Source organism: Bemisia tabaci, chromosome 10, assembly GCF_918797505.1.
Source record: "Bemisia tabaci chromosome 10, PGI_BMITA_v3".
In the NCBI taxonomy this organism is placed as follows: domain Eukaryota; kingdom Metazoa; phylum Arthropoda; class Insecta; order Hemiptera; family Aleyrodidae; genus Bemisia; species Bemisia tabaci.
The window spans coordinates 14172466-14244074 of NC_092802.1; the positions used below are offsets into that span (position 1 = coordinate 14172466).

Here is a 71609-nt window from a genome sequence, read left to right on the forward strand (position 1 = left end):
CGAGGCTAGAGTGCAATAATGGTGGTCCATATATGCTGATGAAATCAACTCGGGGTAAAAACTGAAACCGTGCTTACCAAAATTCGACGACTTATTGAACATTTGAGGCTTTTTCAACATTTAACGTAGGAAATTTTACTGATGATTGTTCAAAAATGCAAATACGGACCAAAAACGTTATCGTTAAATAGAACAATCATTCTCTTGAAAGTAACGACTGATTTCGGATTGTATAAACCTAACGGTTCCTAAAGAGCAATTTTCAACCATGTCTAATGCCTGATAATTTTTATTTTTCATTTTAAACATTGATGTGTGACAATGGCGACCTGTCAAAATCCGCAAAATTCCAGGAATTAGTTACCAACTTCGATTTTTACACTGCTGCTTTGTTCGTAAAATGCAAAAGAAATAATACCTTAAATAACATTAAAATCTTAAAAGTTCAATTTTGTTACCCAAGATATCATGAAAGTTATTCACTGTTTAAACCAACTCAGTGGCAGTGCTTTGAGCACCTCGGTGGAAGTGCGTGCATTCCCCAGCTCCTTGTCTGATAGGAGTGCACCACTGATTGTCGCAATCGGCCATGATGGTCAATTTTTTCAAAATCGGAGCGGTCTTTCATCTCCTACGCAGATTGCTCACTATGGACTAGATTTCAGAGATTCTTGACGCACCTAACGTGATTTTCCTGCGATTTTACCTGTAAAGAGTATATTCATTTGCCGGTATCTCTTGCGTGCAACAAACCCGTAGAAAAGTTGAAGAAAAGCATTTTTTTGAATTTAAAAATAGCAGCTAAACCTTCCAAGTGATGTTAAACGACCGCGCCGTGCGTATAAATCTCCCCAAAAAAATTCAATCAAATTTAGTACAAAATTTTGGTTCAATCCAGGGAAAATCACGCGATTATCTCGTGAAATAAAGTAAACGCGCGTATGATGGCTTTAAAGGTAAGAAGTTCAGCGGGACATGGAAAGGTCTAGCGGTGAGTGCGCTGTAGCATGACGCGCTCAAAAAAGCGAGCATCAACGACAAAATTTTCCAAAATCTGTCCTGGTGCCATGAAACATATTTTTCACCTCCAGGAATTTTTTTAATAAAGAAAATTCTTCTTCTGAAAAAATATTTCTGGAGCAAGAGGATTTTGTATTTATACAAAAAATGTCCATTGATATTTTTTTTCTTTTAGTGAACACCCCGCGTCCGACCCGTTATGATCAAACATTTTACTCTCTCACTCCCTTCGTGGGTAGAGGAAATATTGTCATCGTAAACATAAAAAAAAAATTTGGAATTTTGTCATCTCTTTTTTGAGGTGTCTGAAATCAAGAGAACCGTACTGGAAAACATTTCTTTTAGTGTAGGTTGCGTCACTGCAGCCTGCATCTGTGCTCTGCTCTCTATGCCCCTCCCAAAACCCCTGCCTTCGCTGACGCATTTTCATTTTCTATTCACTCAATTGTCTATTCACTCTCCACCGCACTCATCCCACAATCTACGAGGGGGAGGGGGATTTACACCAAAGACTCTTTCTACAGTCACGGAGCTACAGGAAGGCACTACATTCCGCTCAAATACACTTAAAAAAATTAAGAAATGGACAAGGAAAGATTACTAAGTAATCGCGTCTAAATCCGTTGAAGTGGTCTACCTAACCTAATACACTGTTTACCCACATCCTTCCTCTTTTAGAGGAAACTCAAATTCCAAACGACACTGTTGCCAAGTATCTCCGGCCTCCACCTGCATTCAAAGCTCAAATGGGAGGCTCATATTCAGAAGAAGGTCGCTCAACTGCGACTAAAATTTGTAAATATGCAGTGGCTCTTGGGTCGCTAATCTCGACTTTCACTAACTGAATTTGCCTCTCTACAAGTCAATATTGAGACCGGTTTGGAGTTATAGAGCACATTTATAGACAGAGTATGGCCATTCGTACCTTTTTATTACAGGAAAGCTGTGCCACTTTTTGATTGGTTAACGAGTTTTTAGGTTTCATGATGCTCTTACGGCCGTAAATAAACAAACAAGATGGCGACTCACCGTAACATTGATAAGAAGCTAAAATTTGCCAAAATTTCTATGATACGGCGGTAACAATTTAAACTAGCATATCTACAAATAAAACATGGAAAACACATGAAAACGCCGTTAAATTGCCTTTCGCCTTTATTACAGGAGGATGTAAAATGTGCATAAACTCAAAATTACTTGCTTATAACAGCCATCTTGTTTGTTTACTTACGGCCGTAAGAACATCGTGTCAGCCTATTTTCTCGCGAACAATGAAAAACCGGCTCAGAAATGACCATACTCTATGGTTACCAATGTAGGGTCGCGCACTGAAAAAAAATTCTCGGCGTTTTTACCAAGGTCCGTTGGTACCTTTACCATCTCAATTTTTTTACCAATTATTGGTAATTTTACCAAGACAGACTGGTAAGCGTACCTAAAAACTGGTATTTTTACTGTTTTTTCAGGTAAGAATACCACTTTTATGGGTAATCAATTCCCGGTAACTTTGCCATTTTATCTCGGTAATTGTACCACAGTAGATAAAAAATATTGGCGTTTTTACCAAGGTCCAGTAAAATTACCAAGAAAGTTCAATAATTTTACCGAAATTTCTCGGTAAAACTACCAATTCCATGAAGGGTAATTTTACCAAGAAAAAACTGGGATCAAATAGAACCCTGAATTCGTGGTAGTTTTACTCTTTTCTTAGTAAATACACCGAGATTTTTTTTTCAGTGCGCAGCCAAGTCAAATTTACATAAAATCGGAGTATTGCGGATGAATGTTTAACGGAGCATTTGTAAAGCAAAATGGTACGAGAGGAACGCAGATATCGGCGCAGACTTCAACACTGACGTAGTGGAGGATTCCATTACCAAGATGTACGTACATTGTACACTGCATATAGACGGTGAAACTACCACTACGTATCTCGGTTTGGGACGCCGTCGCAGACTTCCCCTCATAGCATATTTTCTAGATGGAAAAATATTTAACGTTAAGGAAGATGTTGCATGTGTGACGAATTTGCGATTTGACTGTTAATTCTTACGTAAAAGTTCGCAAGAAACACGATGTGGCCACTGGTTTTCTCTGAAATCAACTCCAAAGCTCAAAAAAGCTCTCAAGTTGATGCCAAAATGGAGGGGATATCCCACGCTATCCTGAGAGTCCACCTCTACATCAAGACAAACTCTCCAAGCAAAGATAGGGAATAAATACATTTGCAGGGTTGCTGTGTTTTCAGTTTTGGAGTCCCCAAATAATGTGGCAGCCCTGTCAATGTATTTGCTCCCTATCTGTGCATGGAGAGTTTGTCTTGGTTTAGAGGTGGACTCTCAAGATAGCGTGGGATATCCCCTCCATTTTGGCCTCAACTTGAGAGCTTTTTTTGAGCTTCGGAGTTAATTTAAGAGAAAACCAGAGGCACCATCGTGTTTCTCGCGAACTTTTACATGATAATCAACAGTCAAATCGCAAATTCCTCACACATGCAACTCTCCATTCTTGAAAACATTCATGATTTTTCTTTTTTCTGTGCGAGGAAAATTCTATGAAAACTGGATGGAAGTGCGTTGATTAGTCGATTTGCTCTCCTTCAAGATAATAAAAAGGGAGTGTACATTTTTATACACCGCAAACGAGATGAAGTAGTTTGAGAGTTTCACTGTCGACATAAGACGCAATTGCATCGTCACCCAAACCCAGAAGCGCTTGCGCTCCTGGAATGGGATCGGTCCACTCGTAGGCTAAAGCGACGAAATCCCCATGAGCTTGAAATTCAGGGGCTCTCTTCAAATTTTTTCCGGAAAAGCAAGTGTGCCTCCCCGTATCTTTGGACGGATCAGGAAATTTCTTGGTCTTTGACCGATGTCGGTCGACCACAATAAAGATACAAAAAAAGACTAATGGAGATAAAACAAAAATACATTTTTATTAAACACGTAATAATTTTGTACTTACTTTCCTCCTCGCTATATAGAGGTAGTATATCCTTAATTAAGCTAATATGCAAATTTATAATAGTTTAATATATTAAGCTTTTATATATATATATATCCTTAGATGTATATTGTACACATTTTTTTCTTGTGCAAATTAAAAAAAGAGGGAAAAAATTTTCAGCCGCCTAAATTCAGTAACTATTATTTTTTTTCTTTTATTTTTGAAAGTTTATATTTAAGGAATTCACGATTTTTTGATGATCAATGACTGATGAGTATCAATCAATGATAAAGTTGAATTACATGAACTCTCGTACTAAGTTGAATCTATAGAGGGAGGTGATTGAAGCAAAAATACAATAAATAAAGTGCAAGCTTTTGAAAGGGGGGAGTGTTAGTGAGCTTTCATAGTTACACGGGCGCGAGGAGCTTTCCCCAATAGCTTTAAGATTTTAGCTCCTCTTAAACGTAATTTCAGGTACTTTTCGAGTGATATTATAAAGAAAAGAAGGAGACAGTGCTTCTTGTGGACTTAACTGTAAGATCATGAGGAAAAGAGGGAAGCTTGATTCACAAAAAATTAAAGATTTCATGCTCAGAGGGGAGGGTAAAAACTTTAGAACGTAAGGGTGCGAGTCTCCAAATGCGCGCCTGGGGCGCGTTTGCGGTAAATCCAATGCTGTTGTTATTTTTTTATTTTTTATACTATAATCTCTCAAGCCTACTAAATTTCTATTTCTGGTAAAGCTTAGTTCTAACGTTCTTCAAAGCCGCGATTTTTCTGATTTTTGCGCGAATCGATTGGTCATTGATTCTAGGCCCATTTTATTCAGATCTTAGAAACATGGCCAAGGTTTTTGTATACGTGGTAAAGTTGAGATTTCTCCCATTAAAACATGTAAATTTTAATTTTTTGTCACAGTTTGTTCTATACCGTCCTGCTCATCGATTGCCATGATTTTCACGGCTATCGTCAGGCGATAGTCTCTGGGTGAGCCCGCTTCATATAGATTTTGGTAGTAATATACGACCCAGGTTTTCTATTTATATTAGGCTAGACCGCGGGGATCTTACTGTTAGCAACGTGAGGTGCGACTTGTTTGACGATCAATCCATTAGGGGCTCTCTTGGCCCGCCGCCGCCAGCCCAAGAGAGCGTGATGCGTACTTCGAGAGTTTGGCCGCGTAGTGGCCAGGGGCATACCCCAAGTATCGAATATAAACGAATTTTTCGCATTTATACAGTGGACTCTGAATAATTTGAACCTCGATAATTCGAAAACCTCGTTAATTCGAAGGAAAGTCTGTCTCCCTTGAAAATCTCCAAATAGTTCGAAGAAAATCAATGTATTTTTCTCCCCTCATTAATTCGAATTTTTTAAGCTGGCGCGCCCCTCTATAATTCGAAATTGTGACGAAAAATCTCTCTGTAATTCGAAGTGTGGGAAGTAAATATGGCCCTTCCTCTATAATTCGAAATAAGACGGTACATTCCCTCTACAATTTGAAGTCAACTGTTGAGGTACCTGGGTGTCTGAAAGAGCTTTGACCTAAGAGCTAGAGCCTTTAGAGCATTTTAGCCTTTTAGAGCCTTTTTTTAGAGAGACCTTTGAGCTAAGAGCTTTGAACTTTGAGCTTTTAACCTTTGACTTAAAGACCTTTTGGCGTAAATCCGTCCATATGTTTGTCCCTATATAATTCATTGTACATTGCGTGACTAACGTCATCCGCAGAGCCTGATCACATTGTCTCTTCTTTTCCGAGATCGAATCAACATCAAGTACATATGCTTTTCATGGTAAAAAAATAAATTGAGTTCTGCGAGGCAAGAGTCTACAGTTTCTGCGCAAATGCCGTCCAACCACCGAAAAATGAAGGGATATGCGAAACAAGTGTGCCGCAAATCTGAGACTGTTTTTCGTCGCACTGCACGTGCAAAGCGTGCACGAACATTTTTTTTCATGACATTAGAGTGGAACATTGCTGCAAGGAAAAATGCCGTATGAGCCATCAGGCGTTGCTAAATTTCCCTCGACAAATCACGAATTTTCGAGGAAAGTCGTGAACGGTCCTCCGATTTTTCAAAGGATCTCGTTTGTACTTCGATCTAAGAATTCTGAAAGTGTTGAGAAAAAATATTCACAACTTTCTTCAAAAATAATCATTCTCTGAGAGGCAATGGGACGTATTTATGCTAAATGGAACTATCTGCAAGTGGAAATATGGAGTGTGCTTCTTAGTTGAGGGCCATAAGAATGAAACGAAATTTAAAAGCGCCAGTGACGTCAGCGGCAACGAACGAGACCGGGCACGACGGGGGATCGGTGGAGGGACTCTTTAACTCATGAGCCCTGTTCACAAGGCTCTTGTCACATGCCCACGGCTCACGAGTTAGCGTTCAGTTCCTTTTGATTTAATGTAAAATTCCGCTTTTCCATTTTCTCAAAAGGAACTATATCCACTTTTACATTGTTTCTTATCCAGCATCCACGAGCTTACCCCATCTTTCCACTTGCACATAGTTCCTTTTCGCATAAATACGTCCAATTTGGCAACATTCGAATGCTCGAACGGTGATTTTACTCGGCTCGGCGGAGCCTTTTGCCAAGTTTGCCTTTTTTTACATTCCTTGTTCCACTCATTCGATTGTGAGTGCCCCGTAATCAACTCTTCCTCTGTCGCGGTGATACCTCAAATCGTCGTTGCGCACGAGACGTAGTCTAAAATTGTCGCAATTTGTGAGGAGAGTAATGAGACCTGCGGGATGACTCGATTGGTTTGCCACGACGGATAGGATCCTCCAACCCATTTCGACTATCCCCCCACTTCATGTATATATGAATTGGTTTCTGTGGATATAGATTAGTGCGTAAAAGTTATCGGAAGCTGAGCAATCGTCAAGGCCAACGCTCTAAACTTGAAATTATGGAAAGCGTCGTCTTATTTCAAAGCTCCGACCATTAGTTTTCACTCTTATTTCGAGGTGTAAAGAATAATCAGAATATGGGATCCATATCCATGTTAACTGTAGTTGCATTGGTCGTAACTGTGTATTACACTAAGGCCATGAGACAGCCGCAGCGCGTGCCGACTTCGACTCCGAGGCGAAACCCCATTCGTGATTTTGTGGTGAGTTTATGCAACAGATATTTCCAGTCTTATAATTTCTTGCTAATTATTTCTGAATTTGATTCAAACATTTCCCTACTAGCATTTATGTTGTTATAATTCGTTTTCGAATAAAATCTTAAAAAATATGTTAAAATTAACGAAGAAGGAAACTCTATTTCGGGATTATTTCACGTAAAAATTACGAGAGGCAAAATTTAAAAGTAGAAAAGTGTTTTAAAAAAACTCTTTAAGAAGACGTGATTGTTTTAAACAATTTTTTAAAGTGAAATTTACCGACGAAAGTGTTAAAGAGCAAGCGTAATATGTTCAAGAGTCTCTTTTCAACAAGTCTTTTTACTTAAATTTGACCTCACGTAAATTTTTCGTAATAAAATCCGATAAAATGATTTTCTTCTCCGTAAATTTTATTTTTTTATTAGGAATCTTTTAATTAAAATTTACGAATTTTTTTAAAGAAGATTCTTTACAGTCCTCGCTACCAGGGTTATAATTATTATTAACCTATTGAGTTGCCATCATTGAGCTGCCAACAGACAGAAGCAAAGTTATATGCGGCAAAAAAAAACCTGCTTGTTGTAAAGTGTCTCCTGTATTTTTCATAAAGAGACGTTCCGTTTCAAAATTTTAAATTTCATCATCATAAGACTTTTCCTTCAAAAATATCTACCAACCCAAGTGTCAGAGATCACGATATGTTGCGATTTGATCCGAAAAGGTATCGCAATTTCATTGACGTCGATTTCTTACATATTATCGGATAAATAATTGCGATTTCATCGCATACATCTGCAATGAAACCGTGATTTGGCGATTCATCGCAATTTTATCGGACAAAAAATCGTGATAAATTAAGATCAAATTCCGATTTTATCGAACGCAATTTCATACATATACAATAGCTACAAGATCGAGGATAATCGCTCAAATGTTGATGATCCTTGCGCGATTTCATCGCCTAGAAATCGTAAACAATTCACATCTCACTTTCACGTCGTGCGAGCCTTCAGAAGTTGCAAAATTTCCAGTGATAAAATTTAAGTATTTTCAAGAAAATCTGAGAACGGATATCTCCCAATTTTACAAATAATTTATTTCGCAACCATTTCTAAATTACGTGATCTGAAGTTGTGTGCATCCCGCTATCAGAGTAATATCTTCGCCATGCACGTTCGCGTTCGGATCTTGTGTGTGTGTCAGAGTTTTGTGTTCAAAAAAACCATGATTAGTGATAATTCTGGTGACGTTTTTCACCTAGCCTTCCTTTTCATTCATATAACTTTCATGCTCTGAGAAAAGCAAAAATCTCTATAGAATTGATAGGTTATTATAATCGTTAATGCCAAAAATATCTGTCGGTACGCCAGATGCAGAGTTTTGGGTATATGATGGAACGTAAATTTCCGAGATTTTTCAGAAATTTTTCTTTTATTTTCTTCACCGGATGGATACAATTCTTTCTTAAAACATGACCGACGTGACATCTTGTTAGACATACTTCTAGAACTCATGGAAAAATTTCCTGATTTTTTCTTTCTTGATGAAGTCAACAATAAGCGCTGGGATGAATTTGTCATCAGAATTACAGACACGTCAAAAGAATTACAGGTGCGTCATTGGAACTATCAAACGACGAAGAATTTCCTGCTATTCATGAATACGAACGTGAATTGGACTGCATTTTACAATTTGGACCTATAAATTCTGGCTCATCTCGAAAAACACTTATGTGCATAGGTAAACTAATGGCACATACGTTGTTTTTGAACCGGGCTAGAATTTATAGTTCCAAAGTGCAAAATGCAGTCCAATTTAGGCTTAAGTGCGTCCGCCAAAGCGTTTACGTTAAAATATGTACATTAAAGTAAGTGCGCTAAAGTATGTGCGCTGAAGTATGTACGCTAAAGTGTTTTCCATCTTTACGTAGAGAATTCCCTCTGAGAATACTCCATCATTTCGATGGTTTTGAATTTCTTCCGGATAATCGAATTTTTCGATACGCTTTTTATAAACTCCGTTCTTTGCGATTAGGACAGGATAAACTGCTGATTTTTACGGCAGAAAGTAGCTTTCTCGAAGTATAATCAATGCAGCGATGAAAATTTAAAATTTTGACTTCCCTTTCTCCCTTGACGCATACCCGTAACAAAGTGCTCCGTAATAGAGTTCCTAACCTTCTACTTTCCCCCATTGCCTCTCTCCCTTTCTCCTTTGTGAAGGTTTTTTTTTTCTTTTCTTTTTTTTTTGGTGGAAAGCTTGCCACCTTGCGCGTCGATTTTTTATCATAGAGTTTTAATGAGCAATTGGAATATTACGCTTCTTATATCGTACGTCTGCCTCATACACGGCGAGAAAAAGTAACCACATTCTTGTGTTAGTATAGGAAGTGGAACACAAAGTAACACTAGGTGTTGGTTGATTTTTTTTTTTTTTGTGTGTTAGTGTCCCCTGTGTCAATTTGACCAAATCTTTGTGTTAAAAATCTGGGACCTCGTTAAAATTAGTCGCCGGCCTCCAGGATCGAACGTGGATCTTATCGAAGATAAGAAAGTCCTGAAATTAACTCCGATTCTTCTTCTGAAAAATCAAAGGGGGTTCGGTTAGTTTCTGCTAAGATTGTAATTATTCAAACTAGTACTAAAGGAAATAAAATTATCAAAACATATGCATATTTTTGAATTTTTCCCATGTTAATAAAGTTTATTTGTTCTGTAATTATAACTACAGTAATTAAAATTGTAATTAATTTAATCTCATATGAAATCAGTTGGGTAATTGTTCGAATTATCCCGATAATTGTTAATGCTTTGGTTAAGTACAACATTTTTTATATTAATCAATTTAAATTTAGTTCTATAAATTTAAATACAAAGATTATGATTTTTATCTATGGTTTAAGGATTTCTATACCAATGCGCTTGCCACTCGCACTGCCGTGATTGTAAAGAGAGCAGTAAGTGTCAAATTTTCGAAATCGAGTCTCCTTCAAAATTCGTCTTATCTTTTTTAGATGAAATCATTGAAATTGCTAAAACTGCAAAATTCATCTTAATTGTATCAAAACGAGACATACGAAAAAGCCGTAAGCGCGCGAGAAATGCCGTAGTTTCAGGCAAGACAGCAGTAAGTGACATTGTTCCTCCATAGAGCCAATGAAAACAGTGCTCTCAAGAAAAGTGCCGCCCTCTTCTCCCAATAGGTAAACCTGAGAATGTGTTTGTTGTGTGTTCAAAACGCAACCACGAAAGCATGCAGAGGATAGCTCTTACGGCTGTCTTGCCTAACAATAGCCTAGCATGAAAATGAAAAATACTATTTTATGTAATTAACATAAAATCAGTCGATCAATCGATTTTTAGGAGTCATTCGGACGGTTAGTGGCAATTTGACAAAGAACGGAGGCTTCTTTCAATAAAATTGTCCGGTCAGAAGCTTCTGAGCTCGTTCTCTCAAAACTTCATTTTTGCACTTACCGCACTCTTCGCTATCGCGGCAGCGCAGGTCGTGACCTCTGAGAAACGATAGGGGAACTCGAGTATAGGGTCGGCAGGACGTATCTTATAGGTTGGGTCGATTTAAGGAGAAAACCCTCTTGAGCAACCGAGTCCTGTAGGTTGACTTAGATTCCCTTTATACTGAGAGTCAAGACAACATCCCCTCATGGAGTCACAAACGGGAATAAAGATTACAGAAATTGAACGTTTTTCGTACTCTTTGATCGGCCCATTCTCAAATTCCTTCCTCCGTTCCTTCTCTCATTCCGTTTGTTCCTTGCCGAACCCGTAATTCCCTGGTCCATTCCAGATTATAACCTTTGCAATCGGTGAAAACGTAATCTTTATTCCCGTTTGTAACACTGTGCAGGCCTAAACTACGGGAACCAATCAGAAATGGATTCACGTTGTCTTGCCTCTCAATATAAAGGGACTCTAGGTTGACCTGACAGGAAAATGGAGATGTTGCATATGTGAGGGATTAGCGATTTGACCATTGATTCTTATGTAAAAGTTCGCGAGAAACACGATGGTGCCACTGGTTTTCTCTGAAATCATCTCCAAAGCTCAAAAAAAGCTCTCAAAGTGAGGCCAAAATGGAGGGGATACCCCGCCCTACCCTGAGAGTCCGCATCTACATCAAAACAATCTCTCCATGCAAAGATAGGGAGCAAATACATTAGCAGTGATGCCATTTTATTTGGGGACTCCACGACTGAAAACACGGCATCACTGCTAATGTATTATTTGCTCCCTATCTTTGCATGGAGAGTTTGTTTTGATGTAGATGCGGACTCTCAGGGTAGGGCGGGGTATCCCCTCCATTTTGGCCTCACTTTGAGAGCTTTTTTGAGTAATGCCATTTTATTTGGGGACTCCACGACTGAAAACACGGCATCACTGCTAATGTATTTGCTCCCTATCTTTGCATGGAGAGTTTGTTTTGATGTAGAGGTGGACTCTCAGGGTAGGGCGGGATATCCCCTCCATTTTGGCCTCAACCCGAGAGCTTTTTTTGAGCTTGGAAGTTGATTTTAGAGAAAACCAGTGGCACCATCGTGTTTCTCGCGAACTTTAACGTAAGAATCAATGGTCAAATCGCAAATTCCTCTCACATGCAACATCTCCATTAACGCAGAGCAACGCAGAGTCGAACGCGGACATTTTTAACCGTGTGGCTTTCGTCTGTTTGCAGGAAAATAGATCCAGAGAGGGGGCCTACCCACTCGACACTGTGGAAGGAAACCGAGAGGTGGTGATGGCGAGGATTGAAAAAGGAGAGTTTAGCACTGATCAGGACACTTCGGACGACCCTTGCCGGCGGTACCAGATCGCCAAACAGAAAGCGGGTCTACGATTAAACCAGGCGTTTCCGCCGGGGCCCCGAAGTAGCCGCGTTGGGCAGACTCCGTCACCGACTAACACTGAGGCGGTTCAGGAGTGCGCAACTGGTTTCAACGCCTTCAACGCCCTCCCCGCGGAGTACAAGCAAACGTGTCCAAACGCCCGCAGTCCAAATTGCGTGCTCATCGACGGTTGGTATACCTGCGCTGTAGCCGTGCCCAAGAAGATATTCAATTGTTGGACATACAGCTCTGTGCATGTCACCCTGAAGAGGTGCGCGAATGAAATCATCGCACAGAAGAAACGAGAGGAAGACGACCGGCGGATGCAGGTGCAAGTGCAGCGGCAAATGGATTATCTTTCACGAGCTGCCAGTCTTGCAAAAGGTGGGTCACCATCAACACCGGCACCGCCCCCGCCCAACTTTCAAGGGAGCGGCGGCCGAGGAAGTGGGGGCGCCCAAGGAGGTGGGGGGCGAGGAGGTGGCGCCCAAGGAAGTTTCGGCCAAAGAGGTAGCGGCCACGGAAGTTTCGTCCAAAGAGGTAGCGGCCAAGGAGGTGGCGGCCAACAAAGTGCCACGTTTCCCCCCCATCAACACCGTAGGGCTGGTTCGTGGTAGTGAACGAGAATGGGAATTTTGCATCCAAGTTTTTCACAGTGGCCCACGGTAATTTCCTGCTCGACGCCCTTAACCGGGGGAAAAATGGACAGAGTCAAGCAGAAAGGAGCCAACCCACATTTTGGGAAAAATTTAATGGACCACTAGACACGGTGCACATTTCAGCATTTTGATACACGTTTCTCAATCAAAATTTCACGTAAATCACGACGCGCACAACGAAAGTTATCGAAATCACATCCTTACGAGGATATTCAATAATGAACCACTTGACAAGGTACGAATTTAAGCAACCTGATACATGTTTCATAATCAGAATTTCACGTAGAACACGACTCACACAACGAAAATTACTGAAACTAACTCAACTAACTAACTAAGATATTAACGTTTTTATTTCACATTGGTTACGAGGAATTTGAACTGCCAGCTCACAAGAAACTCAAAGCTCTACGTGAGTCAAATCGCGCACTACAACGGTTTCAGCAAGCTTCTCAATCGAGCAATGCATTTCCCGCCATGAGTTGCTCAAACTATTAGCAATTTGCAATAGCTGAGCCAAAGCGTCAAGATTGAGGTTGCCAGATTTTTATATCTCAGAGACTGTCATGATAACGTTCAGCGCACGATGTGAATCACGTAGAGCATTGAGTTTTCATGAGCGGGTGGTTTGAATTCACGCATCAAGAATCATTAAATATCTTCGTAAGGAGTTGATATCGGTAATTTTTGTTGTGCGCATCGTGTTCTACGTGAAATCTTAGTTACGAAACATGTATCAGAATACTGAAATTCGTACCTTGTCTAGTGGTCCATTCTTGATGCGTGAATTCAAACCACCCGCTCATGAAAACTCAATGCTCTACGTGATTCATATCGCGCGCTAAACGTTTATCATGACGGTCTCTGAGATATAAAAATCTGGCAACCTCAATCTTGACGCTTTGGCTCAGCTGTAGCAAATTGCTTATAGTTTGAACAACTCATGGTGGGGAATGAACATTGCTCGATAGAGAAGATTGTCGAAACCGTTGTAGTGCGCGATTTGACTCACGTAGAGCTTTGAGTTTCTTGTGAGCGGGCAGTTCAAATTCCTCGTAACCAATGTGAAATAAAAATGTTAATATCTCCGTGAGGAGTTTGATTTAGTAATTTTCGTTGCGCGAATCGTGTTTTACGTGAAATTCTGGTTAAGAAACATGTATCAGAATGCTAAAATTCGTACCTTGTCTAGTAGTCCACTATAAGTGGTTTTGAACTCAACCACTGCTCTACTATCTATCGCCAAAAATTCAAAGTTTTTGTTGGAGCAAAGTTTGCAGAAATTGAACTTGATGTTTATCGTTTACATTGAGTCTTACGCAGGAGCCAAACTTTAAACCTCTTTTTTCGGTTCGATCCCGATGTGGCTTAGTTCCTTTCTGTTTAACTCCGTCCAAATGTCACTAAGAGCCTTCTCCCGTTTCTAATGGACCTGTTGAAAACTTCAGCTGGAGCGAAAAGAAGGGTCGCACCTTAAGGGAAATGACTCAATAAATACGATGAGCGTCGGGAAAGTCTGAAATACACGCCTACCTTCACTATCACCGTAAGGAATATGCGGTTTTAAAGCCGCCCGCATCAAAAACGATACCTCTGCACAAGTGACATTTCGTGAGAGGAGTCGTTCCGTCCAACCCTTGCGCAGAAGGTTTCTAATAGGAAATTTTATGATCCTTTTAAAGGGTTCTTTGACATTTGTCCGTAGGATTGATATTTTTCAAGATATAAGCTAAAAACCAGTCGCCGGCGGCGTATCTTGGCCCCCCGCCCCCCTTTTTCCAAGATGGCGGCCTTAGCGGACAGCCGATTTCGGTAAACTTTCGATACGTTGTTCTGATAGCCTATTGCAACATGTTTCCGCAAAAAAACCTTCTATTTATGGATTTTCCCAGAAAATTGCTAAATTGACTGGACTACTAGGATGCCGCGCAATGTGCAACATGGGTGACGCCCCCGCACGCAAACCGTGATGGAGCACCATGCCGCCGTGCTAAGGAAGAACGCCGTATGAACATTCGAGAGTTGCCAAATTTCCCTTGCTAAAACATGTGTTTTTGACGAAATTCATGCACATTTTCCCCTTGGATTTTCAGATATTGTAGATTAAATTGCGTACCAAATTGTCTGCAAATTTTGAGAAAAATTTTTCATAATTTTATCAGTAAATTCGGTTTTTATCGAAGGAAATTTGGCAACGTCTGGAGGCTCATACGGCGTTCTTATTTTTCATGGGTTTAGCAACGCAAAGAAAATGTAAATGTTAAAGTGATTCGATGGACGCCATGTTTTGTGTCAGAACGGCATTCGATATGTCGCATCGATTGGTTCCATTTTTTCAGCTACTCGTCATTTTTCTCCGATTTTGAGATCGCAATTTTGCTGTCAGGAGACTAAAGCACTCACTTACAAATTTTAACAAAGAAATTCAACGTAATAATGGCGTGGTTTTTTTAGAGAGAAAATATCGCATTCGAGTGCAGTTTCGATATCAGTATCGAATGCGATGTTTTCTCTCTGAAAAAACCATGCCTTTATTACGTTGAATTTCTTCGTTAAAATCGGTAAGTGAGTGCTTTAGTCTCCTGACAACATAGGAGTATTTCTAAGACTTTTCCGGTACGCTCATCGTGATTCTTGAGATATTTCCTAAATGTTGTGCGTGCAGCTTTTCTTTTTGCTCTGGCTGAAGTGTGCAACAGGCCCATTTAAACGATGCTGCAGGGCAAGGCAAACGTAAAACGTCAACATGAGATCACACCATTTTTCGCCTGAGTATAACCCCCCCCCCCCCCCCCGGGGTAACTCCTTCTAATTGTTAATTAACCCTGATACAAAAGGTAAAAGATTGTCATCCTTACTTATATTAAATTTATATAATTTTTCTAGTCTGTATTTAATAATATTTTTAAAAATTTAATTTTAATTAATTTTTAACTTCTGGTTGATTGATGAATAGCGTTATATAAATTGTTTATATTAAAGACAAAGAAAATTAGTTTAATCATTTTATCATTGTAATTGACATACTTTTGTTTAGTTATTTGTCTTTTCTTCTCCAAAGATTAGATTTTTTATCTTTTAGTCGAGCATTTGCCCTAATGATGACTCAGTCGAGTCGCACCAGGTACTTTACGAACCGGGTTTGTTTTACTAGATTTTAGTGGAACCAGATGTTCCCACATATTGGTTTTCATTTATTCCTCTGCAATTGAAAAGCTTTGACCCCCGGTAAAGAACCTCTACACTGTAGGATGATACCAGCACAGGACCTTTTATATGAACTGTTCCTGCTACATATTTTTTTATTCAAAGCGCATTTCTTGGATTCCTGAGCGGGTCGCAGAACAACTATTTTTTTTATCGAAGTAGGTAGCAAAAACTGACTTTTAACACGGTTAAACTCGTATATACATATGAGATCTTAGCCGTCTATGATACCTCTATTTTTCCTTCCTAATTTTTACGCATAGATATAATTCTTCCCCCTTGTAAATTTAAGTTTTAGTTTCATTGTATACACCATTTCTTCTGTTAATTTATATGTGTAAGCGGTATCAATAAGAGGTGTAGAGTTAGAAATAAACAAAATGGAGAAATGGTGCAGGGTCCACACCATTTCGCGGGGAAACAAAGCCAAGAAAATACCAAAAATTAAAATTAGAGTCAAAATTAAATTGTTTGAACTCTAATGCGCACCAGTACGAAACTGAGTAATATTCCAATATGCAAACTGCCTGAGCTGAACACCCCCCCCCCCCCTCAGTTTCGCACTGGTGCGCATTAGAGTTCAAAAAATGTAATTTTTACTCTAATTTTAATTTTTTGTATTTTCTTGGCTTTGTTTCCCCGCGAAATGGTGTGGACCCAGCAACATTTCTCCACCTTGTTATATACAGTTCGGGCCACTTCTTAGTGTTTAATTTTTTCGTTAGAAATAAATGCACTCATCATCATAGACCAAAGGAAATATTGTGCATTTTGTCCTCTTTCATATTTTATTTTACTTTCTTCGATACATTAATCTCATATGCAACACTTGTTCTCCAGCATAGATGGATCGAAGGGGAGGCGTTAGGGGTGTTTTCCCACCCCCCCTTCTCCCGAGAAAAAGAGAAAGAAGAAAAGAAAGAATGAAGGAGAGAACGGAAGAAATTCTTCGGAAGGGCGCTTACGTTTGGTAATTATCCATGACGGGATTGACTCAAACTGCATGTCAAATATGCTTTAATTGTCGACAGTTTTCTGGGCGAAGCTCCCCCCCCCCCTCACTCATAGTGTCTAGATCCTCTTATGCTCTCTAGAATCGAAGCTGAAATCCTCGGCTCTTGTTCCTAATTGTTAGCGATGATAAAGAATCTACGAGAGTGATTCAGACGTTTGTTGTGAATATCCTGATAAATTATCATTTTCCATGACTTTAAATGGTAGCTAAATCGATTCATCGAAACGCCCGTCTCGGTATTGTACCCTCATCCGCCAGAGCACCCGTAAATTTAAATACGGAGAAAACTCTATCACATTGAGCTGATATGGAAGATCATCAATTCATAATCAAGCCAATGGAGAACTTGCAAGTGTCTAAAATTTGATGAAATTCGTATTTTAGTGTAAACCACCGAATGAACTGAACACAAGAATACCCTCGGTTCATAAATTGAACAATTATAGGAGGAGATGTGACAAAATGATCTAGTCTGCTAAAATACATGTGTTAAAGGGGAAGTGCCGCCAGATGACGTCACTAGGCGGTGCATTTTTTCACTTTTAAATTTATTTTGATACTATTTCCCATACAAGAGCAAAATTGAAAAAAATACTGCGAAATCAGCTCCTTAAGCACTCTCAGATGAAGCAATGAAAAATGTATGCAGATTCTCCATTGATTTGAGTTCCTAGAGAATATGATGAAGTAAAATTAACACACGAGGGTAACAGACAGAGACAATCTACGACGACTTAAATGAAACTCGAAAACAGTTGCTTTAAAATTTATTTTGACGAATGCAATCGTAAGAAATTCATGTATACCATTAAATTGTAAATAAAATATTATCGTCTTTTTTTAAATTGCATCTAAAGTCTAGTAGTAGGCATGTAAATGTATCTAACATGTAAAGAAAATAAATATATCAATCAAACACTTTCGGCCGAACTTCATTATGAATCTCTTTTTTCGGATCCCTCTCTTTGTGAATTTTTTACACAATTTTTACACGATGTATTATTCCGTAGATTTTAGAGAGAGAAATATCGATTCGTGCCTTTTTGATTCCACATTTTTCTAAGTTACAATAAATTATATTAGTAATCGTGGTTTTTTGAGCCTAAGAATTTAATGATGTAACAGCCTGCGGTGATGATTACCTAAATGACGAACATTTATTGTAGGTATAACCTAGAAGCCCTTCATTCTAATTTACAGGACATTGACGAAAAGGAGAGAATCGATGCCGATGTATGAGGTTCCAACTCTTCGAAGGAAAAGCCTGTTGAGCCACTATTGGGGGAAAATCAAATGTCGAATCGGGTGAAAATCAAACGTAAAATCGGGTGAAAAAACGAGATTTCAAATGCTTTTTCTCAGTGAGTCATCGAACGGTGAAAATGATTCGTGAGTATGTGGACGTTGCCACATTTCTTAACATAGCGTAAAATGTTTTGGATCTATCGAGGATTCCAAGTATCGGAGCATCAAGCAATGGACTTGAGGGCATCTGAATATTTCAAGGAAACCGCACTTTTTTCTTCTTTTTTTTAGAATTTATTCAGAATTTCACCTATTTTACAAATATAGAAATGTACAGATCAATATAAAGATTAAGAATAATCATGCTAATTGGTGGGTTGAATGCAACCCTATTGTGAGTTTAGACACTGAGGCAGGGTCCAAATTTACAAATAATTTATTCCAGGTGTCCCAGGCCGGGCCAAAGCAAAAATTGGCCGGGTTGGTGTGAGTACAGTCGGTCCTGGGTACACCTGAGACAAGAAAAAAAAGAACAAGCAGTATATGTGTACATAATTAATACAGGGCAATTAGATGTAAATATTTACAAAGTATGGATGAAGGAGCACACATTAATTTTCGCTATTTTATAAAGGAACTGTGCTTGACAACGCACTGGATTGCTAACTCTGCTTTTTTGTCCCTCGCGTCTAAGGCATTGCGTGAATCCACACCTCTACGGATTTATCTTGGTTTTTCCTCAATTAGTGTGACGCAAAAAACAGGATTTGGAAGCCTCCGTGACGACTACGTGGTGAAATTGCGTCACATAGACTAAGGGAAAGAATAAATTTGAACATACTTAAAGGTAAATGTAAAACGTCATTCGATTGCACGGTGACATCCATTCCAGACGGATTTGTTTATATCTCTCAAGGACAATCTAAAAATATTTTCTAGGAAGAACTTTTGAATTTTCAAAAAAAGGCTGCTCTTGATACAAGAACTTAACCCACATGGAAAAAATGCGAACTTCAACTATCTCAGTTTGATGAGTCAGACGCTAGTAAGAAGGTTATTACCTTTTAAGAACTGCAGATAAACTTCTTTGCACGTGACACAAACTCGATTCGTACTTGCTAAATCGAATCGTAGTTTTGAAAAAAAAAAGAAGAAGAAGGAGTAATATCGGTTGCATTTACCTACGGTAAAATTGACTTACTGGTATTCGGTGTCTATACCACACACCATGCAGTATTCACTCATCAAAGTTTTCACACTCAGGGCTAGGGAACCTATAGATTAGTAGACACGTAACTGACGAATGAAGTACAGTAAATTTTACATTCTTAAGTTTTAACTCATCAACACTCGCAGTGTGAAAGGCGGCTAGCCTACAAGGAACACGACTGTTATGAGATTCCTCAAATTCGTCACAGGTGAATTTTTTGTACAACTTTTTAACCTTCGATGAATTTTAAAGAAACGATGAATGCATTGTGCAACACACATAAACCGTGACCATGATGGGGGAGGAGGGGGGTATACACGACAAAAACTTTTATAATAATTTCTACCAAATACATGACGCATAATATCGCCAATATTTCACTTTTTCTCGGAAAATTTGAACTTATCATTTAGTCGAATTAGGCCGTGTAGAGTGCAGAGATACTTAACAGTTGGCAGTGCGAATAATTTTTAGCCTAATTCTTATTCGTGCCCACATTTCAATGTACTTTTTTGATTCACAGTCTAATTAATGGATTATGCGTTTCACGCCAACTGACCGCCTGCGGTGCGTTTGGCGCAATGCGAGAAGTATTCTTGCAGTCTTGTAGGCGCTTCACGCCGACCGCATTGTTTGGCGCAGTGCGTGAAGTATTCCCACAGTCTTGTAGGCGCTAATAAGCGTTTAACGCCGCCGGATGCACTGACTTTTCCGCATTATTCAAACTCGCGTTAATATAATCGCGGCATCAAATAATGGGACTTAGGAAACTCATTTTGCGTTTCGTCCCCGTATGAGGATTCCAACGTTGCCTCGTTTCACTCGATAAAATATTTGTTCCGAGAAAAGTTAGGAAAGTTCTCTAAGTTCGCCTTTTTAGATTGAACGGACCATCAAAAAAGGTATGAATTTAAGCATTCTGATAAATGTTCCTCAACTATAATATCACGTAAGACACGATTCTTGCTTCGAAAAGAACTGCAATCAACTCCTATCTAAGATATTAACGTTTTTATTTTATATTGTTTACGAGATTTTTGAATTATTGCCCAGTCACAAGATACGCAATTCTCTATACGTGAGTCAAATCGCGCCTCACAACAGTTTTGGCAGGCTTCTCAGTCGAACATTGTTTTTCCCCACCATTTATCGCTCAAAGTGTATATGATTTGCTAAAGCTGAGTCAAAACGTCAAGATTGAGGTTGCCAGTTTTTCATATCGCAGAGATTGTCATGGTAAACTTTAGTATGCGAAGAGGAACATTGAATATCTTAATTAGGGGTGGATTTCAGTAATTCTCGTTGCGCAAATCGTGTTACACGTGAAATTTTGGTCAAGAAATATGTATCAGAATGCTTAACTTCGTACCTTGTCTAGTGGTCCATTCTTATCCATACCCACCTTTCGATGTACTTTTTTGATTTCAATTAATTGAAAAGTATGATACTTTATTAACTGATGGTACATTTATTGCTGACACTTCTCGTGAGTATCTGTATGGAGTAAACTCTCTCTTTGATGTCACACGTGCCTCTTTCAACCTTCAGATGCCCCTGGAAAAGAGAAGAAATTACAAAGTAAGCGTGAGCAGATGATTTCCTGGAAGAGGGATGCCAATTTTCCAACGAGGCTATTTTAAGCATATGTGACTGCTCGCAGAAAAAAAATTTTATTCCGCGGGAATCCCATATTTCAACGGAGATAATTTTGAATAGGTAGGTCAAAAAAATCACTGAAAAAAAGGTTTTCAATGGAAAACATGCTCCAACTTGTTTATTACTCCTTACATCTCGCTCTTAGGTGCTGCCACTTCTTTAATTCCGCGAAGGCACCGATGAGCTTTTTTGGCATTCGCCATTTTTTTATACCACCTATTAAAAAAGGGAGTAGAACCTTTGGCTTTGCATCGAAGGAAGTTGACGATTCTTTTCTAGACACCTAAAATCTCTTAAGGTGATTCGATGGACGCCATATTTTGTGTCAGAACGGCATGCGATATATCGCATCAATTGGTCCCATTTTTTCAGCAACTCATCATTTTTCTTCAATTTTGAGGTCGCAATTCTGTTGTCAGGAGACTAAAGCACTCACTTACCGATTTCAACGAAGAAATTCAACGTAATAAAGGCATGGTTTTTTCAGAGAGAAAACATCGCATTCGATACTGATATCGAAACTGCACTCGAATGCGATATTTTCTCTCTAAAAAAACCACGCCATTATTACGTTGAATTTCTTTGTTAAAATTTGTAAGTGAGTGCTTTAGTCTCATGACAACAAAATTGCGATCTCAAAATCGGAGAAAAATGACGAGTGGCTGAAAAAATGGAACCAATTGATGCGATAAATCGCATGCCGTTCTGACACAAAATATGGCGTCCATCGAATCACATTAATGCCTTTATGCTTGCAAGCAAAGTCGTGAAAATGGACCGAGTTTAACAGAGAGGAACCAACTCACATGAAGTTGAAACAGAAAAATAGGTTTGCAGTTTTATGTCTTCATAAAGTTCAATGTAGACAAGTTGGTTTTTGCAATCGCTAGCGATAGCAATATTCGTCATGGGAACTTTTGCTTCTGGGATATGAAAATTTTAAGGTAGGTACAGTTCGTTTGTAGTATCTTCAGAATTGAAGGGGCTATGTAATTTTGTGTCGACATCTCGTTTTTAACATTTTTAATTTTGGGCGCTTCTGGGTACCAGATGCGCCCTTTCCAACCGTTCGACTCCCCCGATGTAACATGTACTATACTACATGCCCTTTTGCCTTATGGGTAATGACGCCATTCTGGTACACCCGGGAAAATTGGATTTTTTTCTGCATCTGGTATTCGTAAAAGTTTTCGTGAAATGTTTTGCTTTTAAGCATAACAATCTCGCACGGACGTATTACCTGGTTAAAGTATTTTAGGGCCTCCTTATGCTTTAAATACTTATATCCGAGGCAGTACTTTCAGATCGATTTGAAAATATTACGAACAGTCACGTGATCTCTTCAATTTAGTGACGTATTACTGTGCTACTTTGTGATTGGTTCATTTTCTTGGCGCAGCATCGACACGTCAGCTGTTTGCGGCTGGTTTGCGGCATTGAGCGGAAGGTTTAAGGTTATGTCATGGACCAAGAGAATGAATGAGGACCCCCAACCAACCCCCCAACTCCAGTTAGCGGAGACATCAGCGCTGCCTATGTTCACGCCGTGAATATGGGTCCAGCCAGCGCCGATGTCATCGCCGGCCGGCCGGTCCCTCTCTTCCCCGCGACCCACGCTTCCCCTCCCCACTGCTGAACTCCTCTTCACGCGGCCCCGCTCCCCCGCGACCTGCGCGCCCTACCTCGCGGCGTCGCGACGCCGCTGTCCGCTAGATCGCGTTGACGCACCAGCTTTAGAGGTTCCGCCGCTCTTTCCCGTCGTCTGATTTACAGTGCATCCTTTATGTTTCCATTCATCACTGACTTTCATTCGTCACGAAGTGCTTGTGGATAGGTTCAGATCTTCGCGGTCGATCTGAAGTTTTGAAGGGATTAGCGGTTAAGGAATCCCACCTTACATTCCATCTTCGTCAGTCTTCGGGTACATAAATCGGTAATAATATGATTTGACAAAGAAGCGCCCTTCAACGCTTGGGCGTTGGAACTGCTTGTTTTTTCTTTGCATACAAGAAAGCTGTTATTTACCAATTATTTATTTTCGTTGGATTATGTATGGTTTTTGGAAGTTAACGCATTTAACTTTCAGTTTCGTTTTTTCGGCGTAATGTATGATATTTTTACTCTACGCATATGCCCGAATACGCATCATAACGACGGTGAAACTACCAAACCACGTATCTCGCTTGCGGTGTTTAAAAATCTCCGCTCACATTTTATTTTTTTGAAGTAGACCAAATCCATATCATTCCTTGAAATTTTCACAGAATTTTCTCCGCACGAAGAGGAAAAATCACGGAAATTTTCAAGACTGGACGTTAAGTAGCTTTTCATTTAAAAAATAAAGTATGACAGGAAGTCTGCGACGTCGCAAACCGAGATACGTGGTTTGGTAGTTTCACCGTCGAAAAGTGACCTATGTGCTTCCTAAGTTGCCATTTTTTTCATTCAAATAGATGTAACCGAAATGTTAGATGTGTACTACCTATACTACTTTCACGTCATTGCTTTATTTATTTATTTACTATTTGCGTAGGTATATATTGTTATTTTTTGCTGAATTTTGGAGAAAATATTGCTTTAAGAACGTGGAATGTAAATTAATTTTATTGAAAAAAGAAAATACCATCATTAATTTGGGCGAACAAAGAAAATATACATCAATATTTGGGTCAACATCTCCCTGATTATATAAAGGATGAATATATTAGTATTTCTGTATCAAAAAACTTAGCTTTTGTCTTCAGAGATACGATGATTCTAGTCCCAGTCAATTTGTTTTATTGAAAAAACAAAAAAACAAAAAATAAATAAAAAAAAAAAAAAAAACTGAAATGTTAGACTTACTATTTTCATGTCTTTCTATTTGTATCAATAGGTACTTTTTGCTTAACTTACGAACGTTGAATGCAAATTAACTTTATTGAAAAAAGAAAATGTATATGTATGTATAGAGTCGCTTTTATAGCGCTCTTTGGCGCTCTGCGACCCCTAGCCGCCAAAGTCCCCTATCCTCCCAAAGCCCTTCAGGGAGTTGACAAACCCTCATTTCTTCTAAAATCCCCTGTCGCCACCCTTTCACTGGGCGTCCCCTTCGTCTCCTTCCAGGAGGAACCCAATCAAGCAACTTCTTTGGCAGCCTTTCGTCCGTCATTCTATTGACATGACCATACCAGACAAGCTGTCTGGTCATGACGTCGAATATGATGTCATTTTCGACTCCCATGATCTGACGCACTCTTTCATTGCGGACCCGATCTCTCCTAGAAATTCCAGCAGACCTCCTCCAGAAATCCATCTCCGTTGCTCTTAGCATCCCCTTTGTCCGCTCCTTCAGCTGCCAAACTTCACATCCATATGTAAGAATACTCTTGACTACAACGTCGTAAATTCTCCTCTTGTTCTCCTTGGAAATCCGAGGGTCCCAGAGGATTCCATTTAACATCGCTGTAGCCTTCCTTGCCAGGGTGTTTCTTTCCTTAATCGCTTGATCAGTTCTTCCATCCTGGGTCAACCGCACTCCCAAGTACTTATAGTGCTCGCAGCCTTTGATCTGCTGCCCATCCTCCAACTCAATGCTTTGCTGATCACCGCCAAAAGTCATCTTCTCAGATTTGGATATGCTGACTTCCAGACCCCACTTCCGATACTCTTCTACTAACTTGCGCATCATGTATTCCGCGTCGTCTTGATCTTGAGCAACCACCACCTGGTCATCAGCAAAGCACAGAGTGAACAGAGTTTCAAGATCACCCAAGGGGACACCCATACCAGAACATTTCGTCGTAAAAAAGAAAATAACGTCATTAATTTGGGGGAACATGTGGCTGATTATATGAAGGAGGTATATTCCAGTATTTTTGTTTAACATATTAACTCACGAGAAAATGTTCGTACATTTATCATCTAGTATTAATTATTTTTTGATGATTGGTCTAAAACATTCAATACAACCATTAAAAATTATCTCCCATCGCCGGGTATCGAACTCCCGATCACCTATTGCCCGCACCTTATCAAAAATATGGGGCGCCTCAGTCGACTAGGCTATCACAGATCGGCGAAAAGATTGGAAAAAATAGCATTTAAAAGACTCGGACGATGGGCGGGACTTATCACAAGAGTTGTCCTTGAGCGATTCGGCGATTCGCGTCTTCGTATAGCTTCTGGAGAAATGAGCTAGGCGCCTTTCTCTGTGAGACATTGTTTGCCTATGCTATCATGTGTCTCAAGGTTCATATCAGCAGGCATTTGCCATCGCGGCAGTAAGCTGAGGCAATATTTCTGTATTCATGGAATAAATCAATCAATCGAGTTCCGATTTTGGCTCATATATCCGTAACGGGTCCTCCAGAGCAGTTTTCCACCTTGCACAATAGTTATAATTTCTTTATTTCTATTTGTAAAATTTGAGGTGGGATAATGGCGGCTTCTCAAGAGCACCGAGGTAGGCGATCTTTTGCACCAACGAACAGAAAACTGATGGCGAAAAATAACCAATCAGAACCTCCCAAAAAAAAGAATTTGCCTAAAAACGGAACTTCGTGGATCTGCGCAGATTTACCAGTCAGAAACGACATCTCAAGTTGGAAAAAAACTCGCTGAAAGCGAATTTTAGCAATCAACACAACTTGACGTAGAGACATGATTGGCTAAAAAATACAACGGTTTTTGATACATCGGAAAATCAACCAAAAATCGGAGACTGGGCGAAACGCTCAAGGTCGCAGAGGTATAGGGAATCCCATAGCGAAAGCAATGGAACGATTGTAATATCATGGGGAACTCCGTTCCCATGACAAAAATAAACTTTAACCCCTCTTAACACAGTCTTTTTTTCTCGACTTTGAGTTTTTGGCTGGGGGATACATACGACAAGTGGAACTCAAAAACATTCTTAGCTCAATTTTTTCGGAAAAGTGAGTTGGTTGCTTTCAGATGAACTTGGTCCAAATGTGGTTCAATTTAGTGCTATCAGGAAAAGCCACTTGAAGACTTGAACCGAGCTTCACAGGTACGCACCGATTTGCTTTGGAGTGGGGGGTGGAGTTGAGAGTAATTTCAAAGTCAACTAGACGTTTCCCCGCGAAACAGTGTGGACCCAGCACCATTTCTCCACCTTGTTACATACAGTCTTCGGGTCAATTCTGAGTTTTTTTTTTTTTAAATTCAATCATTTAAAAACACCGTAAGTGTCATTTAGTCACTAATCTCCCTATGTGCTTTTATGGAAGAGAGCAGTTCCATCCTGCAAAATAAAGTCCATTTACTCACCTGTAAAGGACCCCAATCTTTACCATATGTATTTCGCACGAGATAGTAATTGACGCCATCCTCTGAAAAGAATAAGAAGAAGAAGAATAAGAATAAGAAGCATAATAATTGCACCATTAAATCAGTACCCTCCAGAGGGGTATATTTCGGTAAAATAAAAACCGTACCCTGCGCGATAGTTTACGCCGATATCCAATGTGTTTATTCAATCAGGATCAGGATACGGAGATTACGTTTCTCGCAACATTCTTCTGTTTTAGCCTTTGATGTCAAAAATTAAAATTTTTCGAGGGAAGTTCAACAAGTAAGTATCCTCCTTCTAAACTCTAACAAAAGTGACCAATTTTTAAAAAAATTGGGCTTAAAATCTTCCTTAGAATATGCTGAGTTCAACAAAAGAAACCGCAACAAAATCGGACCTCGTGCGGCCGATCGCAAGCCGTTTAAACGCGCCGCGATGTGCTACCGGCACGAAACGCGCTTTAACGCCTTCAAACCTAAGGGAACACTTCACGCATTGCGCAATGCTTGAAGTATCCCCTTAGGTTTGTAGGCGACAATGCGCATTGGGAGTTGGCCAGCCGCCCGCCACGCCGCAGTGTGCCACAGCGCGCCGAGGTACGCGCCATTCCCGCCGGGATTTCAGGTCCGAGAGAGGTCACAAAAGAGGAGCTTCTTTGCTGAAGCTCAGTCGTCCATCACTAACACGTGTCACATGTGTTCACCGTGATATTATGATCAATTAAGATTGTTTGGCCCACTCGCAGGGAAAATTCAAATCATTACCTTAGAAAGGTAATAACGGAACACCTAGCTAAAATGGATGCCGATCTGGCGGGAACGGCGAGTTCAAACGGCTCGTGACCGGCCACACATGGTTCGATTTTGTTGCAGTTTGTTCTGTTGAATTTGGTATATCCTAAGGAAGATTTTAAGCCCAAGTTTTCTAAAATTGGTTCATTTTCATAGATTTTACAAGGGGGGTATACTTACGTATTGAACGTCCTTCGTAGATGAAAAATGCCCCCCTCACCTGATAAAAACCTCTGTTTGCGCATACATTTTTCACAGAGAAAACTACTATCATATCATTAGCTTAGAAAGAAGGGGGGCGTTTGGGGGTCTTCAAGTTTTGAAAGTATTTGATATTAAACCATCCATGCATAATTTCAGGCTAAGTCAATGATTAGGATTATATTTTTCGCTAAAATAAGTCTTATCCGCTTATCGCGTCTCATCTGTTTATTGTGTTTGGTGCGTTCGGCGTTTGTGATTAATGTGGGATGTTTTTTGTTCCCTACTCGTCGGCATACACGGGGATAAAATTTGGAATAATTGGAGATATTTAGATAAATCAGGTTAAAATGGGATAAGAGAATCTGAATCGGATATCGACGGATTACTAGAGCTAATCTTACTGTATGATGATATAAAATAATGAGAGTAACGCGTAATGCATAACGTCTGAGGAGCGAAGCCCTTAGAGGGGCTGGACTGCGTGGCGATTAGGGGGCAGCCCATTAGCAAAGGGAAGATAGAATGAGAAACATCATATTTTGTTCTCCTCGTAGAAAGAAAATCTAGGTGCATTTTCCATCTCAAAACCTCGGCGAAAAAAGTCTCTTATTGGATCCAGAGTCCTAACTGGTAAAAAATTTGACAAGAAAAATACTCTTTATTCAATCAGATTTCCTCTTGAATCAAAAGGAAATCCGCTTAAATTAAGAGGCTTGGCGCTTGGCGCTCGATTAAAGCAAATATCAAGCGTGATTTTTCTTGTCAATGTTTTGGACTCTAGGTCCATAAGACTTTTTTCTCCAGTGCTTCTCTGTCTCTTTTTCTAATTTTTCAGAGAGACGTTTTAGGAACAATTGGTTCATTAAACCTTGATCTTTGGTATCAGTTTCTGCTTGCCGGCCTGCTGAGAATTCATGGTGAATACAGGTAAATCTATTTTACTCACCACTTCCGTACCCTACGATAGTTGCACCGTGGTTGGATCCAGTGTTAGGACAATGCCGAAGGATTCCTCCTGTGTAATGCTGTTTTAAGTGAAAATTAATGTATCAATAATCATCAAAGCAATGTTGCTCGAATAAAAATTGTATTTAAAGTTTCATGAATAATATGGATCTGCGGAGAAGAAACCTAATCATGCACAAATGTCATGTGTAATAGCTAGCGGTCTAAGAAGCCGAAGAATAGCGAGATTTCCATTTCTATAACAATACGTTACGTCAAAATCTCAGAAAATGTGTACTGCACCGTCCTGACAAGATTCATCATAAATACTGACATCCTGCTCTGAAAAATTGTCCATTAAAATTATGTTTCATGCTGCTTTAATATTACTTTACGCTGATATATTTAACGATGATACGACCGCTCGACATGAGTCCTTTTGTGGAACTAGAATCTTTTTCTGAAAAACGTCACAGATCATTCATGTGCCTTGTAAAACTTCAAAAATTCGGCGTTACATAACATACAAGACCTTTTAAGTAAGAAAAAGAATAAACTTAGAACACAAACTTAGACTTTTCAGAGGAGCAATTTTCTGTCCGGATGATTCCTCAGCGTCATGTATAGTAAGAAATGTGTATAGTGTAATGAGAGAATAATACATATTGCGCAGCCGTCCATTGCAAAATATGCCAAAGTAACAAGACATTGGAGAGTGCACTCCTCTAAAACATACGAAGTTTCGTTGCTTGCAGGTGTAACCAAAAGTATTTCTCAAACAGCTATCTGCTCGAAGCAAATTAACAGCTATGTCAAAATTAGAAAACTTTGGCGGGGCATTAAGACGTATAATGGGTTCCTCTTATGCAAGCATTGATTGGGTTGAACTCTGAACGCTCTCCAGTCTTAATTATCACGATGCCAAAAATTAACGGTTACGCTCCAAAAAATATTTGAAAAAAGCAGTGGATCGTATTCGATATACATCAAACGCAGACATGTATCTATTTACATTGGTTCAAAATGTAAGCATAGCCTCAAAAGTCGATCGATTAATCAATGGGAACAGGTTTTTGTGATTGAGATTTGTTTCTTGTGAGTACTACATGCATGGATATGAAAAATGAAATTGTTAGGAATTTCATCTTTTTCAGCTTTTCTAACTTAGATTCTAAAATTTTTGTTTGAGGTTATGTTTCATTGTTTTGAACCAAACGACATATTGAACCACAATCGAATTAAAATTATGAATCATCCGGCCCAGCCGTTGCAAGAAGTTCACCTTGAAACATGGCACTATAGACAAGAGACCCTCCCTCGGCCACTTGGCGACAGGTGAACCCTGGTAAAAATTGGCGATAGGAGCTGCGTTTCAAAATACCATAGAAGTTCTTATAGCCGTCAGAGGAGGGCGATAGAAAATCATATAGCTGGCTGTAGAAAGTGGAAAAAATCCTACGGCCGGGCTACACGAAGCGATAAAAAATTATACAGCCGGGCTAAAGTTCCTATCGCCTGGCTGTTGCTTTTTCGCCATCGGCTATGAAATGCTATTAGAAATTGTGTAGCAATTCTTGTGCTTTGTAAATCCTTAAGTTTTTACGGAATCACCTTAATATCTACAAAACGCACATTATATTTTCCTTTACTACATATTTTGTTTCATCAATTAAAATGAGAATAATCCATAAAGAGTGTGCAAACATTTCAAAGTCATGAGTTGAATAACGCTGACTCCACGAGATTAAATATTAGAGCCTAACACAAAGCGGAGCGGCGGCGCACTGACACCTACAAACCTAAAAGGAATACTTCACGCATTGCAAAATGCGTGAAGTATCCCTGTTAGGTTTGTAGGCGCCAATGCGCGTTCAGCGCTGGCTGCCCGCCCGCCACGTAGCGCCGCAGCGTACCGCAGCGCTTGAAGCAACTATTTCACACCGAGGTATTGCACAGTATTATACGAAATTGAAGTCGTTCCAACATATTAGGAATGGCAGGCATCCTTCAAAAGTACGGAGCTTTCCTCGCAAATTAAATCAAGATACTGCGGCCCAAAAAGAGAGCGGTAGTCCAAAAACTCACTAAGTCCTGGCATCCGTAATTAGTAACGTTTAGCATACACTTTATCGCCAGGCTGTTGCTTAATCGCAATCGGCTATAAAAGGCTAAAAGAAATTGTGTTTCCGGCTATAGAAGCTATTGGAAATCTTACAGCCGGCTGTAGGTCTATGGTATTTTGGAACATAGATTTTACTGCCAATTTTTACCAGGGCGCTTCGCGTCTCAGACGGCATGACGTCATGCATTACGCGTTACTGTTATGATTTTATATTATAGAGTATGACTTGTGCCTCCTTTTTTACGAGTCAGATAGTACGATTTAGCGACTGAATCGCTAAAAAGAGAGAAATTCTGTCCAAGCATCATGTACCTATACTCAGCATTGAAGGAGCTTTCCTCGCAAATTAGATACTGCGGCCCAAAAAGAGAGCGGTAGTCCAAAAACTCACTAAGTCCTAGCATCCGTAATCAGAAACGTTTAGCATACACTTTATCGCCAGGCTGTTGCTTAATCGCCATCGGCTATAAAAGGCTATAAGAAATTGTGTTGCCGGCTATAGAAGGTATTGGAAATCTTACAGTCGGCTGTAGGTCTATGGTTTTTTGGAACACAGATTCTACTGCCAATTTTTACCAGGGAAAGCTTTTACTTTCGGGGATTCAACAATGGAGATGTTGCATATGTGAGGAATTTGCGATTTGACCGATGATTCTAAAGTAAAAGTTCGCGAGAAACACGATGGTCCCACTGATTTTCTCTGAAATCAACTCCGAAGCTCAAAAAAAGCTCTCAAGTTAAGGCCAAAATGGATGGGATATCCCACGCTATCCTGAGAGTCCACCTCTACACCAAGACAAACTCTCCATGCAAAGATAGGGAACAAATACATTAGCAGGGTTGCCGTGTTTTCAGTTTTGGAGTCCCCAAATAAAGTGGCAGCCCTGTCAATGTATTTGCTCCCTATCTTTGCATGGAGAGTTTGTCTTGGTTTAGAGGTGGACTCTCGAATAGCGTGGGATATCCCCTCCATTTTGACCTCAACTTGAGAGCTTTTTTTGAGCTTGGGAGTTGATTTTAGAGCAAACCAATAGCACCATTGTGTTTCTTGCGAACTTTTACATAAGAATCAATAGCCAAATCGCAAATCCTTCACACGTGCAACATCTCCATTCCTAATGGACAATTATGAGGGAGCAACAGTCTTCACCCTAATTTCGGCTGTTGACTTACCTATACGGCGGATGATAAGATACGGGTGACGTTATGAGCCAAACAAGTTTCCCAAACTTTGGCCATTTTCGGCTTGTTTGCAAAACGAAACTGACTACACGTTTTTGAACATCAACCATGTAGTAGGTAAGTCAACAGCAGAATGCTGAAGACCCGAAAGTAAAAGCCAAAGACCATGGCCAAAATATTAAAGGAGGGTCTCTCGTCTCCGCATGGCGCGCTCTAAAATGAAGGAGGAAAAACTTCAATTTTACTTGTATTCTGTCTCCGTTAATATGGGCAGGGAGAGGGCCATATCGGATTTTATCCAAAATTTCGCTCTCGCCTTCGACGAGGCTCCAGCTACTGATGGTCGCCACGCCTTTGGCTGCAGCGGCCATATTGCATTCCCGTGGTCCTCCACTGTAGGGATAGTCTTTCTCCGTAGCCAAATAAGTGGCGTGAATGGCCGAGAACAGAGTGGAATAAGTCACAGCGTCGCGGCAATGTCGATCACAATCTATCAGCTCTACCAAGGTAACAAAGTTTGACTCGAAAATTAACGGATTGAAACATTTCGATGGTGTAAGTGATCGGCAATCACTTAACTCGCTTTGCAATGTCGTATACTCCCTGTCATACTTTGTTTTTGAAAAGGAAAACCACTCAAGGGCAATTCTTTAAAACTGACTTGATTTTTCTTCTCTGCGCGAAGAAAATTCTGCAAAATCCTCAAGGAATGATGTCAATTTGCTCTTCTTTAAGAAAATAACATAGCGGTGGAGATTTTCAGACACCACAAATGACATATGTGATTGCGGACCTACGCCGTCGATTTTCTTGTAGAAATAAGACACAAATAATTAGACTCAATTAATGGAACGCACTGATGATGATAACAAAAAGAAGAAAAATAAGGTATTATTATTATTAATGATGTTGTATATGAACTCTTGATTTGGATTGCATTATGCAAAAAGGAACCACTATCTCTGGCTCGTCCATAAAAGCACTTTCCTGCATAGGAACGCTAATGGCATATATGCTGTTTCTAAAATGAGCCAAAAATAGTGGTTCCTTATTGCAAAATGTGGTTCATTCCTAGTATAGTCAAACCATTGAAAGGGTATTTTTACCGCTGCATGAGCGATATTTTTACTCAATGGTATTTAGATGTAATACTTTTTATAGACATGGTAGATACCACCGATTGAGAACTCAAATGGAACACCAACAATTCAGTAATTTTAGCCGAAGTTTTTTCACTGCGTATGGGGCCGTCGAAATATTACGTGAGCTACTTAGTGGAGAGGTCCTTGCCTTACGGAGTCTTACGAGTGGCGGAGGAGGGGGATAAAGCCCATTCTGGTGTAAGCCTCTTACTTAATTTTTTTTTTTTTTTTTTTTTTTTTTTTTTTTTTTTTTTTTTTATTCTTGAAATTTGAGGTAAGATAATGGCGGCCACAGAAAAAAAATCCAACAGCACGTCATTGTCGGAGCGAGGATGAAAAGATCAAGTAACTGTCTCAAAAGTAGTCTGGGGAGAACGTTTCCCACATAAACGCGGAATTTAACCAGGTACTCTGTCCGTGTTGTATGTTAAATGGAGTCCTTTGGGACCAAAGGATCTCCAAAGAGAACAAAAGAAGGATCTACAACGCGATTGTCAAGAGCATAGTAACCTACGGGTGTGAAGTATGGCCAATGAAACAGCGGACCCGGGAGGTTTTAGCGGCAACAGAGATGGACTTCTGGCGTAGATCCGCTGGTATTTCCAGAAAGGATCGCGTCAGAAATGAAACGGTACGGGAGATCATGGATGCCAGGCAGACCATCGTGCATGACATTATAACAAAACAACTAATTTGGTATGGTCATGTCCAGAGAATGGCAGGAGACAGGTTGCCGAAGAAGGTCCTTGACTGGGTTCCTCCTGGGAGAAGACGCAGAGGGCGCCCAATGAAAGGTTGGAGGGAATGGATTGAAGCGGAAATGTTAAGGTGCTCAATCCCCCAAGATTTGTGGTTTGAAAGAGAGCAGTGGAGGTTAGGAGTCGTAGAGCGCGAGGGAGTGCTGTAAAGCGACTTACATGTATGTACTCTGTCCGTGCAGAAATTTTTTATCAAAAGCTCAACATTTTACCCCAGTTTCTACAGCCACCAAAAAATGAAAAATATCCAAATTTCGCCGCTTATACCAGGATGGCGTCATTAACCATGAGGCAACTTGCTGTGTACTATTCTACCGTGCTGAGGAAGAACGCCGTATGAACATTCGAGAGTTGCCAAATTTCCTTTGATAAAATGTTCATTTTTAAGCAAAGTTATGAGTATTATTTCTTGAAACTTTCAGGACTTTTCGGTGGAATTGCGAGTAAACTGTCTGAAAAATTGGAAGAAAAATATTATTAAGTTTGCCGGGAAATTCGTGTCTCATCAAAGGAAATTTTCCAACGCCTGAAGGTTTATACAGCGTTCTAGCTTAGTACGGCAGTATTGTACACGTTACATCGGATGGTCCTAACAGCTGGAAAGGGCACATCTGGCAACCAAAAGCGCCAAAAGATGAGGACGAGTCCAGTTATTTCGAAAATAGTTTATTTTGAAACAATTTAAGCTGTCCTCGAACGAGCCGGAATTCTTTTGTGAGAAATTATCACTGAAAATCATTCTGAAATGGTCTATTTGTAGAAGAAGAGGGAAAGAGAGTAAGAACAATTAATTAAGTATTGACGCTTACGTTGTATTGAAAGGTTTCTCTTCTTTCTAATCAGAGCCGAGTACATGATTGACATGGCGCTTACACCTCCAATATGCCCGCACGTATCAAATCCACCCTATGCATTGAAACATAATAAATATACGTACATAATTGATCTGTTGCTTACAAAAGACGCAGTATACCAAAAAGACGTTTCACAGGTAAAACTGTAAACTCCTACAAAAATCTCGTTGCGCAAGATCAGAAAAGTCATACAATGTTCCTCACGTGGGACCCTCACATGGTTACAAAAGCATACTGATTTTTTAAAGGAAGCTGTTCGATGGCAATTTAAGTATTAAGTCCAATATCTTTAATTTTTGGTTCGTTGGGTAGCCAGTGCTATGGGTTGAAATAAAATGTTAAGTCACATCAACTTGAATTTAAAGAATGTATTTGTCGAAGCTTTTCGGCCTCAGCCGTCGTCAGGACTTAGCAAAAAACACAGTTTGAGACAACACATGATTAATTTCGATTAATACCAGTTCATACATACAGGGTTATTCAAAAGTTACGCACCACTGGCCATAACTTTAGTTCTAATTATGATATCGATTTGCGGTTTGTGGCGTCCTTCCTCATATCGAGGGGGAAACTTTTTGAGGTACTTTTCAGTTCTTCACCCCCCCCCCCAGGGGGAGGGGGGCGGGGGGCAACTCAAAAATTTCAAATAGCAACCCCCATCATGTGATACATCGTTATAGAAAGAGCATGAAAAAAGAAAATTTTTGGCGCAAACCGGAAGTCGATCTGACCCCCTTGTCGAAAGTTAGGGGGGTCCAAAGGTTATTTAGGGGGTCCGTACCTTCATTTTTTAGAGTAGCTTCGGCGGCTCTTGGACATACCGTTTCTCTTCTCGAAGAGTCCTCGAATACTCCAAGTCTGATACCGAAGTCTTCATATTGCCCCCGGGCCACCACAGCCCCCCCGTAGGGGGGAATGGGCCTGTTACAATGAAACATTGCATTAAAATGCGAAAAGTCACAGAAGAGCTTCAAACCTAGTATCAAATCTGAGTGGACCTTCTTGCCAATGTTAACGCAAACGCAGCCTGCGACTTTAAAGTGAGTTTTCAAAACTCTTAGCCCCCTGCCCCCCCCCTCATTTTTGGTTGCAGAGCGGGTAAAAACCGGGAAATTCACTAGAAATAATGCCCGAAACTAATGTCCAACTTGAGGAGGACCCTTGAAACGTTGCGATCAGTCGGAGCATTGAAATACAAGGACTGCCACCCCCTTAAAGTACGGAAACATCCAAAACACCCCCGCTGTCCCCCTCATTTTTCGTTTCGGAGCGGGTAAAAACCGGGAAAATCGCCAGAAATGATGCGCCGGTTCTTACCAGCTCTGCAACGAAAAAAGAGGGGGGCAGCGGGGGTTTTATGGATGTTTCCGTCCTTAAAGTGGGCGGCAGTTCCTGTGTTGCAGTTCTCCGACTGAGCGCAACGTTTCAAGGGTTCTCGTCAAGTTCTACAGTGGTTTCGGGCATCATTTCTGGCGATTTTCCCGGTTTTTACCCGCTCCGCAACGAAAAATGAGGGGGACAGCGGGGGTGTTTTGGATGTTTCCGTACTTTAAGGGGGTGGCAGTCCTTGTATTTCAATGCTCCGACTGATCGCAACGTGTCAAGGGTCCTCCTCAAGTTGGACATTAGTTTCGGGCATTATTTCTAGTGAATTTCCCGGTTTTTACCCGCTCTGCAACCAAAAATAATTTTTCATGCTCTTTCTAACGATGTATCACATGATGGGGGTTGCCATTTGAAATTTTTGAGTTGCCCCCCGCCCTCCCTCCCCCGGGGGGGGGGGGTGAAGAACTGAAAAGTACCTCAAAAAGTTTCCCCCTCGATATGAGGAAAGACGCCACAAACCGCAAATCGATATCATAATGGACCACTAGACAAGGTACGAATTTCAGCATTCTAATACATGTTTCTTAACCAAAATTTCACGTAAAACACGATACGCACAACAAAAATTATCGAAATTAACTCCTTACGAAGATATTTTATGATTCTTGATGCGTAAATTCAAACCATCCGCTCATGAAAACTCAATGCTCTACGTGATTCACATCGCGCGCTAAACGTTATCATGACAGTCTCTGCGATATAAAAATCTAGCAACCTCAATCTTGACGCTTTGGCTTAGCTGTAGCAAATTGCTAATAGTTTGAACAACACATGGTGGGAAATGAACATTGCTCGATTGAGAGGCTTGCAGAAACCGTTGTAGTGCGCGATTTGACTCACGTAGAGCCTTGAGTTTCTTGTGAGCGGGCAGTTCAAATTTCTCATAACCAATGTGAAATAAAATCCAGGCAGCTGTGAACTGCGAAATAAAGAAAGAAACAATTATGAAGGTCATGTTAGGAACAAAGACAGATTGGAACACGATCTAAAGATATATAAGGTTAGTAATAGAAAAGAAAAACGAGAAGTCGAATGGTAGGGTAACACAGACTGAAGTAATGGCTACGGCCGGTCCCGGTCCTATAGAAAATAGATAGATATAAGATTATAGATTATTAATTACTCAAAGAGTAATTAACTACTCAAAAAGAAGAAAACTCAAACAAAATATGTTTCTTAAGATATCACTTAATCTAACTCAATCATATACACAACATGATTGATTAAAATATTATCAACTGACTCTTACTTATAATTTTGAAGTTTTTCATACATAATTCTGATTTTTGTAAACAATATGTCATGATATTTTCTATGAATAAAAAAAAAAAAAAAAAAAAAAAAAAAAAAAAATGTGAAATAAAAACGTTAATATCTTTGTTAGGAGTTGGTTTAAGTAATTTTCGTTGTGCGAATCGTGCTCTACGTGAAATTCTGGTTAAGAAACATGTATCAGATTGCTTAAATTCGTACCTTGTCTAGTGGTCCATTAGAACTAAAGTTATGGCCAGTGGTGCGTAACTTTTGAATAACCCTGTATGACGTCAATGTTTTCGTTTTTTTTTTTTTTTTTTTTTTTTTTTTTGTTTTTTTTTCACGTATGAGATCACATGTGTGAACGTTTGTAAGAACTGATTGTAATCAAAATTATAATCATGTTTTGTCTCAAACTGTGTTTTTGAACTTAAAATCGGGCAACTCAAATCTCCCGTAACCAATGTAAAACAAAAACTCCAATATCTCAGTTAGGAGTAAATGGCAGTAATTTTAAATGTTAGAATCATGCTCTACGTGAAATTCTGGTTGACGAGCATGTACCAGAATGCTTAAATTCGTCCCTTGTCTAGTGGTCAATTAAATCCTTAAAAGAAACAAACAAACAAAATAACAAACTTGATCGTATGGAGGAGGGTAGTAAGGGTTTTGCGTTCATGAGAAGCTGCTCGTATCGCTGAAGCGTCGAATACGCGATGGAAAGATTTTGGGCCTGCCCGAAATGATTTTTGGAGATTTCAAGAAAATCCCGGGTGGAGTGTCATTGAAGTGCAGCATATTTCGCTTGAACTCATCAGCTGAAATAAATAAGATTAAAGGTCAATATTTAGTATTTTGCGCGTCACAAACTCTCATTTGGTAGTTGAATCTTGTAAATCATTATGAATGAATAAGATCTGTCTGAATGTCAAGTTTTTGCATTTGGACAGAAATAAATGATGGTCTGTAAGGGGAGGGATTTTAGTCTGCGGACATTTTCTCATATTTTCTCTCGCTACTGAATTCAGGGGGAAATCCCCCCCTCCCCCTCATATTGAAAATATGACCTCTTTGAAAGTACTTTTTGATAAGATTTCATAAATTTTTCGGAAGATTCGGAGGTCCCCCTCCTATCATTGGTATCTTCCTGTCATTATATGTATTAGGGGTTGCAATGGCACGCTTGAATAAGTCCATGGACTAAAATTCCATCCGAATTATCAAGCACTCTTTCAAATACCTGGACTTGAATGTTATGGTGTTGGAACGTGGGGCTGCAGATCACTCAAAGTGCACTGCAGGGGCGACTAGGAACCAGAACAACAAAACAGCATAACACAAAAAAAGGGGGGGCGTTTCCACCAGGTCGTAATTGGGGGGGGGGAGCTACGACCAGCTCCGTGAAATCTTTGGGGGTGTGGTAAGGGGGAGGAACTGAATTGGGCTTACCCAGCACGGCATGGCAATTGTAGGTTTGCTTAAATCCGAGTTCAATATTATTCAACGACACCAGTCACGTTTATCGCAATTTATTCAAGGATAATACACTTTATAGAATTCACTTTACAGAGTACACAACAACGCAACCTTGCTCAATCACACCCAGCAGAATCACAGACACCACAAATCAACAAAATTTTAACGAAGCGAAAACAACAAGAAGGGGGGTTTGAAGGCAGTCGCGGCGCGGCGGGAATGGGCTCCTGGCCTGGTTCGGGAACTTGCGAAATAGAATTTTGGGACTCCGAAAGCGAGTAGCACTTGCGTTGACGGGGGTGGGATTACGATCCAGACCGTAACCGTGAACGAAGAGCGACTGGCGATCTTGATTTTTCCAGAGTTTTCCTGGGCCTAAACCGAGGCTGAAACAAGTCCGTTCCCACGGTTTAGGCAGGGCCAAAAACTCGGACTCAGCATGCATGGCCCTGTCTGTGCATCTCTGAGCGCATCTTCGTTCAAGGAGACGACCACCGTTGTCACATTGCTCCGGGCGCAGCCTGGTGGTCGGCTAAAAGAGATAGGTAGTTGGAAAAGCGCTGGGAGCAATATGACAGTCCTCACTTCCGGCCGCTGATGTCATATTGACCGGGGACCGTCAGTGCATGTGCAAACTCGCCTCTTTTCCGCTGAACACGGTCTGCTCCTCCCCGGAGACAAATCCATGTAATCCAGAATCTGCGAGGCTTCCCACGGTATTTTGTCTCGAAGAAAAGCACACCGGATTCAGCGTCCAAGTTCGAAATCCGCTCGTCCCCGGCCAAGGCCAGGGGCCCATTCGAGGCACCCAGGGAGATTGAATGTTGGGGGGGTTGGTTCTTTTGGGGGTTGAGGGCTCGCTAGCGCTTGCCCTCATTGCAGTGTGCATGAGTGAGGAGTTTGGAATTTTTTCGAATTATTGGAGCCTTAAATGACAACAAAACGGAACTGTGTTGTGTATTGAAAAAAAAAAAATGTTTTGGGCTATATACACAATGTAATTTTTTATTTTTTTGTCATAGTTCGTTCGCCGCAGTCAAGGCGGATAAAGAATGGTGGTCGTATTTCGATTTTGGCCGCCATCTTGAAGCGTTGTGACGTCAGGAGGGTACGGGTTTTGCCGTGCAATCCGAGGTTGAGTCGGCCCCCCCGGCCTCGGCCAGCCAATGTACCCGATGTACCCGATACCGTGTGACGTCCAGAGGGTACGAAATGCGACCACCATTCTTTATCCGCCTTGCGCCGCAGTCGCGTTTTAACTTTGGTGCTGGGCGGTCACTCATGTGATCGCTCCCACTATGAGTTCCTCTAACTCGCTGCTCAGAAGTGTTTCGCCGCCTTATTGTGTTCTAACTGTGCTAGAAACATGTTACCAACTCCTTCCTAGTAGAAACATTTGAGTGCGACTCTCTAAACCGAAGATATTTCCTTATAAATATCGGAATCTTGTGATTTTTCGTGCACCATCTTCGGTTTAGCCAACAACGTAGAGCGATGGGAGAGATAAGTTACACTCGAGAACATTCTTATCAATTTTTATTACTCTCCCGAATTTGATAAGACTCTTACGCGACTCGATTGCAGGATGCGAAGCTCTGCCGCTGCTGGAAAGTGTGAGGGGGGAAAGGCGTCGCGTCGTTACTCGCGGAGTGGCTATTGGTGGGGCTAGAGTACCTTTATAGACAGAGTATGGCCATTCGTATCTTTTTACTACAGGAAAACTGTTCCGCTTTTTGATTGGTCAACGAGTTTTTAGGCTTCATGATGCTCTTAGGGCCGTATATAAACAAACAAGATGGCGACTCACCGTAACATCGATAAGAAGCTAAATTTGACACAAATTTCAATTATACGGCAGTAACAATTTAAACTAGCATATCTACGAATAACACACGAAAAAAACACGAAAACTATTGTTAAAACGCCTTTCACCTTTATCACAGGAGGATGTAAGATGTGCATAACCTCAATCTTGCTTGCTGATAACAGCCATCTTGTTTGTTTATTTACGGCCCTAAGAGCATCGTGTTAGCCTATTCGATCGCGACCAATGAAAAACTGGAACAGAAATGGCCATACTCTGTCTATAAAGGTACTCTAGGTGGGGCCTCCTCCGCAACCCTTGGGTAGGTCCAGTTTGACGTTCTGACTCTTCAAGGACTCTAAGGCGACGGTGGAGGGGAGTGACCTGCTTGAGAGGAGGGTGCTGGTTTGAGCGGTGAGGCATGGACGGGCCCGGGCGGTCCCAACACCAACGCAAGGCCCATATCGGACGGCGGGATTTTTCTCTTGTGCGCCGGTCGGCGAATTTTTATCGTTGTGACATATGATCACTATTCTATTATAAACTTAACGGACTGCTCGGTCGTCCTTTGTTCTACTTATTTGTTGTTAGAAAAAATGCTTATAATATCTTTGTAATGATAGTTAGCAATAAAGTTATTAGAAAAAAAAAAACAAGAAGAAAAAATCCAACATGAGTATGTTGGAAAAGCGTGCCGAATGACTGAAATGTTGGACAAATACCTCTTATTTTCACGTCTTTGCTTTTTGCATCAATTGGTACTTTTTGCTAAATTTGGGAGAAAATATTGATTCATGAACGTTGAATGTAAATTAATTTTAAAGATTCCGTCCGATTATCTTGATTTTAAGCTGATATGCGGCATTTGCGCACGACCGTGATTTGGGCGAACTGCCGTGCATCGAAATCGCGTTGAGTTAATCTCTTTGGATTTCGAACTGTAACTTCTCTCCTATTCGGCCGATTTGTACAAATGAGGTCTCTTTTTATTTGTACTTCAACGGAAAGTAAAGAAAAACTCGCTAAATAGACGGAAAACAATTTTTGAGAGAATTTGGTGGATCCTGGCATCACGGTGAATGGTTAATCGGTTAATCGCCTCGCCGTCTTTTATTGCCTTGCTCGAAACCGGACACCCAAAGTTATATCGCGAAATAACTGTAGTGGTTTAAGTGGATTTCGGCAGGGGCCATGGTTAGTACATAGTATAATGAGTCACGAGGCTCATCACAGATTGCACTTACAGTGCAAGACGCTCATTGGCTATAGAGTTTTGGCGGGAAAGAAGGTTCTAGAGTTGAGTCCTCCGAGCGTAAGAAAGCTCCTATGAGGTTTCTATCAAATTGAATAATACGGTTTTGACAGAAAAATGTTCTCAAGGGTTTCCAATTAGCAGTTCATTAGATTTTTTGGTAAAAGACCATCAGGGCTTGACAGTGTAATGGTTCAAAGACAAAGAAACGGGTGCGAGGAAAAAAGTATTTGGACGACCCGTTGAATAGCATTGGTTGATCTGTGTGCTGTACTATGGTACATCCGAGTGATTTCAAAAAGCGAGCCCTACTGGCACGCTTAAAAATAGTTCGTTCGAGCGTTCTACTAGGCCGATTTCCACGATTTTTGCGGTTATCGACAGGTGATAGTCCCTAGATGAGGAAAAAACACCAAGAAGTGGCCCGAATACTGTATTAACAAGGTGGAGAAAGGGATGAAATAATTGTACTTTTTGGAACTTCTTGGCTTTGATTTCCCCGCAAAATGGTGTGGACCCAGCACCATTTCTCTTAATCAGATTTTGAAAATAGTTCATTCGATTTACTGGTCCAATCGCTCCAGGCCAAAAGGATTGGACAAATGAGAGTCGGGCATGATTACTTTTTAATTTTTTGGGGTCAATCTTTCGTTGGCGCGGGCCTAAGAAAGCGCGAAGCGCCCTCTGGGCGTTGAGTATTCATACGAGTGTATCTATGAACCACTTTCTTTATTCGTCTATACTCACTAGTTAAATCAGCAAACTTCGTAATTCCATAAGTCGCGTTGTCATAGACATCGTTATTTAACTTCTCAATGATTTTCAAATTACTTCTGAAAACATCAAACCGTGTCGCTTGCTCAGCTGCATTTTTATAGGATCTCCCGAACGTGACCATAAACTCATAAAACTGCCTCAGTTCAAACTAAAATGGAAATTATAAGTGAATGAATTGGAATTAAAAAATAAGGAACATACAATCATAACGGAAATTAGAACAATTGCGGTTTTTGAAGCTCGCATGACCTTTAAGAATAGATCGTCTGAGATCATATCAGTAGAGGTACAACCCTGGGTGGAAATAGGTGAACCAGTGGGGAGGGGGGCCCGCCGGCCCGGCCCTCCCCTCAACTCTGCTTGGACACTTCCAAAACATGTCAAGGACCCAAGCTATACTACTTAGTTTTGAGGTAAAAGGCATAGGAAATGTAATAAAACCCATTAATTTGAAGAACCTTAAAACGTGACAGCCATTTTATTACTTTTGACATCACAACACCTGGATTTGGACATTTGCAGTTACAGGTCATTTTAGTACTTTGAACATTAGATAACATGGGTAGTTTTGCTCAGTGAACATTTCATGTCATGGACATTAAAAAGAGGACATTACGACAGTGGGTATTATTTATTGGACATTTTAGACTGGACTTTTTCAATGATCACCTTCTACTTCCTCTCTACTTCTTTAGCTCTGCACATGGAGCCACAAAGATGAAAACTGACATGAGCAACTTACCGTCAATACAGGTTCCGTCGAGTGAACACTCAGTATCACATGCGCCAGGCATGAAAAAAATATTATTGAACAGCCAATTCGATACATAGTACGATTAAAACGTATACTTTTAGGCCTCTGCTGACATAAAAAGGGGAAAGGTGACTGAACCAGCCATGGATCAAGCTGGGTATAGTAATCTAGAACATTAAGAGTCAAATGATTCTTTGGCTCCGTTTGCATAAAGTTATATATGTGTATGTGCTTCTCTTTAAATAGTAATGAACACTTGTTTGCTCATTTTTTTTTTCATTATTTGTTTTTTACTCATCACTGACAACGATGAGAGAATACGCACGAGGATGATTGCGTCTCTCAATTATGAATTTGAACGTATGCCACCTGTGTGCCACTTGACAATTTATGCAACTGTATGCAGTAATTTTTATGGAACGACACCGTATAACCTTTACCATCGATTTTTTTTTCTTATTTATGCGTATTATTATTGAACGAATGATATTTATAGCTGGCACTGTCAAGTACATATATAATAAAAAATGCAATTATTATTTGTATTTATTTGTCTTGATAAAAATGTTATTGCATCTGCAGTAGGTTTATATTTCCCTCAGTCAACATTTTTTTTGAACTTTTTGAGACTGGGATTATTCAATTACTTTACGATCGAGAGGAGTAAAAAAGGCAATGGAGAATTTGCATGCAAATGTTTTATTGCTTCATCTGAAAGTGCTTAAAGAGCTGATTTCACAGTATTTTTTGTAATTTTTTTCTGATATGGGAAATAGTATAAAAATAAATTTGCAAGTGAGAAAATGCACGGCCCAGTGACATTATCTGGCGGCATTTCTCATTTAAACACATACTAGGGGCTTATGGGGCTGCTTCGCAGCCCCTTATTTTTCCTGTACACTTTTCACTTTCACATGTTTTTTTTTTTATTTATTTATTTTCATTTAATTTTCTGTTTTGTCTTTGAATCGGGTCTAATTATTTTTTTGAGAGAATAAATATAACAAATGTTTTCAAAAATTGTAATTTTATTTAGTAAACTTTAAACTAAAATTTTGTTTTAATCTTCATACAAAATTATTTTTTAGGTTTTACATTTGTTTTCAAACTAATTTTAAAGAAGATCTTTTTTTATTTTTTAAATACTTTGCTTTTTTTTCGATTAAATTGTTGATTCTTCTTTTGCCATTTCTGTCCTGCTTTTCTTCCTATATTTCCTACAACTTTGCTCTTCTTCTTTCCTCCTTTTGTCTTTTCTTTTTTTGCTTCTTCTTTTTCTTCTTCAGTAGCTGTTCCTTCTGGTTCTTCTTCTTTTTCTGCTCCTGTTTTAACTTCATCTAATTTTTCCGCTTTTTCTTCTTCGTTTTTTCCATGTTCAGTCTGCTTTCTGGTTCCGGTAATAAACTTACCTATATATGGATCCTTGAACTTTAAAGCAATAAGGTCCATCACCCGGAATATCAATTCGATTTGCAGAGAAAGAGGCAAAAGCAACAGCACTATTATAATTTCTGATATGCTTTATGAAATTTGGAGAATATAAAAATTATGATTTCAAATCGGTATTTGTCCGAATACTCGGTAAAGAAATTAAGCCATTTTGGCAGCAGTTATTAAAATGACCATTGGACATTTCACCCTGAAAATGGTGAGCATCACAATGATGACAAATTATATTCATTGAACCGACTGAAAATTTGGTAACAAAATTTTCATCAAAGTTCTGATCATCAATTTTATACTTCCGAAATGAAGAAATGAAACTTTGATTTTCTATATTAATAACAGAGTTAAGTTCTTGCTTCACTAAACGAACATGCAAAGAATTCTGGAAAACGCGACCACGTTTTGGAGGACGACCGCCTCGGTCATTGAAAATTTCACTCATAACAACTGTTAAATTTAAAATTAAAATTAGTAAAAATTATTATAATTTTAACAAAATCATAACTGAAAAGTTCAATTTTTAAATTAAAAAAAATAAATCAGAAGAGGAAATTAATAATAAACATATTTATACACATTGAAAAGAAACAGCGTGAAAGAGAAAAAAAACTTGGAGGTTATTGACTTAATGAGGAAAAATTGGCAATAGGAAAAAGATGGAACCAATCATGAAAAACCGCAAAAAAAAAAAAAGCGCGGGAAAAGAAAAATGTAAGTTGATGGCAGTTGAGTGTTGGAAGTAACCTCACTTAATGATGCTTGTTGAACGAAAACAGCTGATAAAAAGACAGCAAACAGTAAAGTAAGATGCGTAGCAACAAAACTTTTCCGAAAAACAAAAAACAAAAAACCCCCACTTCCCCTCATCCAATTTATGAGTTTTTAGGGATTTAAAAATCGGGGACGAACCCCAGAAAATAATTTATAGTTTTCCCGAAGCATTGAGAACAACACCTTTCAAATGAACCAACGCCCCTCGCAATTAGTACAGTGGTTGATTCACAATTTCATTCTATTTTTCAAATTAAATATTAAGATATTATACCGTAAACGATCATTTTGTCATATCTTCTCCAATAATTGTTCAATTCATGAACCAAGGGTATCCTCCTGTTCAGTTCACTCAGTTGTTTCCACTTAAACACGAAATTTATCAAATTTTAGATACCTGCAAATTCTCTTTGACCATTCATTCGTGTTAGGGGTCCTTAAATGAGTTTTTTAGGGGATGTTTATGAATCTATATAAGAGAAATTGAATATGTAATGATTTTTCATGCATCAAGTAAATATTTTAAAACAGCCTTAGAAAAAATGGGTCTCATGCTTACAAGAGATACATGTAGTCAACTTTGTTAACTTTCCGTGCGTAAAATCGCACGAAAGCAGGTCAAACGGACAGAAGAAATGAAATGAAAGAGAAATGCCCTGCAAAATCCACAATTTAATACCCTGGTAAAAATTGGCGATAAGAGCTGCGTTTCAAAATACCATAGGAATTCTTATAGCCGACTAAAGAAGGCTACAGAAAATCATATAGCTATATGAATGCTGACTGTAGAATGCAGAGAAAATTATACGGCCGGGCTATACGAAGCGATAAAAAATTATGCAGCCGTGCTATGGTTCCAATAGCCGGGCTTTACACTATATCGCCTGGCTGTTGCATTTTCGCCATCGATTATAAAAGGCTACGAGAAATTGTGTAGAAATTTTTGTCCTTTGGAAATCATTAAGTTTGATACGGAACCACCTTAATATTTACAAAACACACATTATATTTTCCTTTAATACATATTTTTTTTCATCAATTAAAACGAGAATAATCCATACAGGCTGTGCAAAAATTTCATAATCATGAGTTGAATAACGCTGACTCCGCCAGATTAAATATTAGAGCCTAACACAAAGCGGAGCGGCAACGCACTGGCGCCTACAAACCCAACAGCGATACTTCACGCATTGCGCAACGCGTGAAGTATCCCTGTTAGGTTTGTAGGCGCCAATGCGCGTTTCGGGCTGGCTGCCCGCCTGCCGCACCGCAGCGTGCCACCCACGGCGCTTAAAGCAACTATTTCACACCAGAGGTATTGCACAGTATCATACGAAACTGAAGGCGCTTTAATATATTAGGAATGGCAGGCATCCATCAAAAGTACGGAGCTTTCCTCGCAAAATAAATCAAGATACTACGGCCCAAAAAGAGAGCAGCAGTCCAAAAACTCACTAAGTCCTAGCATCCGTAATTAGTGAGTTTAGCATACACATCATTGCCCGGCTGTGAGTTGCTTAGTCACCATCGGCTATAAAAGGCTATAAGAAATTGTGTAGCCGGCTATAGAAGCTATTGGGAATCTTACAGCCGGCCGTAGGTCTATGGTATTTTGGAACACAGATTCTACTGCCAATTTTTACCAGGGTGCACAGTTATTTATTGGCGTATTTCATAAAACGCATTTTCAAAATTGCCGCGTTTGTAAACCCCGTCCTCGCAGTTGCTAGCAAATGAGTTTGACAGGGAGGGATGCAGGAAACCCTCGCCGAATTGGGCAATCTCGCAAACTAATAAAAATCTTCCTCGCGCATTATGTCAATCATTTAAATCATTTTCTTTTAAAAACGCAAAGAAATGAGGAGAAAAACGCATGAAAACTATTGGAGTCGTACGTGAGAAACAGTTTGCTCATCGGGGAAGTGAGCGAGTTTGTCTGTTGGAACACCTTGGCAACAGAACCAACAAGTCCTTCTGTGTACCTGCCTCTCACTAGGACTTGGTCGCTCTTTAAGGGAGGGTCCACGTATGTTTAATAGTTTCTCTGCCAAAAGTGTAACGTGAAACAGCAAGGTGAGTCACATTCTGAATTAAAATACTCATTTTAAGGTGTTAAATTTGCCGTTTCTCCCCGTCAAGGTGAAGAGGATAAGGAGACATGAATATTGTTGGGAGTGCTTCGAATATCTTTGGAAACCAAAAGGGAAACAAATGTTCTGAGAAATTTTACATTTCTTTGAAATGCTTTTCAAAGCTACTTTTGATCGAAATCGTACTCATTTTTCATTCCATCGATGCGTATAAGGAAAAGGATTCCATATCCCCATGAAACTCGCAAACTACGTATCTCGGTGTGCGACGTTGCTGATTTCCTGTTATACTTTATTGTTTTAAATTTAAAACGACTCAACGTCGATGCTTAAGAACTTCAATGATTTATCTTCTTTTTACGAAGAAAATTCTAAACAAGTTGGTTTTTGCAATCGCTAGCGATAGCAATATTCGTCATGGGAACTTTTGCTTCTGGGATATGAAAATGTTAAGGTACAGTTCGTTTGTAGTATCTTCAGGATTGAAGGGGCTATGTAATTTTGTGTCGACATCTCTTTTTTAACATTTTTAATTTTTTTTCTTTGCATACAAGAAAGCTGTTATATTTACCAATTATTCATTTTCGTTGGATTATGTATGGTTTTCGGAAGTTAACGCATTTAACTTTCAGTTTCGTTTTTTCGGCGTAAAGTATGATATTTTTACTCTACTCATATGCCCGAATACGCATCATAAGTGACCTATGTGCTTCCTAAGTTGCCATTTTTTTCATCAAATAGATGTAACTGAAATGTTAGATGTGTACTACCTATACTACTTTCATGTCATTGCTTTATTTATTTATTTATTTATTTATTTATTTACTTTTTGCGTAGGTATAAATTGTTATTTTTTTCTGAATTTTGGAGAAAATATTGCTTTAAGAACGTGGAATGTAAATTAATTTTATTGAAAAAAGAAAATACCATCATTAATTTGGGCGAACAGAGAAAATGTACATCAATATTTGGGTCAACATCTCCCTGATTATATAACGGATGAATATATTAGTATTTCTGTATCAAAAAACTTAGCTTTTGTCTTCAGAGATACAATGATTCTAGTCCCAGTCAATTTGTTTTATTGAAAAAACAAAAAAACAAAAAATAAATAAAAAAAAAAAAAAAACTGAAATGTTAGACATACTATTTTCATGTCTTTCTATTTGTATCAATAGGTACTTTTTGCTTAACTTACGAACGTTGAATGCAAATTAACTTTATTGAAAAAAGAAAATAACGTCATTAATTTGGGGGAACATGTGGCTGATTATATGAAGGAGGTATATTCCAGTATTTTTGTTTAACATATTAACTCACGAGAAAATGTTCGTACATTTATCATCTAGTATTAATTATTTTTTGATGATTGGTCTAAAACATTCAATACAACCATTAAAAATTAACTCCCATCGTCGGGTATCGAACTCCCGATCACCTATTGCCCGCACCTTATCAAAAAATGGGGCGCCTCAGTCAACTAGGCTATGTCAGAACCACGGCAGACCGAGTAAAAATAGCATTTAAAAGACTCGGACGATGGGCGGGACTTATCACAAGAGTTGTCCTTGAGCGATTCGGCGATTCGCGTCTTCGTAGCTTCTGGAGAAATGAGCTAAGCGCCTTTCTCTGTGAGACATTGTTTGCCTATGCTATCATGTGTCTCAAGGTTCATATCAGCAGGCATTTGCCATCGCGGCAGTAAGCTGAGGCAATATTTGCGTATCCATGAATTAAATCAATCAATCGAGCTCTGATTTTGACTTCTTTATCCGTAACGAGTCCTCCAGAACAATTTTCCACCTTGTACGATGGTTATTATTTCTTTACTTCTATTTTTCAAATTTGAGGTGGGATAATGGCGGCTTCTCAAGAACACCGAGGTAGGCGATCTTTTGCACCAACGAACAGAAAACTGATGGCGAAAAATAACCAATCAGAACCTCCCAAAAAAAAGAATTTGCCTAAAAACGGAACTTCGTGGTTCTGCGCAGATTTACCAGTCAGACACGACATCTCGAGGTGGAAAAAAACTCGCTGAAAGCGAATTTTAGCAATCAACACAACTTGACGTAGAGACATGATTGGCTAAAAAATACAACGGTTTTTGATACATCGGAAAATCAACCAAAAATCGGAGACTGGGCGAAACGCTCAAGGTCGCAGAGGTATAGGAAATCCCATAGCGAAAGCAACGGAACGATTGTAATATCATGGGGAACTCCTATCCCATGACAAAAAACCGAAAGGAATAATGATAACTTGTTCTCCTTTAAAAACATAAAGTAGAAGTGGCGATTTTAAAACACCGTTAACGAGATACATGATTTGGAAGTTACGCCGCCGCAGAGAAAAAATGTTGCGTAGTGATTGAATTCACACCTTGTCCAGAGGTCATCGTTTTCGAGTGTCTTTCCCCCATTAATACATTTGAATCAGTGAGTTTGAAAACACACCAATTTGGAAAAAAAATTGTTCAGGAAACACCTAAAACTGCGCAACGGGCGAAGAAGTTAGTTGCAGAAAAACCATTTCGGTGCCAAAGGACAAGTACTTAGAGACTTTGTAAAGCATCAAGTTGAAATCGATACACCATGTTTCATAACAGAGAATTAAGCGTTTAAAAATTTCCGAGTTGGTGTGTTCTCGTTCTCACCGACTTTTAGATACTGATTTTTCATAGTCTGCCCTAAAAAATGTTTATTTTTCGACCTGAATAACACTTGAATATTTATATAATTTGTTGGTACAAGGTATACTGAACCGAAAAAAGAAAACCGCAAAATCGGATGGTCACCCGTTTCCCTTGAAATGGCCAATAATTGGTATTTCCAATGAAATACTTCGATTTTTCCCTTTTCCCGTCGCTGTTTCGAGCTCTTCCGATTGCGATTTCGAAATTTCATTTTGCGTGCAGATGCTTCTATCCATAAGTGTTACTAAACCGTGAAAAAGTGAAAATCGAAAAAAAACCGGAGTTGGTGTGTTTTAGAACTCATTGATTTATTTATGTCTCTTTAATTCATCAGATAAAATGAGCTGTCAAAAATTGTCAATCAACGTTAAAGAAAGACCGAAAAATTCCCAATTGGAGCTGACCAATGAGAGAAGAGTCCTCCAGAGAGGCGAGAAAGTCATTGAAATTGAAGTTTGTGACTTGGAGCGGATTTTATTCCACTTTAAAAGTAACAATGATCCTGGTTTTGTTTATCTCGTGCACGCTCTTCCGAAAACATCACCTTTTTTCAGCCCTTTTCTTTACAAGTAAGTTCGAGCCGTGTAATCTCTAGAATTCTGGGAGGCTGAAAGTAGGAAAATGATACGGGTTTCCCTTTTAGTAACAGTCATATGTATAATCTGGCCACCACTATATTTCGGCTTAAAATATCTCAATTTGCCTAAACTGAAAAAAAAATTTGCTTTACTCCAGCATGATTATTCTCGAATTTGCCGCCAAGAATTTTTGTAATCTTGTTTAAGCTGAATTTTTCTTGATACAAGAAAAAAATGCTTAGGTTAAGCAAAAAGTAGTTTATAAGTAGTTATAAGCAGTAGTTTAGTAGTAGTAGTAAGTAGTTTATCCGTAGTTGGTAGTAGAGTAGGTAGAAGCCCAATGCTTGATACAAGAAAATATCTCTTGGTGTCAAATTTAAGATTCATTTTCTTCCTGTGTACTTTATTGAATTAAGACTTTTAATATTTGGTGAACAAATTTTTGGTGTAATTAAATTCAATCAGTCCATAAAATCATTTTTCGTGAGATTAATGGCAAATGTGACTTTTAACGTAAATGTAATCGCTTGAAGACTTGAAGACTGAAGATAAATTATCATTACTATAACTTAATGTCGCAATTCCCTCGCTTCAAACTCGGAGTTGGTGATTGGCGAGCGAAAATTTTCGGTCTTTAGAGACTTGCATTTTTATTTTACATAATGACGATTTTCCATGTTTTTTCTTGAAGAAACTCAAGGAAATTCCTCCTACCAATGTCTCACCTCTGGTATCCATTTTTTGCGCTAGGAGTCGTTCGTGATTACTGGCGAAACGGCCATTCCTATTCTCGGAAAATCACCGTGTTCATAACACGCAAAAAAATATCGTGCTTGGAATCCATTCAGTGCAAAAAGAGAGACACCAAAGACAAATATTTTTGACACGGCACAAATTGTGCCGCACAACAACGGTGACTAACGAGTGTTCCACGAGACGCGGAGCAATTTGATTTATTGACTCATTCTTGCGATATTCGAAATATCGGTTTTCGACGGTTCCGATGGTATAAAAATGCAAAATATCCCGTCTAAACTATTTGTATGTTGGTTCATTACGATTTTGCCATTAATGAAGCAGACATTGATTGAGGGCTCATCAAACACGAGTTTCGATATAAAAAAAAAACACGTGGCCTTAAACATGTGGCCATCCTGGTGGAGGTAAGAACAACAAGGGTGATCTATGCCTGTTTACGTTACAACCATTGAACAGCGTTGCACATTATTTTACGTACCTAACTTTCTAATCAGTGGTTCTTAACCTCTTCAGCTAGCAGATCCTATCAGCAGCCTGATTCTTGAAATTTATTTCGGTACAACAAGAATCGAAACTTCAGGTGGACTGTGCCACCGGAGAGTTAGAATTTCGGCAAAAGAAAAAACACGGGTGCGTGATATTACGAGAGGCAACTTTTCTGATATTGCCGTCAAGCGATTTCGAAAAAAAGTGTTTTTCGCTCCACCCTAGAGGTCTCCCGCATTTTGTGGCTCATCGGTTGATAATCACTGAACTAAATCGTCATGTATCAAAATGAGCCTCGATTGATCCTCCGATTATATTCAACCAGTCAGTGGCGTGGCGTGTTTTGCGATATATAGATTGATCGGCCATTTAAACCTATGGAAATGGATCGATAAACAGGGCGTTCGCAGCGAACACCTTAATAATCGATTCTTTACCATAGGTTTAAATGGCACAACAATCGATACATCGCAATTCACACCACGCACTTGTCATCCTGAGGCGTTTTTCGTTGCGAGCACCCTATTTAGCGATCCTTCCCAGTAGGTTTAAATGACAGTTAGATCGCTCATCGCAAAGCACGCCACGCTACTGAAGAAAAATAGTGAAGCCCGGAGTGATTTTCCATTAAATGTGACCAATGGTATGCGGATTCTGAAAAATGGGTTGCCTGGCTAATTCATTTCCTAGAAAAAAGCTATTATCTCAAGTACATTCCAACATGTAAAGGTCACGCAATTTTCTTTTTTCAATTTCCAGTTATTGCAAGGCGGGGCAAAAAAATGTCGATTTTCTTTTTTTTTCTACTCAGCCTGCGCCTCAAAAAAGGCAGACGAAAGGGGGAGGGGGCTTTGATAGTTTATTTATAAAGATCGGAATTCTCCGTGTAATGATTCTCGAATTACGTCCCGTCATAATTAAAATATGATTAGAATAGTTGAAAAAAAAAGAGAGAGAGACGGAATTGGTTAATATTAATTTTGTTAACAGAGTTAGTTAGGTTTAAAGCGATTAGGATAGGTCATGGGCTATACTTTACTAAATGAAAAAATGATTATCTATCATCATTTTTAGCAACAATTTTCCAAATTTCATTTCTACATTTTAATTTTCTCATATTTACATATATAAGGTGAGTATAATCGATGTGTACTAAATTACAACACAACATGGGTTTAGTTATTTTGATCTTAGAGTTATCCTATAGAATTTTTGTACCATTCAAAAGCGTTCCCCCCGCCCGAATCAAAAGCGCAGGGCCACGCAAATGCCCGACCTGCCGCCCTCTCCCTATACCTCCTCAGAAGGTGGGCTTGGCAAAAAAATTATGCGCCATTCCTTAAGTGCCAATACCTTGGATACACTGAAAAAAAATTCTCGGCGTTTTTACCAAGGTCTGTTGGTACCTTTACCATCTCACTTTTTTTTACCAATTATTGGTAATTTTACCAAGATAAACTGGTAAGCTTACCTAAAACCCGGTATTTTTACTGTTTTTTTTTTCAGGTAAGAATACCACTTTTATTGGTAATCAATTCCTGGTAACTTTGCCATTTTATCTCGGTAATTCTACCACGGTCGATAAAAAATATTGGTGTTTTTACCAAGGTCCAGTAAAATTACTGAGAAAGTTCAATAATTTTACTGAGATTCTCGGTAAAATTACCAATTCCATAAATGGTAATTTTACCCAAAAAAACTGGGATTAAATAGAATCCTGAATTCTTGGTAATTTTACCCTTTTCTTAGTTAATACACCGAGATTTGTTTTTCAGTGTAGCAAGTGTCGAAAAAGTAGATGAGTGCATATCTTTATAGACGGCGAAGAAAATTCCAATGAATAGTCATAGTTTGATGGCTCATCTTACGTTCACTTGCAGGAGGGTAAGCTTTGAAAAAGTTGACAAGCATAATTACTTGACGATAAGCAAACGTGGAGTACTTCAGTACACCAAAAATCATATGCAATTCACCAAACTGGATGAGTTCCGTAGCAGATACGAGGCGCATTCGAGTTTGATGAAGGTAAGGCGGCAAACTGGGCGCTCGACGGAGGCACATTGTTTTTCTCATTATTCCTTGAATGTTTTAATTCCTGGACAGTGAAACTAAAAACATTACGCAATTTTCCCTGGCTATCGTTTCATATGCCAGAGTTTTTTGTTAAATTCAGTGAAGTTTCAATGTTTCCAGAGTTGAATTCGTTTCAGAGAACTTAGAATAAGATCATTCTTTAACTAAGAAGACCTAGAAACGTATACGAGTAATATAGTATTTTCATTCAGGTGATACCTACTAATCAAAAAGTTGTTTGTGAAAACTCAAGCAATTGGTCGTTCACTGCAAAAAGAAAACACGTTGGATCTAGAGTCCAGACTCTTGAAAACATTAACAAGAAAAAATACTCTTGATTCAATCGGATTTTTGCTTGGATCAAAACGAAATCCGCTTAAATGAAGAAGGCTTGGTTCTTGATTCAAGCTGGATTCTGATTGGATCAAGAGTACTTTCTTGTCGATGTTTTTAAGAGTCTGGACTCTAAATCCAATGTGTTTTTTTTTTCAGTGTTGAGCAAAATTCAACATTCAATCAAGTAATTTATAGTACTCAAGAAGAACTAAATTATCAACTAAAATTTTCCATCGATCGCAATTTCGCATGCCTCAATCTGATATTCTTAACTGGTAATCTGACTGTTACTTTTAGATTAAAGTGTTCAACCGCTACCCGATGTGGAAAATGTTTTTTTACTGGCGAAAAACGGTTACGTGGAAAAAATTTATCGCAGCACGAAAATTTTTAGAGGGGAATTTATTTGTAATCCGGAGGCACCTGCAAGAAGCCCTCCTCAAAATTCAAGTTTTGCTTGTTTCAAAAAGCTCCCTGTTATTTTTCAACAATTCACGAATGGAGAAACTTGATCTAGTGGAGTTTCTAAAAATGCAAGTAAGTATTTAGTATGCAAGTAAGTTTCAATGGTAGAATAGGACGTCAAATTAAAAGTAAGATCGTCGGCCCTTTCGGAGAGGCGGCACTAAATGATAACGGAGCCCGTATCATTGACGTATGTGAGCAAAGGGACATGAAGGTGCTCAATGGGTTCTACCAACACAAGGATATCCATAAATTTACTTGGGTTCAGTCTACTCGCGGATTGAAATCAATCATTGATTATGTGGTTGTTAGACAAGACACGGGAATGAAGATTCAGCAAGTTAGAGTGTGGAGAGGTCTTTCCTGCGGCAGTGATCATTATTTCCTCGGGGCGAAAATAGCTTTCCCAGTGAAAGGGAGCCAGGAGACCAGGCAAGCACAGGAACAGGTTCACCAACAAAAAGATCGTGTCAAGCTTGTGAACTATAATATTGACAGCTTGCAGCATCCAAGTGTAAGGGCTTTATATGGAAAGCGCTTGGATGAGAAGTTGGGCGAATCAAGGGACGGTGATACCGAACAGCAGTATCAGTTCTTGAAGGATTGCATTCACTCGGCAGCAATGGAGGCTCTTGGTGTCGCTGATGATAGGAAAGTTAGCGAAAAACCTTACTGGTGGGACGAAGAAAATTGAGAAGATGATTCAGGAGAAACGGAAAAAATATCATCAGTTCCTTTCCTCTAAAAAAACAGAAGACAAAGAGGCGTATAAAAAAGCTCAGACGCAGGTACGAAGGCTCATAACCAAGAAAAAGAACGAATCTTGGGAGAGGAGCTGTAGCATAATAGACACGTACATAGGAGGAAGGAAAAGCACTGAGAGCTGGAAGTTGCTGAAAGGGCTGCGAAGGGACATGAAGCGGGACTTGATATCTCCGATATCCATTGATAAACTGGAGGGTTATTTTAAAAATTTACTGACAGAAAGGCGACCTGAATTTCAAGATGGAGGTGTAAGCTTGGAGTATACTAACGATAATCATAACTTGGAGATCCATATGGAGGACGTGGTAAAGGCCGTACGAGAGCTGAAGAACGATAAAGCTCCGGGTCCGGGAAATATTCCTGCTGAGTTGATCAAGTGTGGAACCTGCAAGCTGTTTCAACGGTTGAGATACCTGATGCAAGATTGCTTGGATGGTGGAAAGGTACCGACAGAATGGAAAGAGTCTTGGGTGTCACCTATATACAAGAAGAAGGGTAGAAAAGATGAGTGTGATAACTATAGAGGACTGTCGGTTGCAGGTACCCTAAGCAAAGTGTATGGAAAAATCCTGAAAGCAAAAATCGAAGAGGAGTGGAAAGAACATGAAGCGGAAGAGCAAGCAGGTTTCAGAGCCGGTCGGTCAACGATTGATCACTTATTTACCATCATCCACGTCATCGAGAAAAAGAAAAGAGTTGGCCAGGAATTACATCTAGTGTTTGTGGATCTCCAGAAAGCTTACGACAGTGTGCCATTGATGAAACGTTGGGAAGCCTTAAACAAAAGGGGTTTTAGTGGGGGACTAATTAGTGCTATTAAGGAATTTTATGGTGGGGCTTTTTCTAGGGTTAAATCGCATGGGGACTTATCGTTGGGGTTTTTAATTACTAAAGGACTGAAACAAGGGTGTTGTTTGTCGCCAACCTTATTTAAAGTGTACCTGGAAGAAGTTTTAAAGGAATGGAAAAGATGCTGTTCGGGAATGGGCGTCCCGCTACGTGAAGATGGCACCCTTTATACTCTGTGCTTTGCTGATGATCAGGTGGTAATAGCTCAGGACGAAGAAGATGCGAATTACATGACGCGGAAGCTAGTGGAAGTATACCGAAAGTGGGGAATGGAAGTAAATGTGGTTAAGACGGAGAAGTTGGTTATCGGTGGTGATCAGCAAAGCATTGAACTGGAGGATGGTCGGAAAATTCAGGACTGTGAAGAGTATAAATATCTAGGAGTTTGGTTAACTAAGGACGGAAATTTGGATCGGGCTATTAAAGATCGGAATGTGCAAGGCAGGAAAGCTATCGCGATGCTAAATGGGGTTCTCTGGGACCAGAGTATCTCCAAGGAGACCAAAAGGAAAATTTACAACGTCATCGTGAAGAGTATCGTAACTTACGGGAGTGAGGTCTGGCAACTCAAGAAAAGAACTGAAGACATGCTTAGGGCAACTGAGATGGACTTTTGGCGGAGGTCTGCTGGCATCTCAAGAAGAGAGCGTATCCGCAATGTAAAAGTACGCGAGATCATGGGTGTAGAGAAGGACATCGTGCACGATATCAGGTCCAAGCAGTTGGTCTGGTATGGACATGTGCGAAGGATGGCAGACGACCGGTTGCCCAAGCAGGTCTTCGATTGGGTTCCTCCCGGAAGGCGACGGCGTGGACGTCCTGTGAAAGGTTGGCGACAAGGGGTGGAGGAGGAGATCAGAAGGTGCCAATTGCCTGATGATCTCTGGGAGGATAGGGGGCAATGGCGATTGGGCGTCGCAGAGCGCGAGGCGGCGCTATAAAAGCGACTTTATGTATGTAAGTAAGTATTTGAAATAATCTGAAGTGCACAGCTCTCCAAATTTAAATTAATGCACGTGGTATTTCATGCATTCTTGCATTTTACGCACATGTGAGGTCTAAGTAATACAAAATTGCGTAAGAAAGAGATACTTATAATCTGCAAAAGTCTAAAAGCGCTCTTAACCTTCCCTACCTCCTACACGTCACACCAGGGACAAGACGCGCGTTGATGACGGCGTAAAGATACAACTATTCGTGCTTGATGGATGTCCATGTTGCATCTGCAAAATTGAAGGCGCTGTGAGGCGAGACGAGAACACACAATGCCCTGGCTTATGCAGTCAAATCTGTGCTCAGAGTTGGGAGAAAAATTGAGAAACGTGGCCTGATTACATCTCTCCTATCTTTGGCTGTGTTGCTCAAGAAGATCTTGAAGCACCACAACATATAGGACAAACGGAAACAAGCCGCCCCCAGTTTTACAACAATCCGTGTTCGAAACTCACCTTTGAGTTTTAGGAGCCACGTGGCACGTCAAGCCCAGTTTTTAGGCGCCATTGAAGATTTTTTATTAGGGGCCAAATTGACTTTTTGCCTATATATTACGGCGCATTTAGTAAAAAGTTAGACTTAAGATGTTCTCGTAACAGAACTAGTAAGTAGCTGTAACTTGGGGAAGACAAAAGCACTAAGAATGAAATCGTGAAAAATAGAAGAAGCAAGCTTTCACTTGTAGTGCTGAAAATTCTGAGTTTATTTAATTCAAATAGATCTCTTTTTCTCTCTTTAAGTGATTTCCGGTGAAAATACAGATTTTTAGGGGGCAGTTTTTAGGGGCCACGTTGGCATAGAGCCTTCAATTTCTAGGCGCCATGGCCGATTTTTTAGGCGCATTTGGCGCGTTGGCGCCTGTGAGTTTCAAACACTGATAACAAGCCCCTAGTTTTGATACAACCTCATTCTTTTTTTAACATTTTCCATTCCAGTTTAACCAAAACGAGAGGCTTTTCAATGAACTGACCGAGTTATGAGATAAGATCACTGAAATTGCCTATTCATCTTGCTGCCAGTACTTGCATGGTTTTGGTTTCAATATTGAAGGCTGCAGATTCACGATGAGAAATGAAAGTGAGTCTTTGAATACTTTCAAATTAGAAATTTAATGGACAAACGGAAAATCGACAAAAAAACCTGAAAAGTATTAATTATCCATTACACGGAGAAATATAAAATGAAGTTTCTGTACCCGACCAGACTGGCTTGATGGCTATTTTCGTTTTTAGGCCTCAAAATACGATCAAATCCCAAAACCGCTCTAGTAAAAGTGAGTCAGCCTTACATCAGACTGTTTCATTTTTACCAGGGCGATTCAGATCAATGGTGTTAGAGTGCCGTGACACCTCCATCATCTGAAAATTTTTACCGCGCCGCATGCGTATTCATTCAATTTCACAAATCGCGGAATACTAAAAAATGCATTAAAAACGTTAGAAATCATACAAAAACTGTAAAAATTTCAGAAAAAAGCCAAATAGAACAAAGCCGGAAAATTTGAGTATCCCTGTTACATTAACTTGCAACTAATTCCAACAAAAAGTGTCTTATGTTGCTTTTGCAGTGCGTTACCGATCATTGGCGGATCCAGCAAATTGGCAACACAGTCTTTCCTCCATTTAAACCTATGGAAATGTATCGCTTCTTGGAGAACCAGATGCTCCGGCAAGAATCGATTATTTAGCATAGGTTTAAATGCAGATAATCCGGCGTTGCCAAAATGCTGGATCCGCCTCTGTTACCAATACATTTTTACGTTTTTAGATAGGGCAAGTGGAGAGTCTAATGGACCACCAGCGCAAATTAATGACGACATGACCTATTCTGAAAAAAAGAGACTGCAGAAATGCTGTCGACAAACGGCACGGTAAGACAACCACAAATACAATTGAATTCATTTACAAATATGGCCACAAGGCAATATTTTGATATTTAATGTAATTCATTTTTGTAATTCATTCAATAACTGTTCATTGTTATTTTATCATCGATAGATAAAATAGATTTCAAATAAAATCCAGAAAGAGTCAAGGAATCTCATTAAATAATCAAGGATTAGGTTTTCTACTTGAAAAAAAAAGAAAATCAATCAAATATACCTCTTCTAGGTGTTTTAAAAAAAATTTGAATGAGTTAAGGAATTCTAAAAAAAATTGAAAGGAAGTTGTTACCTATTCTGTTTTGTTTTAAAAGAAATTTAATAATAAGCGGAAACTTGCGACGCAGCAATAAGATATATGCATTTTTCGATATTCCTTGTCAATGTGCAACAGTTGAATTGGATCAGTAGAAATTGTTATAATCTGCAACAGTAGCAGTAATTAACATACGTTTTGAGGCATAGGATGACAGTGAATTGTTCCGCATAATCGCTAGGAAATTACCACCCTTTTTTCCTCACTAGGGCTGAATCATTATTTATACTCTATTTTTTTAATCAACTTAAAAGACTTGAATAAATCAATGGAGAACGCAGCAAATTGCGTATTGATGTTAGATTTTAACGTATTATCCATGTATCTTTTTTGCTCATTTTATCTGGACGTTGTAAATAGACTTTTGATTTTCGTTTCAAATAGGTTCTTACAACAAATTGATTTTATGATGCAAGATCTGCACCATAAATTAATTGGATCGTCCTTGATAGAGCTGAGGTTAACCTTAGAATGTCATCGCAAACATCTACCAGAGAAAGAGGATTTAACTGGCTCGAGTTGGACCAAACAGTTGGAGAAGCCGCGCGATAGGTCGCCTAAAGTGAGTTTCCCACATTTTGGTAAGGTATGAAATGTATGATTCGATACGGTTGAGAGAAAAAAATCATCTCCCAGAGAAAGTCAATCACACGAATGTCACGGCGGCGTCGCTACCCAGAAAAGGCAACTTAAACGTAGTTCCGACCCCTGCTTAAAAATTGTCACCCATTTTCCCTCTACTTTAACGCAAAACCTTTACTGAAATTATCGCGCAGAGAATCTGCACGCAAATTTTTTATTGCTTTGTCTGTGAGTGCTTAAAAGGTTGAGGTCGAAATCATTTTCATGATTTTTTCTGATACGGCGAATAGTATAAAAACGGATTTAAAAATAGAAGGATATTGACGTCATCTGGTGGACTGTCTGTGGATGTATTTTAGCAGATTATACCATTTTGCCATATCTCCTCCAAGAATTGTTCAATTTATGAACCAAGAGTATCCTTCGGCTCAGTTCAAAAGTTTCCACTGAAACGCAGGATTCGTCAAATTTCAGATACCCGCAAATTCTCAATTTCGGACGGAAATTCCAAAGTCGTGTCGAATTTTAGTGAAAGATTAATTTTTTTCCAGTCAATTTTCCAGCCTTCAAGTGAGATTGCGTCCGTAAATCTTAGGGAGTTCCCACTATGATTTGTGACAAATTCTCTGAAATTTTTAATAGAGCCTATTGTATGCATATGTTAGCGTTAAAGTATGTAATCCATTAATGTATACATTAACTAGTTAAAGTATACATTAACTGAAACGGCCAGTTAAAGTGTAGAATCTTTGTGGGTTGCACACTTTAACTAGTTATTCTATAGAATAACGGGCGGCTCACAGGTAAAGTGTGAAAGTCACAATTGAATCAAGTCAAATTATCAAAACAAAAACAAACGGCTATTCATGATGCACGAACTGAATGTCCGTTATAAAAACATTACTCCAGCCCAAGTTAAGATTTTTTAGATTTAGTGAAACTTGTCAGGTAAAGGAGAATGTCATGAAAAGGGCATTGTTGTAAAACCTATAATTTTTCCCCACGTAAATAGTCGCTGTCAACTAGATTTGATTGATTTGCAGTCGCAGCCCGATGGCGAATTCAAGTTTATTTTAAATTATCAAGACTATCTTTCGAAATTCGTCAGTTTGCGAGCTTTAAAGACAAAAACAGCAGATGACGTTGCGTACAACTTGCTATACATTTTCACGATTTTTGGAGCCCCAGCAGTATCACAGTCGGACAACGGCCGGGAAATTTGCAATTCAGTGATAGAGCGTCTGAGGGAAATGTGGGCTGAATTAAAAATTGTGCACGGTAAACCGAGACACAGTCAGGGTCAAGGGAGTGTAGAGAGGGCAAATCAAGACGACGAGAATATGGTCTTTGCATGGTGTAAAGACAACGGAGCAACGAAATGGAGTCAAGGTCTGAGATTTGTCCAATTTCAAAAAAACAGGGCCTCCCATTCGGGTGTATCAAAAGGAGCCCTTTTGAGGCGATGTTTGGATGTCCTCCGAAAGTGGGGCTCAAAGATTCCTCCCTTTTTATACTTTAACTGACACGTCCCAGTTAATCTATGAATTAACTAGTTATTCTATGATTCGATACGGTTGAGAGAAAAAAATCATCTCCCAGAGAAAGTCAATCACACGAATGTCACGGCGGCGTCGCTACCCAGAAAAGGCAACTTAAACGTAGTTCCGACCCCTGCTTAAAAATTGTCACCCATTTTCCCTCTACTTTAACGCAAAACCTTTACTGAAATTATCGCGCAGAGAATCTGCACGCAAATTTTTTATTGCTTTGTCTGTGAGTGCTTAAAAGGTTGAGGTCGAAATCATTTTCATGATTTTTTCTGATACGGCGAATAGTATAAAAACGGATTTAAAAATAGAAGGATATTGACGTCATCTGGTGGACTGTCTGTGGATGTATTTTAGCAGATTATACCATTTTGCCATATCTCCTCCAAGAATTGTTCAATTTATGAACCAAGAGTATCCTTCGGCTCAGTTCAAAAGTTTCCACTGAAACGCAGGATTCGTCAAATTTCAGATACCCGCAAATTCTCAATTTCGGACGGAAATTCCAAAGTCGTGTCGAATTTTAGTGAAAGATTAATTTTTTTCCAGTCAATTTTCCAGCCTTCAAGTGAGATTGCGTCCGTAAATCTTAGGGAGTTCCCACTATGATTTGTGACAAATTCTCTGAAATTTTTAATAGAGCCTATTGTATGCATATGTTAGCGTTAAAGTATGTAATCCATTAATGTATACATTAACTAGTTAAAGTATACATTAACTGAAACGGCCAGTTAAAGTGTAGAATTTTTGTGGGTTGCACACTTTAACTAGTTATTCTATAGAATAACGGGCGGCTCACAGGTAAAGTGTGAAAGTCACAATTGAATCAAGTCAAATTATCAAAACAAAAACAAACGGCTATTCATGATGCACGAACTGAATGTCCGTTATAAAAACATTACTCCAGCCCAAGTTAAGATTTTTTAGACTTTAGTGAAACTTGTCAGGTAAAGGAGAATGTCATGAAAAGGGGCATTGTTGTAAAACCTATAATTTTTCCCCACGTAAATAGTCGCTGTCAACTAGATTTGATTGATTTGCAGTCGCAGCCCGCTGGTGAATTCAAGTTTATTTTAAATTATCAAGACTATCTTTCGAAATTCGTCAGTTTGCGAGCTTTAAAGACAAAAACAGCAGATGACGTTGCCTACAACTTGCTATACATTTTCACGATTTTTGGAGCCCCAGCAGTATCACAGTCGGACAACGGCCGGGAAATTTGCAATTCAGTGATAGAGTTTCTGAGGGAAATGTGGGCTGAATTAAAAATTGTGCACGGTAAACCGAGACATAGTCAGGGTCAAGGGAGTGTAAAGAGGGCAAATCAAGACGACGAGAATATGGTCTTTGCATGGTGTAAAGACAACGGAACAACAAAATGGAGTCAAGGTCTGAGATTTGTCCAATTTCAAAAAAACAGGGCCTCCCATTCGGGTGTATCAAAAGGAGCCCTTTTGAGGCGATGTTTGGATGTCCTCCGAAAGTGGGGCTCAAAGATTCCTCCCTTTTTATACTTTAACTGACACGTCCCAGTTAATCTATGAATTAACTAGTTATTCTATGAAATAACTAGTTAAAGTGTGTAATAAAAATTTAATTACACACTTCAACTGGTTGCTTCAGTTAATGTATACTTTAACTAGTTAATGTATACATTAACTGACATACTTTAACGCTAACACATATATAACTATAAACTTTTGTCGATAGCGGATATGAATATATGAACAATATAAATTTGTAAAAATAAGAATTAATAATAAATACAAGAAAAATTCTTGAAAAAATAAGACATAAGATGAAACGTAAACGGCTTTATTCTGATGCGGCTGCTAGAAGTTGACAATTGTTTTGTTATTCCGCTTGGTCTAAAGGTGCGACTGCTAGTTTCATCTGTAGATGTTCTTCACTCGTGAACTGTTCCCGCACTTGGTGTAAAAGTTGATTCTGTTCCGGATCGGCTAAATCAGTTAAATTTTACAGTTAATCGGTTTGGTGTTTATTTTGGACAATGTTCAGAAATCTGCGGGGTTAACGATAGATTAAGCAGACAGATAGACAGACGGACAGACAGAGAAACAAACAAACAAACATACACACTGGCCAATAAATGTTTTAAAACAAAATAAAGCAATTATAGTTGAGAAAAAGTTTACAGTAAAATTTGGCAACACCCAATGTTACCTGGCTTATTTTTTGGAAATGCCGTCCGAAATAAGGTCTTATGGAAAAATGGGGTGACGGTCACGATAAAAGAAATGATGAAGAGCACATTCGTTTCTGTGCGATCGCAGTCTCTTTCCTCGAATCCGCTGGCAAAACTTGACTACGAAAATTAACTATCTTTCACTTGCGGAATAATGAAGGTGAAACTATCTGATCACGCACCTCGTTTGCGGTGTTTAAAAACCTCCGCTCCCATTTTATTTTTCTGAAGAGGACCAATCATCATCTTGCATTTTCACAGAGTTCCCTTCGCATATCGAAGGAAGTACACCGAAGTTTTCAAGAATTGATGTTGAGAAGTTTTCCATTTAAAAATAAATCAATTATGGCAGGAAGTCTACAACGTCGTAAATCGAGATACGTCGTCTTGTAGTTTCACCGTCGATATTTAACATTAGCCATGCTCCAAAATGGGCATACGTCATATAAAAGGTGCAAAAAAAATTCTAATGGAAAGAAAAAAAATTATAAATACATATATTATTATACATAAAACGTAAATTTATATCGAATTCCAGGCTCCGTATTTCTTCCTGAATCTGGAGATATCGGACAAACTGCTGCATTTAACGCCAAACGAAGCCGAATTTTTTCGGTCTTTCCGCGAGGTTTTTCAAACTTGGGAATCGACATGCTCTGGAATCGTGCCAATTAAAGCGACAGGAGTTTTTGAACCCTTTATCAGGTAAATAATTATTAGGTTTTATCTATTTGGTCCTTCAACGTAAACACGTTAAGCATCCAGGGGTCTCCTGGTCTGGCTACTTCGCGGCCCAATCTTTGATGGGCGCCAGTAGCGTGGCATGCTTTGCGATATATCGATTAAAACGCCACTCAAACCTATGAAAAAAGATCGATTATCAGGGTGTTTGCAGAGGACACCTTTGTAATCGATTCTTTGCCATAGCATCAAATGGCGAGATATCGATAATCGATCATTCACGCCACGCCACTGATTGGGCTCCGCGTCCTCAAAACTCCTCTCTACGGCAATGAGGAACCCACGCCATGTTTTAGAAACTTAAAAGCAGCATGTTGAGAAAAAGTGTTGTTAAGAACCAAAATTATTACAAGTTATTAAACATTAATTATGAAACAAAATGAGTATATGCAAATATTGTTTGACCAACTTTGTACAATAAATACAGCCCAATTGTTTTAAATGAATCAGTTTCGCTAGTCACAAACTCATGTTTTGATCAGGTGATTCGATGGACGCCATATTTAGTGTCAGAACGACGTGCGATATATCGCATCGATTGGCTCTATTTTTTCAGCCACTAATCATTTTTCTCGAATTTTGAGATCGTAATTCTGTTGTCAGGAGTCTAAAGCACTCACTTACCAATTTTTACAAACAAATTCAACGTAATAAACGCGTGGTTTGTTTTAGAGAGAAAGCATCGCATTCGATACTGATATCGAAACTGCACTCGAATGCGATATTTTCTCTTTAAAAAAGCGACGCCTTTATTACGTTGAATTTGTTTGTAAAAATTGGTAAGTGAGTGCTTTAGTCTCCTGACAACAGAATTGCGATCTCAAAATTCGAGAAAAATGACGAGTAGCTGAAAAAATGGAACCAATTAATGCGATATATCGCATGCCGTTCTGACACAAAATATGGCGTCCATCGAATCACCTTAATTCTTTTAGTTTGGCTGAAAATAATAAGATCCGCCAAAAACAACTATTTTCTGCGATCAATATATACCGTAATATTGTGCTTTAAAAAATTTAGTTTATGACGTCATCCACCACACTAGTGACACCCATAGTTTCATCTACCTTGCCGAGGTTCACGTTAAGTAACCAGTGCAAATGTGTGTCTCGCCGTTTGATGAAAGCAAGGTAGAAGAAACCAAGGATGTCACTGCCGTGGTGGATGACGTCATAAACTGCATTTTTCAAAGCGCGGTATCTCGGTTTATACTTAACGTAGAAAGTTGCTGTATAGATAAATGTTATTATTTTTAGCTAATCTACAAGAATTTAGCATCAAAACACGATGCTGTGATCAGCACAACTGACCCATTTTTTAAACGCTCATAAATTTTACCTATTTCACTTTATTTCATTTATTTACTTATACAATTTTGGTGCATTTTAAATTTTTTCCATGCATTTTAACATAAAATAGCCTCGAGTTTTTTTTTTTTTTGTTAAGAAAATTGGATTACATTTTGCAATAAGGAACCACTGTCTCTGGCTCTCCATAAAAACACATTCCTGCATAGGAAAACCAATGGCACGTATGTTGTTTCTAAAATGGACCAGAAATAGTGGTTCCTTGTTGCAAAATGTAATTCAATTGATGTATTTCCTGAATTTTTCCCGGAACTCTTGAAATTTCCAAAATATTCCGGATTTTTTGCATTTTCCGGAACTTTCTCGGAACATTCGAAAAATCTATAAGGAGTCCCGGAACTTTTGACGGTCATGGAGTGGGAGATATTGGAACAAAAAAGTTCCGACTCCCGGAACTTTTGACGGGCATTGAATTGGAGCACTGCTTTCATACGATGGATCAATACGTTTTTCAGACCAGTCATCCACGGTTGGAAAACAGAAGTACTTTGCGAGCTTGGGTCCCCATCCGAAGAAATTTTCGAGATCGATGAGCACTTGTCTCGCGAGAAAACCACCATTTTGGAAAATTTGATGGACAATTTTCGTGGGGTTAAACAATATATAAAAAGATTTGAGTCCGTTCAAGAAATTTACTGCGCGATAGACGTGGATCCTGCGGTCATAATACAAGAGAAAGGTAAGCTTGTCGACGCACATCGAATCGAGTTAATTAGAGAGGTCGGACATGAAATTTTTAACCAAAACTGTTAGTTTTGATGTTTAATTTGTCACATTTTCAATTTTAAAAAGTGCATCTACACTGAAAACAAAAATTGGTAGAATTTTACCATTCCTTCACGCTGCATGTCACACAGCGTGAAGGAATGGTAAATTCTACATATCTTTAAGTCGGTTTTGCCAGAGGAATCGTTACCTGTACCAGTATATAGTAAAGTTTACCATTCTTCTGGCAGAATTGGCCCTAAATTGACACTGTGCGTAATACAGCGTGAAAGAATAGTAAATTCTAATTTTTTTCAGTGTAGAAGAAAATTCTTCGAGTAAACCAATGGAAACCACTTTTAAAAACTAAAATTTCGTATGAACGGAGTAATGAGCTTTTAAAGTTTCCAAATTTTTTCGACCTTGCCTATTGACTCGATCCACTGTGCGACGGTGAGACTGTTAAATTACTACGTATCTCGTTTGTGGTATTCAAAAATATCGGTTCACATTTTATTTTTTTTGAAAGATAACAAATCAACATCATTCTTTAAGGTTTCACAGAGTTTTCTTCGCATGTAGAGAAGGAAAATCAAAGCAGTCTTAATGAATTGACGTTGAGTAGTCTCCCGTTTAAAAAATAAAGGATGACGGGAACTCTGCCAAGCCGCAAACCAAGATACGTGGTCTGGTCGCTTCACAGCGTCGAAGTGCAAATTCATATTTTCTCGTATGTATGATTACTGAAGGGAAACAGGGCTTTTCATGGACGAAAGACATTAGTAAATGTGACTATTTGGGTTCGGTTAAACAGGATTTGGTACTCATGAATAATATAATTAAAGTTTCTCAGTCATTTTTGAGAAAAAAGTTCAGATCTTATGAGCCGTGGGTATGAAGTTTTACATTAGCCGCACTATTTGGTTCATATAACCGCATTTCCGGTTCTCAGAACCGTTTCCTCGGTCCACAAAACCGAGTGTTTTTTATAGTTTGGTTTGGTTTCAAAACTTGGACACATGAAAAGAAGAACGGATCATACAGCCGAGAGTGTGGTTACATGAACCGAATGGCACCGAGCAAGTGGCGTGGCGTGCTTTGCGATATATCGATTGATCTGTCATTTAAATCTATGGAAAAGGATCGATAAAACAGGGTGTTGGCAGCGAACACCTTACTGATCGATTCTTCACTATAGCTTCAAATGGGGAAATATCGATAATCGATATTTACGCCTCGCCACTGCACCGAGCACTGAGTGGGAGAGATCAGCAGACACGCGACTTTGCGATTGATGTTCTAGTGCTCCTTACTGGGAACTTGATACCACTTCACATACGTCCTTGGCAGATACATACCTACACTCCTGGATTATCCATTTCACCAACCTAACATTCTGTGATGTCTCGTTTGTTCAATTTGACTGAAGTGAAACCTTGTCGATAGAGAAATACTAAAAACTGTACAATACAATACAATACTACGAACAATACTAATCTACAAAAAATCAAAAACTTTCAAAATTCACTTATTTGAAGGTGATTAATTATATAATAAGCCAAATGTTTAAAATGTATATTGAGGAGATAAAGTTGAGCTAGTATTTCTAACTCCAACAAAGTTATCCATGGTAAAAGATTGTGTTGGTGCGAAGTTGATGAGAGATATATTGTCAGATAATTCAGTGAACAAGTACAGGAAATTTCATAATTGAAGAGTATTGTTACTACTACAGAGATGATTTTCATACGATTATTTAAAATTACTGTTCCTTTTACAACATAATGATTGTACACGCATGGCTGATTATGTGTGTTGTTGATCGTAGGAAATTTTACTCTTTCATATTGCAAGTACCTATTTACTCCTTTCATATACAGCACTGACGTAAAACGTCCTTAAAATCACTTGACCAAACTCTGCAGCAATAAAACCTCATTACTGATTTATTATAGTTACGGCATATCTGCCTCTGATTTCCACATATATTTGTGCTATAATATGTAGATGGTATCATATAAATGTATCAACGCATTCGATTCTCATCTGCTGAACTTTGCTTAATATTTGCCTCGCTTGCGCTGCCTCAGGTTATAAATATAATCTAAATGGATTAAATTTTCTTATCAATGACTTATAACTGATGCGTGAATTATACCTTTCACTGCAGATACGAAACTATTCAGCGAGACTTTTAAGCAATATAACGAAAATATTAGAAAAATTGAAAGAATTATCGATCACCAGCTGCTGGGAATATTTTATTTGAGATTGGACCCAATGAAGGAATCTCTATTACCAAAATGTCACGAGATCCTAACTGCCATTGAAAGTGCCGTCCCACGGTGAGTAGTGATTCAATCATTCATATTCCACTTCAATGACGTATTTGTAAGCTTTACTATGGTGCTATGAAATATTAGCATCTTATATTATGTTGCAAGGTATATGCCTTATGCGTTTTGGTTATAAGGCATCCATCTTTTATATGTAGGCAGTGAAACTGCCAGACCACATATCACGTTTGCGATGTTTACAAATCTCCGATCCACTTTATTTTTTTGAAGGGTAACAAATCAAAATAATTCCGTAAAGTTTAAGAAGAGTTTTCTTCGCTTGGAGAAGAAAATTCACGTAATTTTTTAAGAGTTGATGTTGTGTAGGTTTTCATTTAAAAAATCAAGTATGACAAAAGTGTGCGATCTCCCAGACTGAGATACGTGGTTTGGTAGTTTCACCATCTATATTCTTGAAACATTTTCTAACTTCTAATTACGACATGAGTGTTAAACCTGTAAAGGCAGGGTAGACTTTATATTCTAGAAGGAAAAAATTATTGACCAGCTGTAAAATAGAAAAGAGGACTTAGATGAATTAGTGCGGTCATTTTTATTTTTATAGTGTGTTTTTTTTTCATTTATGTTTTTATATAATTTTGCTATATTTCATATTTTTTATCCTTTTTTTCGTGTAAAATTTTGTTTTATTATTTTTAATCAAGTTTGTAGAAGCTGTATCATGGCGAAACAAAATTGATAATCACTTGCATGTTCTACAGTAAGACGGTAAGACCTCTGCAATCCTAGGTTAAAGAAGGAATCTTAAAATCCTTAAAAACGAAATTTGATAGTTTTCTTTGCATGCGACTTGACGAATTCGAACATTTTTTTATTCAGAATTGGCAAAGAACGTGTTAGTAACCTTGCGACCGAAATAAAAGGAACCCATTATTACATACGATCGGATCCAAGACAAAATCATGAGTTTGTTGAGTACCAAGTATTCTTGGGGAAGATTTTGACGCGGGTAAGTTGCTCTTATCACTTATCACTTACCTCATTCCTAGTAAAACCTTGATTATCTGCTCTCACGGGTGGGACACGGTACACTGAAAAAAGTCTCTTGGATTCAGAGTCAGATTCCTAAAAAATTTAACAAGAAAAAATACTCTTAATTCGTCGAATTTTTCCTCGATTAAAAAGGTAATCTGCTTAAATTAATAAATTACCAATAAATATTAAAGATTCCTCGAGCAAATTAAACCAAAAACGGAAATAAAAGCATTCAATATTCTTCGGGAGAAAAGAGGCAGATACAGCAATAGATACTCACACAAAAAATTTGGAGCACGTCAAGCAAAGCGGATTCAACGCAAGTTAATGTGATTCGATGGACGCCATATTTTTTGTCAGTATGGCATGCGATATATCGCATCAATTGGTTCCATTTTTTCAGCTACTCGTCATTTTTCTCCAATTTTGAGATCGAAATTCTGTTTTCAGGATACTAGAGCACTCACCAATTTTAACAGAGAAATTCATCGTAATAAAGGCGTAGTTTTTTCAGAGAGAAAACATCGCATTCGATACTGATGAAACTGCACCCGGATGCGATATTTTCTCTCTAAAAAAACCACGCCTTTATTACGTTGAATTTCTTCGTTGAAATTGGTAAGTGAGTGCTTTAGTCTCCTGACAACAGAATTGCGATCTCAAAATTGAAGAAAAATGACAAGTAGCTGAAAAAATGGAACCAACTGATGCGACATATCGCATGCCGTTCTGACACAAAATATGGCGTCCATCGAATCACCTTAAGACAAGTGTAGCATATCCCCAAACAGGAGACGGAATCTCAAAGAAGTAATACGTTTGAGTGTGTGATGATAATCAGAAGCTTTGAAAAGAAATACCTTTTACGGAAAAGAAAGTAAGTTACTGCATATCTTTTTTTCATCTCAATGTTAAATTGAGCCCTCAGCAGAAGATACCATGTTTTTTTCTTTCTTCGATTTTGCATTCGACTTACAGATGCGTGATTCTCTCCCGTAGGTGGAGGAAATGAAAGAGGAGATGATTTATTGCAAAGGGTTGTACGAAATGATGGAACACTATTCGGTGCCAGTTAACTCAGAGGATAGAGATAATATTTCGGTGAGTAGACAGCACATTGGATTCTTCTCAGAAAGAAAATCTAGGCTCACAATAGAAATGATGTCGGGGACACTTGCTTAAAATGATACTCAAAGCTCTAAATGGATTTCTCCAATTTGCTGATTTTTCATTTCTTTGAGAGGTCCCCTAATTATTTCAAAGTTATACCTCCTATGACTGATTTTTATTGCGTCACTCGTACACCCGGGAATTGAACACCCCTGGAATAACTATGCAAACAAGTATTGAGATCAGTTATTGGATTCAGTTCAGTGACAAATATTCCTCTAGAGTTTTTATTTTCTTTTTAATTTTATGGAGTTAATGTGGTTAATTATATGTCAAAGGAAGTAGATAAAGCCTTGAGCGAACTGGAAGTTGCCGCCAAAAAGAGGGTTCAGGAGAAAGACGAACTGGAGAGAAAACTCAACGACCAAATTCAAAGGGACACGAAAATGCTGGTCAGGGAGGTCACACGAATAAAAAATGAGGCCTTGGTGAGTAAAATTTCCTTTTAATTCGTTCCACTAATCATTCATTCAATTCAGTCACCATTCATGTTTGCTCGAGTATAAACTTGTATAGGGTGAGGGTAGACATGTCTG

At 39.1% G+C, this 71609-nt stretch overlaps 4 protein-coding genes and 1 long non-coding RNA gene across 6 annotated transcripts in view; 4 read left to right on the forward strand and 1 right to left on the reverse strand.

Annotated features, from left to right (window-relative positions):
• The first annotated feature begins 6615 nt into the window (after positions 1-6615).
• Positions 6616-17730, forward strand: LOC140225724 (uncharacterized). The gene is made up of 2 exons (XM_072305569.1): positions 6616-7093; positions 11783-17730. Exons 1-2 carry the CDS (start codon positions 6968-6970, stop codon positions 12548-12550), a joined length of 894 nt encoding a protein of 297 aa, XP_072161670.1. The 5' UTR covers positions 6616-6967; the 3' UTR covers positions 12551-17730.
• A 600-nt stretch (positions 17731-18330) lies between these two features.
• LOC109037776 (uncharacterized) lies at positions 18331-39354 on the reverse strand. Of its 2 annotated transcripts, XR_011900701.1 has the most exons (5): positions 38306-39354; positions 37496-37674; positions 34172-34268; positions 28160-28238; positions 26116-26258 (listed from the first exon to the last, which is right to left on the reverse strand). XR_011900701.1 is itself a non-coding variant. In XM_019052606.2 (4 exons), the coding sequence occupies exons 1-4, from the start codon at positions 31831-31833 to the stop codon at positions 20722-20724; spliced, it is 369 nt and encodes a 122-aa protein (XP_018908151.2). In that variant the 5' UTR covers positions 31834-32247; the 3' UTR covers positions 18331-20721. The 2 variants fall into 2 exon arrangements, 1 of the variants encoding a protein (XP_018908151.2); XM_019052606.2 differs by lacking the exons at positions 34172-34268; positions 37496-37674; positions 38306-39354 and adding exons at positions 18331-20823; positions 31708-32247 and having other exon boundaries at positions 26197-26258.
• Positions 39355-39357: 3 nt separating this feature from the next.
• Positions 39358-44044, forward strand: LOC140225725 (uncharacterized). The gene is made up of 2 exons (XR_011900702.1): positions 39358-40019; positions 40425-44044. It is a non-coding gene; the product is annotated as an uncharacterized lncRNA (long non-coding RNA).
• A 5616-nt stretch (positions 44045-49660) lies between these two features.
• Positions 49661-58205, forward strand: LOC140225682 (dynein axonemal heavy chain 6-like). The gene is made up of 4 exons (XM_072305321.1): positions 49661-50490; positions 53625-53769; positions 54451-54690; positions 58161-58205. The coding sequence occupies exons 1-4, from the start codon at positions 50261-50263 to the stop codon at positions 58203-58205; spliced, it is 660 nt and encodes a 219-aa protein (XP_072161422.1). The 5' UTR covers positions 49661-50260.
• Positions 58206-58998: 793 nt separating this feature from the next.
• Positions 58999-71609, forward strand: part of LOC109039673 (dynein axonemal heavy chain 6-like) — an 18430-nt gene continuing 5819 nt past the window's right edge. The window contains exons 1-8 of the mRNA XM_072305242.1: positions 58999-59095; positions 59808-59985; positions 64297-64463; positions 66322-66545; positions 68742-68916; positions 69748-69877; positions 70903-71004; positions 71352-71501. Coding sequence (XP_072161343.1) covers positions 59043-59095; positions 59808-59985; positions 64297-64463; positions 66322-66545; positions 68742-68916; positions 69748-69877; positions 70903-71004; positions 71352-71501 — 1179 coding nt within the window. The 5' untranslated portion in view covers positions 58999-59042. The remainder of the gene's footprint in view (positions 59096-59807; positions 59986-64296; positions 64464-66321; positions 66546-68741; positions 68917-69747; positions 69878-70902; positions 71005-71351; positions 71502-71609) is intronic.

What these genes read in the sequence shown, in the direction of transcription:
- LOC140225724 (XM_072305569.1), top strand. Translation starts at nt 6,968, where the DNA reads ATGGGATCCATATCCATGTTAACTGTAGTTGCATTGGTCGTAACTGTG. An exon ending in ACCCCATTCGTGATTTTGTG is followed by an intron (nt 7,094 to 11,782) that starts GTGAGTTTATGC and finishes GTCTGTTTGCAG; the next exon opens with GAAAATAGATCCAGAGAGGG.
- LOC109037776 (XM_019052606.2), bottom strand. Translation starts at nt 31,833, where the DNA reads ATGGCCGCTGCAGCCAAAGGCGTGGCGACCATCAGTAGCTGGAGCCTC. An exon ending in TTAACGGAGACAGAATACAA is followed by an intron (nt 28,239 to 31,707) that starts GTAAAATTGAAG and finishes CACTTAAAACAG; the next exon opens with CATTACACAGGAGGAATCCT. An exon ending in TATCGTAGGGTACGGAAGTG is followed by an intron (nt 26,259 to 28,159) that starts GTGAGTAAAATA and finishes TATTCTTTTCAG; the next exon opens with AGGATGGCGTCAATTACTAT.
- LOC140225682 (XM_072305321.1), top strand. Translation starts at nt 50,261, where the DNA reads ATGAGCTGTCAAAAATTGTCAATCAACGTTAAAGAAAGACCGAAAAAT. An exon ending in TTCAGCCCTTTTCTTTACAA is followed by an intron (nt 50,491 to 53,624) that starts GTAAGTTCGAGC and finishes GTTCACTTGCAG; the next exon opens with GAGGGTAAGCTTTGAAAAAG. An exon ending in CGCATTCGAGTTTGATGAAG is followed by an intron (nt 53,770 to 54,450) that starts GTAAGGCGGCAA and finishes TGTTACTTTTAG; the next exon opens with ATTAAAGTGTTCAACCGCTA.